This window comes from Caretta caretta, chromosome 8 (genome assembly GCF_965140235.1).
Source record: "Caretta caretta isolate rCarCar2 chromosome 8, rCarCar1.hap1, whole genome shotgun sequence".
Classification (NCBI taxonomy): Eukaryota; Metazoa; Chordata; order Testudines; family Cheloniidae; genus Caretta; species Caretta caretta.
The window spans coordinates 71,808,663-71,880,751 of NC_134213.1; the positions used below are offsets into that span (position 1 = coordinate 71,808,663).

Here is a 72,089-nt window from a genome sequence, read left to right on the forward strand (position 1 = left end):
ATGAAATTTTTAAATGTAATTTTTTCTTGTCAGCTACAAAGTAATTGCATTTATGTGCACAGTCCTGATTCCAAAGTTTATTTATTGTTGGGTAATTTCCAGGGATCAGGTATGAGTCCCGGATATTTTGTCCCTCTGCTGTGTCAATCAATGTGTCATCCCATATAAAACATCCAGTGTAAATACTTATGCATGAGTTTAAGGTTCATTCTCTGCAGTACTCAAGTGCCACAAGCTTAATTCCTTTAGGGTCTCATATGCCCTCAGAAAATGAACCCATGGCCGAAGTGAGTTAATTATTCAATTCAAGGAAATAATTGCAGAAAAAACTGTTCTGTTTTATTTGTCAAGCTCTAGTAAGTGGGTACAAGCAAACCAACTGGGGCAAAGTAAGAATGACTGAATAATTTTCAAGGTTTGGATTCATGTGTAGAAGTATTCCCTCCCCCATTATTTCCATTTGTTCTTTCTGTCCCATTTCCTCTTTATCTCCCACTGTAGAATCTCACCTACCCTCTGCTCAAATACCTGGGTATCATTCCTATTGCAGATTCCACCACATTCAGGCTCAGAGAAGTCAGTGGGCGCGTCTCCATTGACTTTGATGGGCTATGAATCAGGTCCTCAATCTTCCACCTCCCACTAAGTCCATACATTCAGTGCTACAACCTCCTGACATCCCCACCCCAGATCCAATCTGAGTTTTTCCAGAGTGGCTACTTTTATCTTACTGTTGTAGATTCATAAGCCCAGCTGATCTGGTTGAGTTCTAAACTACTTCTTTCTCCCCAATTCCTGGTATCGGAGGGCTTTCTTTTTCCTATAACAAACCAGAGATCAAAGCACTATTAAAGCCACAAAGTATGCAAGATTCCTATTCTCCCATGCTTTCACAAAATGGCTCACAAATGTAGGAATGGATTTCTTTTATGAGAGGCATAACTGAATGTGTTACTGAGCATCTAAAGCGCTTGAAGAATTTACCATAGGACAGGTGAAGGTCTACTGGACTAAGGAAGTTTATATAGAAGAGCTGAAGTTTAGACACAATGCTTCCCTAAATGTAAACTAGTTATTTTGATTCCACTCTTTAAAGCATGAGCTGAAGGCAATAGTGGGTAATGTACCCGTGTGTATGCACATATGGGTTGGGGTGGAAAGCTGTCAGACTTTCCTTTTCTATGTATAGTTTTAAGCCATTTGTTAATGCTTGCGTTTTGCTGCCTGATTCATACTGAGCAATAGGATTTGTTAGATATCTTATCTACATTTTTGTCAACCTTGAATTTACTCAGAACCTCAAGCTATTTATGAATCCTTGGTTGTAAAGGCCTTTAAAATATTCCTGACAAATCAGATGTGCAGTTATGTCACATAAAAGGTCTTTAGATTTATAGTTAAGTGATTACAGTACAATCTGGCCTCATTTGACTTCTCATTTCCAGCACCTCTGCGGCTTGCTTTAAATCCAGAACAAAATATGTTTAATAGATTCACTTTATTCACTTATGCCTGCAAATGCTTTGAACAGTCCTCTTGGCATATTTAATTTGAGGCAATCAATGGTTTCTGTATTAAAAAACAGACACAGGAACAATTTATGAAAGACTGACTTCTGAGCCAAGCATGTAGACTCAGTAAAACTGGAAATGTAGAAAAGGACATAGTGGACCCAATTCTCCATGGCCCTGTACCTCATGTAGTTATTTACATGAGTCCAAAGTGGGCATAAAACACTGGTGAATCAGAATAGTTATGAATTACACCCCCTTTGCGCTGGTGTTAAGGACTACAAAAGATGGAGGGCAATGGAGAATCTGGTTCACTGTAATTGGCTACATATTAACAGGCCCTTAGTACTCAGAGGTCTAGTCACCTTAAGATGCAGCACCTGCAAATACTACCTGCACAGTCTTTTGCTTTTGTTCAATTCCCCAGCTTTTGCCATCCACACACGCTCACACGCATAGAGCTGTAATGTCCCAGCTTGGCCTGGTGGTAACATACATGAGATAGGCATGGTGAATGATAATGTAAACTCAACTGAATTCACTTAGGGACAGGGCTTAAAACCTTTATCTGATGCCCAATAACCACAGCGTAAGAGTCCTGGGTCACCATTCCTTCCAAGACCACAAAACCTAAAGGCATGTTCATGCAGTTTAAAACACTAACACACTTGTATGGTCTATGCTATGCACTTTATTTAATGAGGTAACATTGTCCCTCATCTTTCTGTTTAGTGTAAATATATAGGGAGAAATATAAAAATTACTCCATCTCATGCATTAATTTTCCTTTCTTTCCCTTCCTGGTTTCACTGCACTTTTTCTTACCTAGAATAGGACATGGGCTATCTTCTCCTTCCATGACTGTTTTTCTTTCTCTCTCATTGTATTTCCTGTCTTTGCCTTCTTCTTTCCCATCCCAATAATCTCTTTCTACACCACACTTCTCTTTTCTAATTTACCTGACGAATCTGTCTCTGTCTTTCTCAATCATCCACACACTTTCTAACTGCTGATTTTGTCTTTCCCCTGCCTTTGTTACCTGTTTGTCTAGGAAGATGCTTAACTTTGCTGGTGTGGGTAGAAGAGGAATTCTCATCCGTTGCTTTTCTTCTACCCTCCTCCTTTTTCTTTTCCTTCCATTGTACGTACATGTTAAGTCCTGTCTTTCTGATTCTCCCTCCACAAGAAGTTAGTTTTCTTATGACCCACAACAATTACTTTATGGCTTTTTCTCAGTTTCCTTCTATGACTCTTGACCCCCTCTCCTCGCCCTTTTTTGCATTCTGAGCATTCTGATTATGTGAGTAAAATTCAGCCTCTAAAATTGCATGACAAGAAGCGGAGTAAACCCCTCTGCCTTTTACTGGTGAGAACAAATGAAAAACTGCACTGTCCCCTTTTGTGGAAATGGCAATGCCCAATTGAAAGCACACTGATATCAAAGGCTATCTTTCCATGGACTTTACCAGGCTTAGGATCAGGCCCTTCATGTCCAGATTCACTGGCTTCACATTTTCATGTGCATTTTTTCCCATAGATCTAAGACTTTCTGTCCTTAAGCAGTCACTTATGACTTCCTGTATATTTTAGATGGCACGGCTAATGGCTCAGATTAGCTGCCAGTGCTGCCAGATTTTACATTTCTTAAGCTACACATTAATGATACAAAAAAGAAGGGGGCCAGGAGTGGGGAAGGAGAGGGGAAATGGGAACTTGACTTCTACTGCGCTACAGATGAAGTGACTGAACTTCAATGAGGAATTTAATCTTTATTTTTATGATAGCACAATAAACTCACACAATAGCATTGATCTGTACTTATTTAACAAAATACATTCTAGCAATTTACAAATTTTTCCATTTGAAAACATTGCATAACAGTTTATTAAACACAATATTTTATATATAGAATTTTCATTGAAAAACATATTTAATTTTATATTTCCAGTATTTTTTTCTCAGTAGAGCACAGCCTAACAAAGAAATTGGTTCCCCCTTTCACAAGTAAGAAAAATTAGAACACTAAGAAGATGCCACCTGTCAATTTATTTCATCCATTTTAAATTAAGGTATTAGTGGAATGTAAACACAGGTTAATTTTACAAAAGGCTCCTTATCAGAGATACATGCAGAAATCTGAGTTCCAATGTATTTCTTATTACATTTGTTTTCTAATGTAATATAATTTGATAAGCCATTATTAAAAAGAGTAGCCTTTGGCACTTTGAGTAAAAAAAGAATATATCAATATTATGTAAAGAACACAATTTCAATGATTACACAAGTGCTTTAAAATCTTTTGTTAAGAAATAGGAAAGCTTGATAGGAAAAATATCACACTGCACTTGAAATAATGCAGCAAATTTCATAGTAGTAAAAGCAACATATGCTAGATACCCATAAATGGCTCAACTAAAACCAAGGAATAAAGAGCAACCACTCCCACCAGAAACCCGGTCATCTCCAAAACAGTTATACTGCTGGAGAGAGTAGTGTATAATCCTTGGTTTATTGCCAGTATTTCCAGTTGCAGTTTTCCATTTCTTTTTTCAGGTTTATCTACTTATGTCCCCTCCTCTTGAATTTATAGGCCAGCAATGACTGTGTCATATCCATTCCATTAAAGCTAATCCTACCTGCTCAATTGTACACCCAAACTAAGCTAAAGCCTACATATTTTATCCAAGACAACCCACGTGTTTGCAATCCCTAGGAAATGTGTAAAAAAGGTTTGATATTAAATACCAAGGACTGAAGACTCAGTTTTATTTATATAAACAAAAACAAAACAAACCTTGTAACTATTGTAATCTGAAACTGCATATTCTAAAAAATTACTTTTCTTTTCTCACCGTTCCCTGGTTTCTATGGTTACGTTCACCACTATAGTGCCCAGTAGTAACACTCACCATTAGTAGCAGACTACACCACCCCCACAGGATAGTTCCTTAAACATAATCTGCAGAATTCAAACTTGGAATCTCAGAGGTGAGGAGGTGGGGGCGTCTGTTCGGATTGGTGGGGAAAACAGATACTGGCTCCATTAAGGGTCTCCCTGCCCCCTTCCTTCAGGGGTTTGGGGAAGGGGAAAGCATCACCTGAAGTGGTGGGCTGGCCAGCAGGGCTCAGGTCAATCATTTGTCCCTGTACACTGGATTGGGGAGAGGGTATATAAACCCTGTTCCTCTGGCTGGAATCCCCCTCCATGCCTCCAGTCCCTGGGATTAAAGTAGGTCCTGGGATTGTTTGGTCAGCTGTGGGCATTGCACTAGGCACCTTATTTCGGACTAGGAAGGATTTTTTCCCCTTACTGCCAGATTGGGGGTTTTTTGCCTTCTCCACAGCAGCTCAGTGACCTGGTGGAGTAGGTTAGGAGATTAAGTTCAAGCTGCTGCAATTTAGTAAGTGGAAGATGTTCAGTACAGGTACTCATTCTATAGGGGCCCAGCTCCCTCATGAACCAGAACTGGAAGTTGATTTAGGGGTGCCTTCCCCTAAAGAAGTTGACTTAGGAGGTGCCTGGAGAGGAAAGGGGTTAGGGCTCCTAATGTCTGATTCAGCAAGAAGACAGCCCCCCATCATCAGCCCCTTATCCCTCCTATGAGGGCTCCCAGTGGGGTCCCAGCAACAGGCTAGAGACCATCTGTGGAGAGCTGGGGGACTGATCCACTAGGTGGAAACAATTAAGGAAGGAATCAGGACCTGAACTGTACAAGACATTGCCTGGTAGTTTCCAGATGAGCTAAAGTTGCAGCCTAATTACACCAAATCCCTTGCATCTTGTCTGTCCTCCTGCATGTCCAGGACAAAGCCATTTTAGTTCCTTTTAGAGTCCAGTTTAGTAATTCCTGGCAACACAGATTCTAAGAAGGCAAGTTACTTCCTCATATTATAAAAGTATTACAGGCAGAATCACACCATTAGGAGTTCATCCATATTCTCTCCAGTGCCAGGACACAGCCCTCTTGATTCCTAACTGAAAAAAAGTCATGTTTAAGGAGGGTCTTATGAGTCTGTCCCAGGGCCCCCAGTAGCACCCGAGGCACAATGCAATACTCGTGTATTGATTCTGCATACTAAGACATTCCAAATTTAAAGCAAAGCATTAAAATAAGGATCCACTATGACAAGAGTGAAGCTTATGGTCATTTTGTGCTAAGCTAAGCAAGTGAAGTGTGTACATCCAAGTGTGAGCTAGAATGCCAGTTAATCAATAGTTAGTGACTGATCAGGCAGTAGCAATTTCAGTTTTCATGGCTCACCTTCTTTCACAGCAAATTTCTTTGCAGTTATCAGTGTCAAGCATTATCTAGTTAAAAATTAACAGAAAAATATAAGGTCTGCAGAGAGACAAAATGAGAGCTTGTAAAAATGCAAAATCTGTATTATTTTATGTGCTTTAAAAGATCCCTTTAAAAACAATATTTAAAACTGTTCTACAAGTTAGCCCACTAAGAAGAAGCCTCTTCATTAGTAGCACCTGTACTTAAACAAAAGTTGAGCAGCAGCAGCTAAACTATTCAAACTAGATAGTTATTCCACTCCAATGGAATGTCACCCACATATTTTTTTTGTTGCAGTAAACATTATTTCAAAGAACTACACAAAATCTTTGCAATCTTTTAATGTGACAAATCCACTATAACAAAGCTGTAAATATTTCCTACTCTACATGAATGCAGCCAGCATCGTCCTAGTATTAGCAGTATTACTTTTAAAGTAACTGCACATCAATATGTCATGTGTCGAGTTTAACGCATATGTAAATTTTCAAAATATGTAAAGTTATAGTCAGCACCACCCTGTATTAAAGTTTTGGTGCAAAATCTGCAAAGGTGAATATACAACACTGATACAGGCTTTGCTGTGAAAAAATTATTTGTCCTCAGACATAAATATAAATAAAATCAAAAAGTTGGCACATTCAGGAAATAAAGTGTCTGTGTTCAAGACCATCACTTTGATTGATATCGTCACCCTCCGAGAAATGTTTTTAGTCTGACGAAACAAGTTGTAAGAAAACTCTTTGTATTAGGTTCTTGCATTGTGCTTTCCCCCTCCCCCCCAATCACATGAAATCCACAAGCTCATGCACACCATACATCAGCAACATCCAACAATAGTCAGGCCGATGCTCAGTAAATTTGGCACATCAAGAATATTTCTGAATCTGCTCAAAAGAAAGAGAGCACAAGCTTTATCAAAATGTGTTAATTCTTGGTAATATGGATCAGCTGACATGTCTCTTTTCATTCTTTGTAAGCTCTTGTGGGGGATGTTCCTTTATAGAAGATGTTTCTGGTGTTCTCTGGGCTGCTTCCTCTTTCAGGGATTAAAATAATGTTACCTTTTCTTCGAAGTGTGGAGTCACGGCTTGAAGAGATGGACAGAGTTTCTGAGCCAATCTCACTTCCCTCCACTGGTGTGACTCTTATAGTGGTAACCCCATGATGGTGATGCTCACTGTTATCTATGTTACTTCTTTTCCTGTCACCAGACCCATAACTGTCTTTCAAGGAGTCACAGCTCTCAGAGTCTCTATTGAGATCATTTAGCTCATAAATTTGACGAAGGCTACCTTTCTCGGGAGCTTTCCATTTCCAAGATCCACTCCCTTCACCTTCTGATGGCACCTGAATTATGGGTCTGTTATTTTCTGGATGGGCCTCAACTCTTACAATACCACTGGGTTCATGATCTGTCAAGGTTTTATATCGGATGGCTCCAGTGCAGGTGACTGTGCTGCTTTCTGAATTCTTAGGACTGCTCTGAAGCACTCCTTGCTGCTTTGACATGGCTATTACTTGCATGATTCTTGGCTGACTGTTACTTCTACATGCAACACTTTTCTCTGCAGCTTTCAGCCATTTGGCCCTAGCTGAACTACTTTTGGGAGATGTGTTTATATTTTCCTGGGTCTCTTCAGGAATATGGACTAGCTGTGAAGAACCAGGACGTGACTGAATAGAGACTCTTGGCCCTCCAGAAAGACCCGCGTTATTACAACCCGGAACACTGCCAGGCTGAATTTTGAGGTACTGATTGCTGGGGCCATGATGTTCACCATTAACGCCCACTCTGGATGGCTCAGAGCTTGATCGCATTTCAATAGCCCTTGGTGGTGAATGGCCGGATTCAGTCTCTATTACTTGCAAAGACAATTTTCGACTTTCGTTCTTGTTCTTCCATTGAGAAAGAAGTTGCTTGGAACGGGCAGAGTCCATTGATGCATGAATTGTTGCGTTTCGCCTTGCTGGATCTTCCAGTGATGGCGTGTTGACTCTTGGCAAAGTGTTGCTGAAAGTAACCATATTTTCCTTTCCCATTGGGCTTCGTGGAGTTATAATCTCTACATCAGCATTTGCTCTCTTGATGTTAGTCAGGGATCCAGAATCTCTATGGTTTCGATTCAGAATACTCTCAGAATGGTGAGAGGAACGGCCGTCACTATTGCCACCATTTTTACCCGGTAAAATTCTGTTGGCATCTTGACTCAGGTCTGTCAAAGATCTTAATGGTTCTCTTTGCAGATTCTGGTGAATTACATTCTCTTCACTTGGCAAGAAGTTCCCCACAGCATAAAGACCCTGATATTTGGATAGAAGCATTAGATAATTATGGAAAAACAAATATTTTCAGACACTTTAATTATACTTTCATGGGTTTAAATAAATAGAAAACGCATAATATTAATACAGCTAAATGGTTCAGTTTGTTTTCTTTCCATTACTACTTATCCTCACCAATACAAATCTTATTTATTGTTCCAAATTTTTCCCTCAGTTCTGTACATGCAGGTATGTATAAAGTGGTACCATTGTGATCCTTTATTACACCCATGTAGTCTAAGAGAATAACTGGGAAAAGCAGAGGATTATTTCCCCCTCCTACAAAGCAGCAGATACAGTACAAGGGAGAATGTTTTGTTTTTAAAATAATGTTTTCACAATTCCTGGCCTTCACTTAAGTAATGTTTACAGCTACACAACTGTCTGCTCTGATTTACTGAAACTTGTTCCAGCTAGATTAGTTCTCTGCTCAGTGGTTCTGCCCTTTCTACTGTGTAATGACCATGTAATACAATATCTACATGATAGAACAATTTGAATCAATTGGCTTCCAACGTATGCAGAACTTCAACAAGGTTTAGCTTCGTGACATTTACTCCATTCAGTGGGCCAGTTGTAAAACAATATCATTTTAAAGAAATTCTAGTGAGAGAGAATATTTAATAAACAGTCCAAATGCTTGAGCTAATCACTCAGGTTAATTCTTTGCACTACTTCCAGATCTGTTTGTAATTACACAGTATTAATTTCTCCTTCTCAACCTCCCCATTGATTTTTTTTTTTTACTTTTCAGAGCTGATTTGCTGGCTGCAGAGTATTTAGAATGAAGAGTCTCTGAAGTAAGCCATCATGCAACAGCCTATGAGCAAGCTTAGTCAAGAACATGCTTGAGTGTGTGTTTCAAACATAGGCACAACTCAATTTTGCTGTGAATTTTGTATGTCTTTACATGCACTTGTCATTTTACGTGGCATCCAGAGTAAAAAAATCAATTCCAGATCAGGTTACAATACACAGGAACTGACCATTTTCATATAGAGTGTGATTTCAATAGTCTACTCATATTGGTGTTACTTCTACCACTCTAAAAGCTATTGCCTCTAATATCATCCTCTGGTGAGGGCATTGCATAGCAAAGGTTCTCAAACTTTTGTACTTGTGACCAGTGGTGAGCTGGAGCCGGTTCGCACTGCTTCGCGCGAACTGGTTGTTAAATTTTGAAGCCGTTTTAGAACCGGTTGTTAACCCGCTTCCCTGCAGGGGGTGCTGAGGCTTTGATGGGCTCTGGCCGAGAAGTGATGTAATTCCTCCTCTGGCCGGCGGGGGCGCTGCGCTGGGGGAGCCATGTGGGCTGCCGCCTCGCCCTGACCATAAGCCCTGTTGCTGCTGCTGCTCCCCTGGCCCTGGGGCTCCCGATGCTGCCTGGTGGGTCCCCGGCTGCTCTGCTGGGCCTGGGCTGCGTCCTGCTGCTCTCCCTGTGAGTACCCACCACCCTGCCCGCAGCCAGCCCCTGCCTGCAGCCACCCCCGCACCCCCTGCCTGCACCAGCCCCTGCCTCCGGCGACCCCCGCACCCCCTGCCCGCAGCCAGCCCCTGCCTCCGGCCACCCCCGCACCCCCTGCCCGCAGCCAGCCCCTGTCTCCGGCCACCCCTTGCGCTGCCTGCACCAGCCCCTGCCGCACCCCCTGCCCTGCCCGCAACCAGCCCCTGTCTCCAGCCACCCCCTGCCCTGCCCGCACCAGCCCCTGTCTCCAGCCACCCCCTGCCCTGCCCGCACCAGCCCCTGCCACACCCCCTGCCTTGCCCGCAGCCAGCCCCTGTCTGCAGCCAGCCCTGCACCCCCCTGTCCTGCCTGCAGCCAGCCTCTACCTCCAGTCAGCCCCTGCCCTGCCTCCAGCCAGCCCCGGACCCTCCTGTCTCCAGCCAGCTCCACACCCCCTGCCCTGCCCACAGCCAGCCCTGCACTCCCTTGCCTCCAGCCAACCCCGCACCCTCCTTTCTCCAGCCAGCCCCCGCAGCCGCTGCCTCCAGCTAGCCCTGCCCCACGCCCTTGTCTGCAGCTGGCCTCCATCCACTGATGCCCTGCAGTTCCCAGGGCAGTAACCCTGCACACCTGCTTCAGTGAGGGGGGCAGGGAGCAGCTGGGACCCACACATGTGCACGCCCTAGGGTGACCAGACAGCAAGTGTGAAAAATCAGGACAGGGGGTGGGGGATAATAGGAGCCTATATAAGAAAAAGATCCCAAAATTGGGACTGTCCCTATATAATAAGGACATCTGGTCACCCTAGCACACCCCCAGGGAGTGGCAGGGACCCACACATGTGAAACTTCGCTGATTTCTAGTTCAGGCCCATCTTTTTAAAAAAGAACTTTAGGCAGGGTTAACATACACCGTATTTTCCCGGACAGGTCAGGCTTTTTGGTTCTTAAATCGCCGTTAGGGAGGTTCCTCCCGGGAAAATACAGACATATGGTAACCCTGCTGGTACAAAAATACATACTGGGGCACATACCTTAAATCACAACTTTTAATAGGGAACCGGTTGTTAAGATTTTGGCAGGTCATCACTGCTGGTGACCCCTTTCACACAGCAAGCCTCTGAATGTGACCCTCCTTATAAATTAAAAACACTTTAAAAATATTTAATGGTATTATAAATGCTGGAGGTGAAGCAGGGTTTGGGGTGGAGGCTGACAGCTTGCGACCCCCCATGTAATGACCTTGCGACCCCTGAGGGGTCACAACCCCCAGTTTGAGAACCCCTGGCATATAGCCTGTACTGTCAAGTGATTACCATGATGTGACTGAACATCATCTGTTTTAATATTATATTGAAGAGCATTTCTGACTCATTTTGGTTCATAGCTGGATGCAGGGAAACATCTTTTCCTCACCCACACAGGACCCAGGAAAAATGCTGTCACTAGAATTCCTTGAGCACTGGGGAGGCTAGGAGGTAGCTAGCCTGACAGTGTTCTGAAGACTTAAGATGATGAAGATCAGTCAGACTGGGGATGTGTCCAGAGCCCCACTTCCTAGCACACACAACACCAAGCACTGGAGGAATACTTGCTATGCTTTTCACCAACAGATGTAAGGAGAGCTAAGCCCTTCTTGAATCCTTCTACCCTATACACCTGGAGTGCCTCAGAGGATCCCTGCTCAGGCTGCAGAGTTCTGCACAACCTCCCAACATGTTCCAATGATGTACAAGGGCATTACGTTGCCCTTAGTTTATTACCAACTTGGCAATTTATTGTACCTGTTTATGTTAATTTTGGCCGTTTTAAAGTTCATATTTAACTGTGAAAACAAAACTGATATTTGTAATATAAACTACACATGGCAGCAAATTCTGATCTAATCCATTATTTTAGCTAGTGTTTGGATAGAAAAGTCACAAGATACTTTCAGATAGCACACAGTCTTAGAGCTGTTTCCATGTTCAATCTTAAATTACATTTCCTTTTAATAGCAACGTTGTACATTATGTTATTTTCACTGGGTGACTGGCTCCTTTAAGATGAAGCAGGGTCCAATGCACTGCGACTGACTGGCTTTCCTCCAACAGGGGTTATGAGATGGCTCTGGGCCCAAGAGGGGAGGTTCAGGAAAGGGCAGGGTGAGCTGTGCCTGAGAGCACAGGCTGGAGGAGCAAAGAAAGGGTCAGGTGAGAGCTTCTTGGGGGAGACAGGGAAGCTGCAGAGAATGGAAAGCCCTGCAGGCCTCCGTGAAACAGGGAGGGAGGCCAGGCTAGGAGACCAACGGCGGGGCTAGCCTGCTGAGCTGGGGAGCCAGTGCTGGGAGGTTGAAAAGGACTAATCCTGTATCTGGGGTAGAAGAGTCATGAGACTGCTTATTCCCAGATGGATGGCCTGGAAAGGGAGGCCCTGGAACAAGGCAAAAAAGAACAGGGAACACGGTGCTGATATTGACTTTTGGGTGGGTGACACAGCGGTTTTGTCCCTGAGGAGGAGAATGGAGAAAGTGTTGTACCTTTATATGTTTACTGTGGGTCTGTGGAGAATGGTTTTACTACAAAGGTTTTGGGGAAACTGCTGCTTGTGAATAAATTATACCTAGAGATGGGGCTTTGTGTTGGACACTGAGGAAATTATGTTCCTTTCATGGATGGAGAAAAAGGAAACTGATGCTAACACACCTATTGTGCTGCAGCCTGCTGCATGAGGGCATCCCAGGTGGGGTGTCATCCCTATGACAGGCAATCCATTTTAAAGCCATCCTGTTCCCCCTTTATCAGTTTATCTCCAGAAACGATACTTGTGTAGAATTCACTAGCCCATTGCAATATGAATGACTTGTGTTTTCTAAAACTTAGAACACATTCATACTGTATTTACCAAATAGAGAGCAATTCCTCCTCCTATTAGAAAACCACAATAGACATCAACTGGATGGCTCTTGTACTGGGTGATACGAGTCAGGCCACATATAATTCCACAGATGATAAATGCGAAGACGAGAAGAGGTTTCAGAAGTTTGGAGGAGTCGGTTAAAGTGGAATTGAAGTACATCTTGAAAAGAAAAGAAAAAGTGATTTATGAAATTTCAGATTGACCTAAGAGGACATGACTTTATTTCATGTATGGTTTCTTCAACTGAATACAAAGGAATGCCTGGTATATTCTTATTGCATCAATTTTGTTGATTTTATTTTTCATTCTTGGTAAAATCCTTTCAACTGCTATAGAAAAATCTTTAATCAAATGGGACCACTTCCAAAGGCCTTATCCAAGCCAAACTCTCACCAAAGACAATGCAACTCAGACCTGAGTAAGGATTTGGTGTGTTGCAAATATTACTAGCTAAGGAGATAGTGCTTTTGGAACATAGGAATTGTCCAACCAGATGAGACCCATCGTCCATCTAATACAGTGTTTCTGAGAGCAGTTAGTAGGAGATACTTTAGAGCAGTGTTTCTCAGCCAGTGGGTCATGACCCCTGGGTGTATGTCACAAAAAGCAATCACAATGTGCTGAAAATTTTATTATAATCTAAAGCAAAGAAAATCTTGCTCCTCCACTTCCCTTAACCTTCATGGTCAAGTATTGTCTGTTGAGTATATAACCACACACACAATTAAATTATATAGACCTATCATGGTTATCCTTAATATATTTTTTACTCTTATTTTGATAGTAAGTGTAAGGGGATGGTGTAATGTTTTGACTTTGAATAAGGAATCACTAACCTAAAAAGGTTGAGAAACACTGCTTTGAGGAAGGTACAAGAGATCCCACAGTGGGCAGATGTGGGGTAATCAATCCCTCCCCCTCCCAGAAGGTTTCAATTTAATCAGTGGTTGTTATTTATTATTTATTTGCATTGCAGAAGTGCTTAGAAGTCCCTCACGAATCAGCACTCCATTATGCAAGTCACTGTGCAAACACAGAACAAAAAGACTGTCTGCAGTAACTGATTTAAGCCCGGAAACATAAGGTTTCACACTGCTTCCAATCCTCCGTTAGCATTAACTCTAGATATTTTTGTTGTTTACATAAACAGCCACTTGCTCTTTGAATCTTGCTGAGTTCCTAGCCTCTGACCTGTGCTCCTCCTAGATTTTAAAAATTAAACATTCAACAAAGGCACAACTAACCATAAATTAGCCAGCCAATCCTATTGGTAAATATCAGTGGAGCTATTCACATCAAACAAACAAATTCCTGATGTAATTCCACTGAAGTCAATGCAGTGATATCAAGTAAGAATTTGTCCCTTAAAGTCTAGAGTTTGGATGCAATGTTTGAAGTTAGATGGGAGGAAGAAAAGAGGCAGGATATGTTAAGCATTATTTGAACGCAAACTAAAATATCACTTTATAAGACAAGTATCATATTTTGTATGTGAATAATATGAAGCATTAAATATGCTTTAATGTTACACTCCACTACAAAGGATAATGTTGCTAGATAACAAACTGTGTGGAACTACTGTGTCCCTACTGTTTCTTTTATAGTAATACAATATTGAGTTTATTTTAGCTATTTGTAATTTCATTTTGCTGTCAGGCTCAGAGGATAAGAGCTTATTTATTTCCTTACTACGTTAGGCAACAATCTAAGTCAAGTCACTTTACACCAGAGAGTAAATGACATTCTGACTTTTCTCTAGTACAAATGAATAATGAACAGAGTTGATTACTTACCGAAATATATACAGCTGCAAAGGCTGCCAGAGTCGCATGTTGAGAAGGGAATGACTTTCTGCCAAGGAAGGATACTCAAATTATGCTTCTCAGTTCAAATACACTCTGCGACTGCTCATTTAAAAACACATGGGATGGTACAGTCTTTTTTAACTTACGAATCACAAGCAAATAAATTATCTTTTATATTTTTTCCTAAGTCCCCATTCCGTATTCTGGGGAAAGGATCAGCTAAGAACTGAATTAATAAAATAATCACATTTTGTTTTAAATATTCAACACCAAATCATTTTCTGATATTAAAAAACAAACTAGATGCACCAAACTCTGAGATAGTTGATTTCTTTAAAGGGGCAAATATATATATAATTACATTTCTGGATATTTTTTCATGATGGGCCATAGCCTACAAAAGTCTGTTCATATGAGTTATATAATTATTCCGTTGACTTCAGAGGGACTTCCTTTTTGACTAACAACTAATAGTAGATGTTTGGATGATTGGGTCCAAAGAGATAAGCTCAAAAATCTCATTAAAAAAAATTCTTACATAGTAAATAGATTGAGATTTCATTAATTCTTTCTTTAGGCGGTTAGTGACTGGAATGAGTATTACAGGAAGACTGCTACACATTATCTACATTATTCTTTTCTATCAATATAGGTAGTTCTGATTGAGGGGAAAAACGTGAATAATTTATTTGAGGCACATTGTTTAACCATCTATAGAGCTAGTCAAATAATGGAGTTTTATTATTTGTGAATAATTTATTCATCAACAATATTATTCTACTGCTAATCAAATAATATGTGCAAATAATTGATTACATTATATATATCTCCATCAATGAAGTTCATGGCTCAGATGATTAGCTGTGGCCTAAGAGTGTGCAGCACAGGTCAGGAAGCAGTCTGCTTTTCCAAATGTTGGGCCATCTGAATGCCACTCCTGGGGGCTGCTCTAATTTGTGACTGCTACCAATGTACTGTTATAGTAACTGGGTGTTGCTGGAGCATGAGGGAGTTGTGGTCACACCCGGTTTTCCCTAGCTATGCCCCCTGAAGAGTCAGTCAGGATGGTGATTAGAATAGTTGTTGCTACAGTGTCTCTACACCAACCAAGGATCACCCTAAGCAGAAGAGCTCCTCTGGTGCCAAGATCCACTGGCTGAAGGGCAGCTTTGCACCACCAGAATAGCAAAAAGTTGCTTCGCCGTATATGAGAAATGGGGGCCCACAAGTAAGACTGATAATATGGAAAACAGAAAGCGTCCTGAAATGTTGTAGGTGGTCTGGAGGAGCAGTGTGAAGGCTTAATTTCTTCAGCACTCTGACATCCCCCTAAATGTCTTCCTCTGACTGCGCAGAGACCCTGCATCCTCTCTGTGCTTTCTCTCTCCTCCTTCCTCCCCATATTACTGTTGTGAAAAGGGGGGAATAACAATGGAGCTTTCTTGTCTTAAGGAGGCGGGCATAGTGAACCTTCATTTTCTCTGTCTCCTGGTTCCTCAGATTCAGCTCCCAGTAGTTCCTGACGTGACAGGCTCACGTATGGCAAAGGAACTGGAGAAAGCATTTCAGGATAAAGTAATCCAGCCCCTTCACCCAACAGCTAAAGGAGCAGACCAGCAAGACAAAAAAATTAGAAGATTCCTTGAAGATGTCAAGATTGTGGGGGACTCCTGATTTTTGGCCGGATTCTGCAACGTGCTGGGGGTGGGGGGAGGCCTCGGCTCCAAGTGATGACAGAGTTGAGTACTCTCAGCACATTCCAGGATTGAGTCCCAGATAAGGAGCTATAACGAGGGTGAAAGTTACAATGTGTAGCTTAGCGTCTATTATTTTAGAACATTTGCAGCCAGAACCATAACAGCAGTAGCTAAATAAAACTGTCACATCAGATATTCTGGATCTTGACATTTGCCCCTTTATGGTTGCATTTCAACACCTTCTTTTCTCTGAAAAGAAGAACAAAAAAGTCACAAGGGCATGAGAGGAAAAAAAAATAAAGGGCTAGATTCAGTTTATAAAAAAAAAACAACCTCTGTTGTACAGCCAGGGTTCTTGACCAGAATCCTAGTTAAAGGTCTGTGGAAGATGAACAGAACGACTCTGACCTTTAAAAAAGGGCACTATAAATAGAAAATATATGTCAATTTGTTGTCATAAATATGCCCCTCTTAGAACGTTACAGCAATGCTAAGAAGATGTTGTCGTCTACAGTATGTCCTGGTGAATTAAAGAATTGGTTTTTCTTTGAGAGGCTGCATCATATTTTTTTATATTCTGCGTTTTGCTTTGCCTTCTCTAAATAATTCTGTGTAAATGAACTCTGTGGCCCAAATTCAGAACTAGCGTGAATGCAACTCCACTGATCTGAACTTTGTGTCCAGGCCCTGGTCTATAGTGGGGGGGGGGTGGATTGGATCTAAGTTATGCAACTTCAGCTACGTGAATAATGTAGCTGAAGTCGACGTACTTAGATTGACTTACCGTGGTGTCTTCACTGCGGTGAGTCGACGGCTGCCGCTCCCCCGTCGACTCTGCCTGCTCCTCTCACGGCACTGGAGTCGACAGGAGTCGACAGGAGAGCACTCGGGGATTGATTTATCGTGTCTAAACTAGACACGATAAATCGATCCCCGCTGGATCGATTGCTGCCCGCCGATTCGGCGGGTAGTGAAGACATGCCCTAGCAATTCCTCAGTTTTGACTCTGGCTAAATAGAAATGTGTTAATTTCTCATTAGTAAGGTCAGAGATTTAGATCTTTGACTCCTTTGTAAATTCTGAGAGCCTTTCACAAGGAATATCCATAAGTATTAAGAGTGGCATAGGGAAGAAAAACAAAAATCTTCCCTCCCTAGGACATGGAGCCTCTATAGCAGACGTGGGCAAACTATGGCCCACGGGCCACATCCCGCCTGCGGGACCATCCTGCCCGGCTCTTGAGTTCCCCGCCCCTCCCCTGCTGTCCCCCCTCCCCTGCAGTCATGTTGCCACGCCGCCAGCGCTCTGAGCAGCAGGGCTGTGCGCTCCTGCAGGGCAGCGTGGCAGCATGTCTGCCTCCGGCCGGGGGTCACAGCTGCCGGACATGCTGCTCTGAGTGGCATAATAAGGGGGCAGAGAGTGTGTGTGTGTGTGTGTGTGGGGGGGGTTAGATAAGGGGCAGGGGGTCCCGGGGGGCAGTCAAGGGACAGGGAGCAGGGGGTGGTTGGATGGGGTGGAGGTTGGATGGGGGGGGATTGGGTAAGCGTGAGAGTCCCAGGGAGCCTGTCAGGGGGCAGGGGTGTGGCTAGGGGTCAGGGCAGGCAGGGAGCAGCGGGGGTTGGATAGGGGGTGGGGTTCTGAGGGCAGTTAGGGGCTGGGGGTCCCAGGGAGGGCGGTCAGGGGACAAGGAGCAAGGGGGTTGGATAGAGGGTGGGGTCCCGGGGGGCGGTTAGGGCCTGGGGGTCCCATGAGGGGGCATCAGGGGATAAGGAGCAAAGGGGGGTTGGACAGGTCGGAGGTTCTGAGGGGGCCAGTCAGGGGGTGGAAAGTGGGAGGGGTCAGATAGAGGGCAGGGGCCAGGCTGTTTGGGGAGGCACAGCCTTCTCTACCTGGCCCTCCATACAGTTTTGGAATCCTGATGTGGCCCTTGGGCCAAAAAGTTTGCCCACTCCTGCTCTGTAGGCTGTGGTAGAAGCCACTCAGTTTCTCCCCCAATTTGGGTGAATGAAACCATGTATTTCTGGTCTGCACATCTTTGTCAAAGAGTCAGTTGTGCCAATGAACAGAGAGAGAGGCCTGAGCACAGCACTGGATCCAGCTGTCTGAACTTTGACAAAGTTCAGGTCTGGGTCTTAATTTCATGACTTTGATGTGTAGCTGTGTCACTGTGTTTTGGTTTATTTTCTGTTTACTGAACCTTTTTGTTTCTTTGCATTCAGTGCAAATGCAGGCTGTTACAGAGGAGAGGTACATACAGGGCTCTCTCAGGGAGATATTACTTTTATTCTTTCTTGTTTTGTTATCTTTTAATTTTAAAATGAAAATAATTTTGGCTGAAAATGTATGACTCTTCTTTGTGAATGGAAAGCATAACATCTAGTATTAATGTGGTAGATAAATTCAGAGTTCTGAAAGAAAACCTACTCTGAGCACAAGAAATAAGCTACCACTCAGAGTCATGAAATATAAACATGGGGGATAAAACTAAGGAAGCTATGAGAGGAAAAATAGTTCATATAACATGCAGAGTGTAAGAACACACAATGCAAAGGGGATAAAGAGGATTATGAAAGAAAACAGAGAGTATAAAACTGATTAAGAAAACTAGAACTAACAAAAGGACACAGAACTCACCTATGATATGAATAAAATTATGGAAAGGCACTTTGACTATAAACCGGGGAAGAGACTGATGAGGAATGCCATTGGACCACTAAGGGATAACACAGAAAATTAATTTTCTCTATCAGCTGAATAATTACACAAATTCTTCTCTTTACTGTTCACAGGGGAGTCTGGAGGCTAGTTACGACATATGGAAACAAAGTTTCTGGTGTATTATATATTAAAAATGAAGGCCATTAGCAATCTCACAAAAACAAGACTTGTACAAGTTAAAATCACGACAGTCAGATTACACTCCAAGGTTGGAGAGATTATACCATAAAACCCCAACAGGGGTGACTGAAGAGTCTGTTGGACCAATAAGAGATATCTGACCACTCCAGCATGAGTGGAGAAGGACTTGAAGGAAACAAAAATAATAATTAAGGAGGAGCCAGAAAATTATAGATCTTCAAATGCAATCTCAGTGTCAGGAATAACATAGAGATATTAATATGAGATGAGATCATAACATTTCTGAAGAAATATGAGCTGATTAAAATTGGCCACTGGCTTGATAAAATATTCATCTGATGTGACAAATCTGATTGATGTTTTAGAGGTGATGATATGCGAAGTGAGGGGTGAAGTACTATTCTGAAATTTCTAAAAGGCATTTGACAGAGTGGACTAATAAGTGCAGCAAACACAGAACAGTAGATGCCCTACGTGAAAGGATAAAGAAATTACTTGGAGCAAGGGTGGACCTATGGAACCCCACTGAACTCAGTGGGATTCCATGCAGATGCAAGGTACTGCCTGCACCAGTCACCTTGCAGAATCAGAGCCTAGGTGAGAGTAAAGGCTTATGGGGTAGGAAAGAACAGAGTGAAGAATTAGCCACTATAGAATGATAGAAATGTAGGGCTGGTAGGGACTTTGAGACGTCATCTAGTCCAGCCACCTGTGCTGAGGCAGGGCCAAGCATAACTAGACCCACTCTGACAAGTGTTTGTCTAACATGCTCTTAAAATCCTTCAGTGATGGAGATTCTGTAACCTCCCTTGGATATCTGTTCCAATACTTAATTATCATTATAGTTAGAGCCCTGCGTGGACACACAATTTATATTGGTGGGCATAAAGTAGATATCTGCAGAGCTGAAGGGCTCTAGTGACAGCAAGCGAGACCAGCAGGGCCATGGTCAGCACCAGGGCCAGGAACCACACAGTGAAAGCAGCAGCATGTCAGGCCGTCGCTTGCAGGAGCCAGTGCACAGCCCAGGCAGCTCCTCTGGCATGGCTGTACTGCCCCCAGCCCTGTCCACTACGGTGGGCACCAGGCTCACTGGCAGTTGTCCCTGGTCACGCTAGTGTGTCCAAGCAGCTCACATGCTCCGGCCATTCTATAATTTTGCTGAATCTCTTTTAGATACCTATGTGCAAATTAGAAAACCACAGTATCGAATATTCAAGGGATTTCAACATGAATGATAAATTAGAAAGGAGAGTTAACCTATTGTGGGAGAGCTAGGAAAAACTGGTGGTGTGTTCAATGGAATAAAGAGTTTTAAGAGGAGATGTGACTGCATTTTTCAAGAGCCTAAAAGTATAATTAGGGTAGTATAGATAAGTTTCTTGAACTAACTGTCAAATATTAAGACTCATGGTGAGGACCAGGTGCATCAGAGCAATAGGATATAGAGTCCTTCATCTCTAGTAGTGACTGTTTTACCATCTGATGACTGCTGGCCTGTCTAAAACGCATTTGTGGTCTCTGAGTTCCCAGAGAACTGATGTCTAGCATACATAAACTACTGCCACAAATAGCGTTAACTTCCATGCTTGTTGGCCATCTCCATGGGAGTGATCTCCCTGAGTGACCAGAGAGAATGAACTATCCTCTTGTCCCTAGACAGGTAAGGACTGAAGCTCATATTGGTTGGGGAGTGTAGAGTAGTTTGCAATGCTGCGATCTTTTCTTAAATAAGGGACTTCAGTCTCAATGTCTGTCAATGTCCCGACTTCAGCCAAGCAGAAAATGCACAAAAAAGTAGTAAAGAACAAAGTGTAGTGGACTTCATGAACTAAGGTATAAGGAGACCTCAGGTAACATGGGTATTTAGCCATGATCTTTCCCTACACATCATGTAGAACTTATGAAGACCCTATCAAAAGTAAAAGTAGAAGCAACCCATGTTGAAAAATGAATTAGATACTGTGCCTACTCGAAAGGGAAGAAAATTGTTAGTTAATAGTGGGTACCACCACACCGTTAGGCACTCAAGACTGTCTGAATACTCTCCAAAGTCTCCCTTAGGCCTTAGTTAAGTTTACGGTAAACATATCTAAAGATCAACTTATTCACTGAATTTTGTTATAAAAACTGTCAAAACTCACTCAGAATTGATGATAGTTACTGATTAAGCCTGGTAAGTGGGACAGATAATTAAAAATAAGAGTGAATACCTACATCCTTTAAAAGCAACCATGTAAGGAAAGATTATTACACAATGAAATATGGAACTAACCTTCCACCATTGATGATTATGGGATCAGATCCTGAACAAATGTCTTCCACAATGTAAGAATTTTCTGAGCAGGATACATTTAGGGATGTGTAGTTAGGTTTGCATACAGTCAGGAAATATGGTGTCTGATACCCTGTTGACAGCTGTATGATGTCAGTAATGAGAGCAGTAGAACAAAGGCCAAAGACATGAACACCTAGAAAGTAAAACAAACCAGCTGGTTAAACTTAGTTAAGATCATTGGATCAAATTCACTGCAACATGAGTAACCACAGCTCCACTGCATTCAGTAGTATTAAACTTGCTTACGCCAGAGTTTAGGTACGATTTAAGTGGAATATTATTTAGTCTGTAAGCTTTTTGGGGGAGGGCCTGTCTTTTTGTTCTGTGTTTGTACTGCACCTAATAATATCCCCGCCATTACTGGGGTTGTTAGGCATCTGATAATAATAATAATTAATAATAAGCCTTTTGTGGGCCCTCTGCGCAGGGGTAAATTTGGCTTATAAACTGTAGTAAACTGTATAGTGTTCCAGTATCATATTGGAAAATATATATGATGTTATGAATATAAGAAATGGAGATTCTGTACTTTGGAAAATTGACTCTACACTGATTTCCTTTTTTCTCTCCCAATTTTTTGTCTTTAACTTTAATAACCAAACATCTTGTTAGCAAGGATTTTTAATAAATCTATCAAACTGAGGTATTGTATAACTGGAAACTATCAAACCTAGTACCTATATAATAAGAAAGGGGAAAAAGTGATCTAGGTAACTACAGCCCCATTAGTCTGACCTCAATAGTATGCAAGATTTTAGAACAAATATTAAAGTAAAGAATAATTAAAGACATTGACGTAAACTGAAAATGGGATAAAATGCAACATAGGTTTACCAAAAGTAGGTTGTGTCATACAGACCTGATCTTTCCTTAAGCTAACTGATCTTTTAGATAAGGGAAATGTGGTAGATCTAATCTACCTGGATTTCAGTAAAGCATTTGATACAGTTCTATTTGGGAAATTATTAGTTTACCTGGATAAAATGGGGATTATTACAAGAATTATGAGGTGTGTAAGGAACTGGCTAAAGGAGACACAACAATTGGTTGTTCTAAAATAAGAACTGTTGGGCTAGAGGAAGGATATTAGTGGAATTCCTCAAGGATCTGTCTCTGGACCAATCTTATTTAATATTTTCAATAATTCATTAATCTGTTCATACACCGAACTGGCTGTAGAGGAAATGGAAGTGATGACAGTGCAAGCTTTCCCACACTGCCCCAAGGATGGGCAACTCTCTAGGCATGAGAATATGCATGTTCATTCAACACTTGTTCGTTCTCGTGAGATGGCCACCTGTAGTGCCAAATAATGCCAACTGGGATGTGTGGTGTTCTTTTGTTTTCAGTATGGACATCTGTCTATTAATAAGGGATCTGAGAGCACCAGCTCATCTCCCACAGACCACCAAACACCAGTCAGATTGTAATGACTTTTGGGCATTGCAGACCTTGTTTGTGTCCATGCAGTGGTTTAACCCTTGAATCACAGTGTCACTCTTTTTCATTATATTACAAAAAACAAACTAAATTGTTTAGTTAAACTGCACTTCCTGTTAAGAGTTTATCTATTGAAAAATGCAGTCTTCCTCCAAATGTTCTCTTTTTGTTACTGACTAATAACACTAGTATCTTGAATGCCAAATTCCTGAGACAGAATATATATAGTTCAAGTAAATGTGGTTGCTTTACTGTGCATTTTTTTCCTGCTTTGGATGGTTTTCAGATTTGTTTCCCTGATCAACTTGTACTGTTTAAAGTAGTTTTTTCCATTGGAGAACTTGAAGAAGGCTGAAGTTATTGCTTTATCATGAGATGATTAAATAAGACATATAAATGAAAGATCAGATTCAGGGAATAAATTAAGGGTGAAATCCACACACCTCCAAAGCTTGGTTTATATGGAGTTGGAGAGGGACCCCCTTAGGTGGGATAGAGCAGGATATGGAGCAATTTTGCAGCCCTCCTTCATAGCTATTCTAGCCTTGTCAGAGTCCCCACCACTGCTGCTCTTATGTGAGGGTTTCTGGCCACTGAATCTGTGCTGTGTATGGGTCCAGTAACCTCTTCCTTTTCCCACTCTAGCACTTTCCTCCATTCCAGCATAACTGGAGCTGTGGTGAAGCCCTCCGCTGCTCAAAAACATTGCCCTCCTGTGCACCTGCTCTGCCCATGCAGATTTCTGCAGCGTAGAGGACTGTGCTTTGAATCTCTCACCAACAGGTACACTTCATTCTTCATGAAGAGCAAAGAATAACTGGTCAATTCAAATCCAGTGATGGTCACCAATAATTAAAAACAAAACAAAACACCTAATTGCCTTCTTATCAATGGCTTATATGAAATGAATATGTCAGCCTTCATCCATTTTCCAGGAGATAAGGGGTAGATTCACAGAGGTATTTAGGCACTTAACCCGCAGATATAGGCAACAAATTTCCATTTTTAAGCACCATTGCAATTCACAAAACTCCTGCTCAGCTGCCACCTACCCCTGTAGGTGCCCAAACTCAATACCTAAGTTTTTGCAGTAAAAATTCCCTAGGCACCTATGTTTCTGTACACCTCTGTCTCACTCTGTGTCCAGACGCCTATCTCCTATCTCCACCACAGAGTGATTCACAAACCAGTGGAAGATAGGTGCTCTTCCACCTAACTTGTGTAGAGACCCAATCTGGCAAGCATACACAAGGCCACCTACCTCCAGGCAGAGCAGCCAAGGAGGAGGCTCTCTGTTATAACCTTTAGTCCAGTGGTTGGAGCACTCACCTGGGCTGTGGAAGACCACTGGTTCAAGTCTTCCCTCTTCCTGATGAGGAGATGGGATTTGAACAGGCACCCTGCCACCTCTCAGGAGAGTGCTTTAACCACTGGGCTACTGGATATTGTGTTGGGACAGTGGGGGAGGTCTCTCTTCTCTCCTATTGAAGTTGTCCCACTTTAATTAAATAACTGAATATTATTTGGGCCAGAGAGAGTTAGAATGATACTATGGCCTACTGGTTAGGCCCCTCACCTGAGAGGCAGCAGATTCCTGTTGAGTTCCCTTCTTCTCATCAGGCAGAGGAAAGACTTGAACAGCTGATCCCCCCACATCCTACGTGAGTACTCTAACCATTGGGGTAAAGGGAGGTCTTCTATAACACCTATGTCCTTTTGTGAAGCCAGCCTCAGAGACCCACCATCCACACATGGAATATAAAATCCACTGATATTTTTTGATAGGGCTATCAGCTCAAGCGGTTTCTATTGTGTTGCTCATAAATAGTGATTCTTTTTACAGGGCAAAAAACATTCAAAACAAAACAAAACCCATACATCTTAACACTTAAATGGACTTTGAAAGGAGATGGGGGGGTTGGTGGGATAATGATAAGCCAAATTATTGATTTAGCAATACTGATGATAATGCAATAGATGAAAGTGAAAAATGGACAACAGAAGTGTTACGTCATTGAATGTGTGTTTTTACTTTGCAATACCATTCAACAGCTTCTCTTGCACTTTTTTTTGGCAGGATGAGAGCTATGCCAATAACTGCCGTTTACTGTCCTAAAAGGCTATTTTAAAGAACAAAAAAACCTGTGTAATTAAAATAAAAAATACGTCACAAAAGGCATTTTTGGTAACTAATACCCAAAACCCACCAACGAATCTGACAGCTCTTCTAAGGAAAGAGTTGAAGTTGCAGCCTCCCGCATTAATATTGGCCTCGGCTCCAATCCCATTTCTTCTTTTAGACAGGCAACAGTAGAGAATTCCTTCTCCTACCATTATCTGCAATGACAAAGGAGGTATTCATGGCATAGGTAGCAGTTATGCAGCAGTTAGTGACTGGATTGTAAGGGCTGAAATATATTATAATAGAACAAATCTCATCATTCACAGATGTGTACTTGCCTTTAAAGGATTTACATCAATATGTAAACATTCACAAATGCAATTTCCCCTGAGTGAGGGCAGGTGAGAAGATGGCACTGACATTAAATATAAATGACATAAGCTCTTTGGGTCAGGGACCATCTTTGCATTTTGTGTGTATGTGTGTGTGTATAGTGCCTAGTGCATGGAACGCTGGCCCTGCCTGGGGCCTCTAGGTGATACAATAATATAAAAATGTAATAATTAGAAAATGCTGCATCATAAATGTGAAAAGCCATAGCACTCCCATCGCATTTCTGGGGTGGATTTAACACTCAACCTTTGGCTGCCTGCCTGCCTAGCAATCCCTGGCAGCCTAAAATTCCATGACAGCTTGTTCTTCCCTAATTGTATAATGGGTTTGGTTTTTAACCAGATCCACTGCAGAGACTGGGGTTCTGTCCTTATAGCCATATAAATTAACAGAGTGAGAGAGATAGCAAGCTACTGAGGGGTTACAGTGGAGCTAGGAAGGAGAAAGTAGAAGTGCAGATGAGTGGCTGCCTCATGCCATCCTGGTGGCCTCAGGGCAACCCTGCCTGTATGCAATCCCTTATCTCAGTTTCCCTTCTTGGATCCCCAAATAAAGTCCACACAGGGTTTCCAGTCCAATCACAACAGCCTTCCTTACTGGCTGATTTATTAATTAAAGTTCAAAACTAAATACAAAAGTCTTCCCTCCAGCCAGGTACAGCCAAACTCCCCTGGTCTGGGCAGAGTCCTTCCTGTATTGGTAGGCTACTCCCAGCCCTTCCTAGCTGTACCAGTTCCCCTAGTCTCAGGGTCTTCCCTGCAGGAGCCTCTCTCACTGATTGCAATCTCACTAGGGCTTTCTGAGCTTTTCTTACTATGGCTCCTTAAAGGAAAGTCCCTGATTCCCCTCAAGTGGGGCTCATTCTGTAATCAGGGTTGGCTTGCCCAGGGCAAGTCACCCGGATATAAGGAGGAAAGTGTGATATTGCTCTATGGAAGCCATGACATGGTCCTAAATTCCACACACTCAGATTTATTTGATGTTTCTGCTAAAATTCTCAGCAGTGATATAGTTATGTCAGCAATGCTGACCAGAGCTGTGTGAATAATTGTTTTCTTATATTTGTTGGCAATTTTGAAAAATCATAAAAAAAAAAAATGGGGGCAGGGCAGTGTCAAACGAAACGTTTTGTTCAACCTGAAACTAAATGTTCTGTTTCACTTTCAAGGTATTTTTAACATTTTTATATATTTTAAATGAAATTGAAAACATTTCAAAACAAAAATAATTTCAAATTGAAAACTGAAATATTTCCTTTAGAAAATGTTTAAACAAAATATTTAGACTCTTTCTCTATGTTTTTTTACATAAACAATTTGGCGGAACAGACACATATCTGCAAAATGTTTTAGTGTCAACGAATCTGCATTTTTCACCAAAAATTTTTGGCTGAAAAATTTTGTCCAGCTCGAATGTTGGCAAGTATATTGTTTTTAGGCTTCAGAGTTAACACTGCACTGATGTGAATGGGCAGTTCAGACCTCAGAACAGATTCAGATTGTTTGTCTGCAGATTCAGTAAAATGGCACTGTGTAAGGTGTGATTCAAAAGATTTGTAATGTAGCTGAATGCTAAAAACTTAAAAAAAAAATGAAGACAAACTATGTAGGACCTGATGGAACCATCAGACAAGTGCTGATGCATTGTACTATCTCAGTGAAACCTCCTGTACAGGGGGGAGGAAATTAAATGGGACAGCAGTTTCTGGACAATCAACCCCCTGCTGACCACTCATTTGGTCTTAATTGAGTTTCCTTTCTTCCCCTAGAGCAAAATAAATGCAGTGAAGGTTGCCTCAGTATATGGGAAAGTCAATGGTAGAGGAGATGTAGAGAGTTTTATTAGCTAAGAGTTAATTTCACAAAGAGTCTATAACATTATTATCCATCTCAGTATCACCATTATAATGCTAAGACTTTGTCCAGGAGCAAGCAGTGGGATTTTAAATTAAAATTTTACAGAATCTTAAATAGCTTTTGGCAAGCATCAGGGGATATTTGGCAAGGAGAAAAAACCTGGAAAGATAGACCATCATGTGTTATAGAAGGGAAATCAGGGAAACAAAGCGGACAACATGGGGTAGTATATTCAGCTGATCATGTTGGTGTCTTTCCGGAGAACTGGATTAATCATGTTAGAGATTAAGGCTGGCAGATTCAGCAGATTGCGAATTTGCTCTCCTTCTTAGGTAATTTACAGGACAAAAGCTTGGACCATGGTAAAGCCAAAAGTTGTGCTACTTTACTAAATATTTCTGGGACTTTTTATTTTATTTTACTCAACTGGGTAGTTGTGTTGACTGAGAAGGGGATAACATAAAGCTGCTGCAGTGGTGCAAAGCCTCTATTCTTTCTGCTTTGGTACTGTCAATCAAACTTGCAAACTATCTGATAAACTATATGATCTAACATTCAGTTACTCTGTGACAAAGCAGATAGGTTGCACAAAGGGAGCAAACAGTCTTTAGCCATCTAACATACACTGACATGGCTAAAACAACCACACTATATGAATTTTGTATGCTTTATAGTGCTTTTATTTTCCTTGTAAGAGGAAAAAATATTAGAGGCCTGATTCAAAGCCCACTGAAGTGAATGGGGGTCAGGCAAATGCTGGAGATGCAATACCCATTTTGAGAGTTTAATACATATGTTTCAGAGTCATCTTGTCATTGGGAGTTACTGGAAAAAAATCCTCTGTGTGTAAATGTGTGTGTGTGTGTGTGTATATTTAGGCATACACACACACACACACAACATATGCCTACACCAAGTACAGGCATTTTAGGAGGAACCTCAGGGCTGCAAATAAGTCTAATTAAAAACTGCTACTGTTTAATGGAACTGATAGTGAGCAAAAACTAATTCGGTTTGATGGAAAGACACAGATACTCCTAACGTAATAGCTTGGGAAAATAAGTTACTGGATGATATTGTAGTAAAGACTATTTACTCTAAAGGAAATAGACCTAAAACATACTCTAAACATGGGATAACGTAAGTGAATATCTCACCAGATAACATAGGCAAACTGATTCCTGCTCTAACTGTTTTTACCTTTCTAGGCCTCTGGGTAGAGATTGAGGTTGGGGGTTCAGAAGGGATTTGTTTTTCTTCTCCCCTTTCCTTTTTGTTAGCCATGATCATTAAATATTACATCAATTTGTATATGAGGTTTTTTTTTAACATGATTGTCATAAATATAAAGGAAAGGGTAAACACCTTTAAATTCCTCCTGGCCAGAGGAAAAGCCCTTTCACCTGTAAAGGTTAAGAAGCTAAGACAACCTCGCTGGCACCTGACCAAAATGACCAATGAGGAGACAAGATACTTTCAAAGCTGGAGGAGGGGAAACAAAGGGTCTCTCTGTCTGTGTGTTGTTTCTGCCGGGACCAGAGTAGGAATGCTGGTCAGAACTCCTGTAAAAAGTCAGTAAGCAATTTAGTTAGATATGCGTTAGATTCTGTTTTGCTTAAATGGCTGATAAAATAAGTTGTGCTGAATGGAATGTATATTCCTGTTTTTGTGTCTTTTTGTAACTTAAGGTTTGGCCTAGAGGGATTCTCTGTGTTTTGAATCTGATTACCCTGTAAGGTATTTACCATCCTGATTTTACAGAGGTGATTCTTTTACTTTTTCTTTAATTAAAATTCTTCTTTTAAGAACCTGATTGCTTTTTCATTGTTCTTAAGATCCAAGGGTTTGGGTCTGTGTTCACCTTTGCAAATTGGTGAGGATTTTTATCAAGCCTTCCCCAGGAAAGGGGGTGTAGGACTTGGGGGATTTTGGGGGGAAAGATGTTTCCAAGTGGGCTCTTTCTCTGTTATATTTGTTAGACGCTTGGTGGTGGCAGCAAAAAGTCCAGGGACAAAAGGTAAAATAGTTTGTACCTTGGGGAAGTTTTAACCTAAGCTGGTAAAAATAAGCTTAGAAGGTTTTTCATGCAGGTCCCCACATCTGTACCCTAGAGTTCAGAGTGGGGAAGGAATCTGGACAATGATATTCAGTTCCTGTTGCTCCCATAATGTAGTAAGTTATGTACGGATCTCTTAGGCTTCTGGAAATTTTATGTTAGAGTATTGGAGTTCCTGGTATGGTTCTCAGTGCTTCATTTTATATATTGCATCTTTTGCATGAATTATGATTCCTTGGAAAATTAATGAAAATTTAAATACAAAATACTTAACTGTGCAACTCAAATTTTGCATAAGTATATTCTTTGTGCATTAACTTCCTAGGATTTTTATTTAAAGGAAAGAAGGAAAAAAATGAAGAAAGGTAAGTCTCTAGTTCCATAATTCACAGGTACCAGTGAGTAACAGACAACTGGTGTGTACCACTGTCATTAGTTTCTATTATTAATACAAGCTAAGTATGCATTTTGGTACAAGGAAATGTACTGGTGTATGTCCTTATTAGTATGCGTGAATTAAGGCATTCCTAGAGCTGGCTAATAATTAATGGTTATAACTTTGACGCTTCTGGACTTATTTTCTTCAAATTTGGCTCAGTATTTAAGTCTCAAAAATATTTTAAAAAATACTCAGACAATTATAGACAAGCCAAGTTCGGAGAAAATGGCTTCAGGAGTTTCGACATTATGAACGTTTAAAATCAGCAAGATAGTTTTGAAAAAAGGCACAATGAACTAACTGTGATGCATCTTTTATTCCGTAATCCTGCTTGATTTACACACCTATTTAACTTGACGCATATGAGTAGTATCACTGACTCACTCTGACTACTCATGTGCATAAAATAATCTCACATGTAAATCTTTGCAAGATAAGGGCTTAAGTACGCACTTGTTGAACACAACGTTTTCTACTGCACAGTCTCATGCAATTTTAAAATAATCATAACTGGCAAATCAAAACCATCTTTTTTAAAAGCAAGAAAATGCACTAGTCATTGGTGAGGATTATTTTCAAAGTAGGTTTTAATTTTCAGCCTTTTTTGCATTTAGCCCTGTCTAAAGCAATATTGTGATTAGAATTGTTCACAATGGGAAAGTACTTTTTTTTTTTTTTTTTTGGCATTCTCACTGAACTGAAGCCTAGTTCAAGGGATTTTGCTCAGACTTAGGTTTTGTCCACACAAACACATAGTTCGCAGCAAGCTCGGGTATAAATCTACCCTGAACTGGCCTGCCATGCACTAAGTGTCCATGTGGCCCCCCCACCCCCTTTTTCTTTTTTTGCTAGGCAGCAAAAATTTCCTAGTTCCCTTTGATCTGCTCCTGCTTCCAAGTAGGATAGACTAAAGTGCATTAGAGAACTTTTTAGCATTTGACAGCTGGGTCCACACGAACACTTAGTGAATGGCAGGCAAGTGCAGGGTAGATTACACCCCAGGTTGTTGTGATCTAAGTGTTTGTATAAATGAGCCCTTAGAAAACATAATCTTCAGGCATATACAAAGCATTGAAAATTTCCATCCAATGGGTGGCTGAGTAAATTATGAGCGTATAAAAACAAGGGGTTAAAATAGGAACTATTTTGCAATCTTAGAGCATTCCAGTTGACTCGTACATAGAATCAGAGAAATGTGGGCAGTTCCTGGCCCAGAGGCATGACCAAATAAGTCCTATGAATCCAGTGTCAAAAAAGACATGAAAAACTCATAACATACCATGGTTCTTCCATTCAGGCTAGAAGTGCTCCCAGAACAGAGATTACCTCCATTGAAAGTGTCTGTTAATAGTCAGCTTTGGTGTAAATACACTGACATCAATAAAGTTCAGTGCACTTATGCCAAGACTGCATCTGGCTCATAGTCCTTGAGCCTGTATGACTTCAGTATGACTCCTGCAGCTGTTCCCTGTAGATGCCAGTGTGAAAATCCATTCTGACAGAATTAAAAAAACCCATAGTTACCCAGCCAATCTGCTCTCCAAGGGCAAGCCTTTTGGATCCAGTTTAGTCAGCAGTGAATAAGCCCAAGGTGGCCACATACACAGCAACATTGCCAATCTCTTGTTTTTATCACAAGTGTCATGATAGTTCATATTTTTTTAAAGCCCCTGCTGCTGAAACCATATTATTTACATGAGACCTATAAAAAGAAACCAATAAAAAAAAACCCCTCATGATTCTTTAAGTCAATCACATGACTTTTTGAATTCCACTCATGATTTTGAAATGCTTGGGCTGGGAATACTGAAATTAGATGCACACCAACATGAATGACCCTGAGGCGGAATTCCTCGGTGAGATGGAAGGGACTGTGGGCAAGAGAGGAGCAGCTGTTCAAGAATGATAAAGAATGTAGGTGAGCTTCCTACCAGTTTCTGAACATGGTTGTTCTTAGCAAAGTTCTCCCAGTGTATATACAGGGCCCATAGGTCACTTTCAACAAATTTTGTCATTCATTGCGTTGCACATTCAAAAAGGTGGGATACCCGAACAGAAGTAGTGACACAGATGTTTACCAGCGTGCCATACCTCTATTTAAAAACTCATAGGGTGAAATCCTGGCTCCACTGAACTCCATGGGAGTTTGGGCATTGGCTTCAATGGGGGCAGGATTTCACCCCTTCTCTTCATTTCTGTATATGCAGAGTCGCATTTTAGAGTTTTCACAATTTCATATTATCCGATCTAGCACAAAGGAATGAATTAATCCCTGGTTAAACTCAAAGGAGTTAGGAACAGGGATGAATTTGTTGCCCTGCCTGTTCTTGTGTACTAGAGGTAGCTATAGCATTGTAGTATCTAAGTGCACAGTTAAATGAGCAAATGAGTGCCCCAGTAAAGCAGTGTAGACAGCACTCTAAGTGTACATAAAAATAACGTTTTTACATTTCATTTTACCTTCACATTGTCATTCCAGCAGGGTTATTATACTAGTAAAGATCATTTTATTTCATTTACTATATAAAAGTAGTTGAATTGCTCATACACTGATATTTAAGTGCTGTACTGGGAAGGTTCTGTTAAAAATTTGTTCTCCCTTTGGATGAGCCATTGAATTAATTTCCTTCTTGCCTATCCTATAGCTTACAAGTTAGATACTCCAGGGCACTTTTGGAAAGAATAATAAATAACCACAGTGTCAATATTCACTCACTGAAGAAACCTGGCTCTTATATCTAAAACTGCATGTAAGCCACTGCTGAGTGTAACCTGGCATCTCCATTTGCCAAAAAAATCCTGCACTAGTGATCACGGTCATTAACAAAACTATGAAAGGTCCTGTACAAACACTATTTCATTCAGCATAATATACAGAACAGTGATTTATATAGGGTGATCTTCACAAAGGGACAGAAGATCCATGCATGCCCTCTAATGTTCATGCCCATAGCAAAGAGGGCATGGGTGGAACTCCACAGTCTCTCCTGTGGACTACAGATGGAAATATCTTTATGCTAGTTTTAATTAGGCCAGTGTTAAGGACTTGTTTGATTGGCCAATGGGTAGTCAGTGGGATCTCAATTTATGGAAATGAATAGTCAAAAAACACTGTGGAGGAGGCTGGGAAATGCACTGAATGAACAGCCATACACAGCCTGCTTTTCATCCCAGGCTGTAAAAGGTGAATTCTATCCCTCCCACCCGCCTTTGTTCTCTGCACAAAGCCCAGTTGCTCAGGGAGGGGTGAATCGCAACCATAATTTACTAGTGTGCTACTAGGAGTCATTTTAAGACAGAGTTAAGGGACTTTTTCACATTGTGTAGAAACTTTCTGCTGTTCCCAGCCTACACACACATGTACTGGCTCCATTTTGTTGTCTTTACACTCAGGCAACTACAGTGAGTGTTCATTGGAATTGCAGATTGCTTGATAGATTGTCTACACTGACACTTTACAGTGCTGCAACTTTCTCGCTCAGGGGTGTGAAAAAACACACCCCTGAGCACAGCAAGTTTCAGCGCTATAAAGCACCAGTGTAGACAGTGCACCAGCCGCACTCCCAGCGCTGGTAGCTATTCCCCTCTTGGGGGCAGCAGCGCTTTAACGTTGCTGGTGAAGACGTGCCCTCAGAGCAGAATTTGGCTCTGGCTCTGTAACCACAGGAAGATTTACTTGACAAAAACGTCAGCACACGTGAAAAGGCATTTAAAGTCTGAGTGAAAAGGAGAGAACAAAATTAATTTGCATTTAAGAGTGTCTTCCATGATAGCCTTTGTCTGATTATGCATTTCCGATTGGCATCTCAATACAAACAGTTAAGAAGGAAACTTTCTTATTTACTCTCATCCTTTTAACATACTTTAACATTTTGTGGGTGTGTGTGTGTGTGTGTGAGAGAGAGAGAGAAATTCCATTGTTAATTTCAATATGATGAATATTTTATTCTTAATTCATAACTGTACCACTTAGGATTAATGGGTAAAATTCTCAAAATTGCCCAAGTGACTTGGGAACCCTAAAGCCGATTAAAAGTCAATAAGAGATTTTTAAAAATCCACACTTTTCTGTTGTAAAGTTTGGGGCCCTATTAACATTTTGTGTTAGAAGGATAAAAATTGCATGTTAAAACCTAACAATCGGATCATCAGCTCATGTAATTCATTGAATTCAATGGAGTCATATTGATTTAAACCAACTGAAGATCTGCTCCTAAATCTTTTTTTAGGGGAGGCAGGTGAACATTCCCATAACTTACTGTGATTGCAGGTCCAGCAAAAGTCAAACTAAGCAACATCAGGAAGGGAACAGCCTCTTGTGTAGGTTCAATGTATGGCATACTCAGACTCCTGTCATAGCAGCTGAATCCAGAGTGAACTGGCTTGAAGACATCAGTAAGTTCAAGAAAATAGAGACTAATAACAGAAGATGCCAGTATGGGCAACTGGGAAGGAAGGAAGGAAAAACAATTCATTGTTATTTCTTTGTAATAATAAACCTAAAAACCCAAACAACCCTATAATATTTATGCAAAAGCAGCAAACTGTGGCCCGCGCCGCTTCCCCGCAGCTCCCATTGGCCAGGAACAGTGAACTGCGGGAGCTGCAGGTGGCCGTGCCTGTGGACGGTCAATGTAAAAAAACGGTCTTGCGGCCCACCAGTGGATTATCTTGACGGGCCGCATGTGGCCCGTGGGCCGCAGGTTGCCCACCACTGCCTTAGTCAATTGAGCTGGTCAAACTATTTGTTGCAATCTTATTTCCCAAACAATTTAGCCTTTTCATCGGTGAGACAATCATGAACAGACTTTGATTTTTTCAAAAGTATGCTCCAATCCTGCAACATAGTGAATTCAGGATGACATGTCTGGTGCCCCAAGGATTACTATATACCGGTGCAGTGGTCAACTTGTTACAGGATTGGGGCCTCATTTCCTATTTATAATTATTTGACAAAAAGGTTACAACAAATATATGCCAACATATGGGTTGTTAATGAAGTCTGACTATTTGCTATATATAGTGAATGATTGTTCAGGTAAATCACATGGTATTGTTTCTGTTTTCTGCCTGAATGACTTACTCATCAAAAGTGTCAAACACCCTTGTTCTTTCAGATACGTTTTATGAGCTGTTCAATCTTAACACTTGCCCCAGAAGTACACCAACAGCCACCTTTTATCCTACTCAGTGTTTTGCTGTTTATCGTGGCCTTTTGTTTAGGGTCCTTCAATCAGTTTTCAATCCACATGACAGTGTATATACCCCTGCCAATTTGAGTTCAATTTCTAAGGAAGATTTTATGAGAAATTGTATCCAATGCTTTTCTTTTATATATATAGAGTGAATTGCCTTCACCTATTCATTATGGGTGAAGGCTTTTTTTCTATTAAAAAAACCCAAACAACTTTGCCGGGCAGGATTTACTCCTGTAGAAAATGCTGATGTTTATGGGTCATGGTTCCTTTATCTAGATGTTTAGTGATTTTATCCTTTAGAGATTAGTTCCATTAATTCATTAGGGAGAAAAGTTAGACTTAAGGAGGAAACTTCACCCAGGCTCTCCCTGAACTTCTGAAAGCACCGATTCTATCAGAGGGCCCTCTTTGGCAGACAGTGTACCAGAGAAGCTGTGGCAATGGCAAGCAAGCAAAAGCACCCTTCTACGAGGGTGCATGTAAGGGCCAGTACAGTCCACAAAGTGACCAGGGTTGGGTGGGGGAGGCAGCTTGGTGGGGGGCAGCAGCATATGATGATTCACTGCATCCCCCTGCTTCTCAGTTTCCATTGAGGAGGTCCTCACTGAGTGCTCAGTAGAACTGAAATCTGCATTTACCCAGCATCACCCATGGAGGAGGGCCACAGTAGAAGCACCCTGCCTGCCCTCCCTTAGGCTGAAACCCCTTGGGATGCAATGAACCTGGCTGGCACAGGGAGGTAAGATTTGCAGTTCCCTGCAGCAGTGAAGGTAAACATGACTAATGGAACGGTAATTGCTAGCATTACTTTTCCTTCTTATTTTGAAGGTGGCTGTTATGTTTGCTTTTCCTCCGCTCCTTAATATAGCTAAAAGTACAAACTTGCAAGGTCCACATAGATTTGCATATACCTACAGCTCCAGTCAGTGGAGATATTTCATAGCACCAAACATGAATTATTCTATTTCCCTTGCAGAAAATATTCTTCTATGCCAACACATCACACTGAGAAAATGTAGTTTTCCTTCAGAATTTAATGTATCACTGGATTATGCTGCATTTTACATCTTTATTGCACATTTCATAAAAAGGGATAAAAGCAGGTGATACATTCTGCTTATATCCATTCTGGAGTAAAACAGAGTGAAGACTGGGTGTGTAAGGTATGTCGGGTGACAAGATAATGAATGATAATGTTTGTAAAGGGCAATGGGAAACTGTCTGGATCCATTAATTAGCCATTTCCAAACTTTAAAATGTTTGCTTTTTTTAGTACAGGTTTTTTTTAAAAAGAAAATGTAATGGGGGGGGGTGAAAGAGGTTGTTAACTGGACTCCACTGAAACAGGCTTTATAATGGGTCTTGGTTTTTGAAAATAACAGCTTTGCTTTGAAGCGCTACACAGCACAAAGAGCTGCAGAGTTTAGCTTGTCTTCAAAAGTATTGCTATGAAAAGTGCACTGAAGGTAGTCTAAGGAATAACTTTGCATTCCTTGTTCTCAGTGGTCAGGTTGATTGTGTTGTAATTACATTTTTGAGGCTGATTGTGACTGCACAGGAAAGGAATGTGAATTGACATCCTGAATAAAGCAAAGAGTGGCATTCCCAAGTGTGTCTTGAAAATAACACAAGAAATCCATTAGATTTACTTAAATAAATAGTAAATTCATCCCATTTGAATTTTGTGATTTCTGCTGTCATTGGAAATAACGTTTTTTAGTTAGATGAATTGTTTAATTCTCATCTCACATTGGGCACTCCAGAGAACTCCCTTTGATTTCAGTGACAGTCCTGCATGCGTAGTAACTCAGTATGATTGCATGGATAAGTAAGGAACAAGGAGCTTTCCCCTGGTTTTCTCCCCCAGCAGTTGGAAGGGACAGTCCCTGTGCTCAGGGGATTATTGAGACTGCTTCTGGGTGCACAAATATCTCCAAATGGGGTGGGAGGATGGAGGCTTATAGTGGTGTATCCCCTTATCTTCCCCTGATGCACTCACCCAGAGCTGTTCAGGTGGGTTCCACTCCTGTGTGACCTGGAGCAAATCACATAATCTCTTTGTGTCTCAGCTCGCGGGAGGTTGGGAGATGTCCATTCAATGGAATGGTACAGTGTACGTGTTATCCCCACCACTGGAAAACTCAAAGAGGGATAGTGGCACAGTCCTACCTTAGCTCCACCTGGGCCAGTGCAGCTCTGCACCATTCTATCGTGGCTAGGCAACACGTAGGCCCACACACAGTGTGATTTCACTGACACCACACATCATGGTTTAGGCAATTGTAAAATCTGACATCAAAATCATTATTATTATTATTTGCAATACAGTAGTACCTAGGGGCGTCAACTGAGATCAGGGCAGCATTGTGCTAGGTGTACAAATCACATAATTAGAAACAGTCCTGGCCTCCAAGAGCTAAATCGACAAAACAGGCAAAGGAATAATTATCCTACTTCTTACAGAGGGGGAGCTGAGGCACAAAGAGATTATGTGATTTGCTCCAGGTCACACTGGTGTGGACCCAGACTTCTTGAGTTTTAGGACAGTATGTTACCAACAAGTCCATATTTCCAATCTGATTGTTTCCCAGCTATATAATTGCATTTATCTAGTGAGATTCAGATATTATTAAATATGTAATATTTTATATAGTGATGTAGTATAATGAGTTAATGGGCCTACAGATCATTTTCGAAGGGATCTGCATTCTGCATATGCTAACTGCAGTTTTATTATTGTTAATTACAAAATCCAGGAAACATCCACATTTGCTTAGAAACCCCCACAAAGGACAGGACTCCATTGTGCTTTTCACTTCTAGGTTTACCATATTCTTTCGGAACATAACCACCCTCTCCCCAAAAGAAAAGAATAACTCTAAAGGCCTAATAACCCCTACAATAATTCCTCAGCAATACAAACAAATACTTTTATAGACAATTTGCAATATATTGTATGTCAGGTCCCATAAGACGTCTTGTTCTTGTATCTTTTTTATCAACCTAAATATAAAATGCATCTTCAAAAAGGCAAAGAAAATAGAAGTGTTTGTTCAATATCCTAAATAAAGTTGCTGTTTAAAAATACGAATACTGATTGAGTATTCTGCTTAGGGCAGCATAAGCATTTTAATTACAGGCATTAGCTTCTGACACCCTGAACATGTGAGACATAATTAGAAGGTAATAATATGCATTGTTTTAATTACAAAATAGAAAATCTTTTTCTTATTTCTAATTGGAATACAAAAAATAAACCCAATGACCTGGGCTAATGAGTCTTCGTGTTCTGACATGATCGGTCGATTGAGAAATTTCTGACTTTTAATCTCTGCTCTGGATTATAATTTATCCCTGGAAATAGAAGATCTGATACAAACCCAGTGAAATCAATGGAAAGATTCCCATTGGTTTCAAAGGACTTTGTATTAGGATCATAATCAGCACAGTTAGGAGAAGAGCTGGTTACAAAACTTCAAATGTTGCCCATTTTTGCTCAAATTTTCATGACACCACCCCCACCCCCATTCTAGTTAAGAGGCTTTCTTAAGACATAGAGTTGTATTATTCATTACTGTGATGATTATTATTTATATTGCAGGGGACCTAGCCCTATCATGCCATTCCCCAAAAAACTTAACAAGAGATAAACATATTCACAAATACTTTCAGGAGAAGAATAAAGGCCAGTGCAAAGCAAAGGAGCTCTAATTAGTCAGCAAGACCCAAACCTTATAGAGGGGGTCCCAGATCTGGTGGAAGCCCCTCCAAGAGATTTTTGTAAACTCATATACTCATAGTTTCTAGTGCATGGGAGGGGGGGGAAAGCCAGGCACCAGCCACTCTGCACTGCGTATGCCTTTGTGGCCATACTCAAAGAGTAGTTATCAATGGTTTGCTGTGAAACTGAGGGAGCGGGGGATGTCTTGTCAAGTGGGAGTTCCACAGGGATCAGTCCTGGGTCTGGTACTAATCAATATTTTCATTAATTATTTAGAGAGTATACTTCTAACATTTGGAGGGAGGGGTTGCAAACACTGGAGGACAGGATTAGAATTCAAAATGACTTTGACAAATTGGAGAATTGGTCTGAAATCAATGAAATTAAATTAAATAAAGACATGCAAAGTACTTCACTTAGGAAGGAAAAATCAGATGCAAAACTACAAAATGGGGAATAACTGGCTAGTTTGTAATATTGCTGAAAAGCATCTTGGGGGTTATAGTGGATCACAAACTGAATATGAGTTAACACTGTGATGCAGTTGCCAAAAAGTCTAATATCATTCTGGGGTGTATTAACAGCAGTGTTATATGTAAGACATGGAAGTTAATTGTCCTGCTCTACTTGGCACCAGTAATGCTTCAACTGGAGTAATCTGTCCATTTCTGGGTGCCACACTTTAGGAGAGAGATGGACAAATTGTAAATATTCCAGAGGAGAACAACAAAAATGATAAAAGGTTTAGAAAACCTGATCCATGAAACAGGTTAAAAAAATTAGTTATGTTTAGTCAATTGTTCTCTATGTTCACTGAAGGTAGGAAAAATAGTAAGAGACTTAATCTGCAGTGAGGGAGATTTAGATTAGATATTAAGAATAAACTTTCTAACTATTAAGTATGGTTAAATTCTGGAATAGGCTTCCAAGGGACGTTGTGGAATCCCCATTACTGGAGGCCTTAAGGTGGATAAACACCTGTTAGGGATGGTCTAGGTTTACTTGGTCCTTCCTCAGTGCAGGGGGCTGGATTTTGAGGTCCCTTCCAGCCCTACATTTCTATGATTCTTAAACCAAAATATTTCCAAGTGAAAAGGCACACAGGACTGAATGCTCCCAGAAGCAATAATCAGTTACATTCTGCCACCTCAGATGTTATCATTACCACTACCATTCGTATTGCTGTAGTGTGACTGGTGCTGAGTGATGGTGACAAACCCCTTTTACTAAAGAGCAGAAGCCTGCAGAAGGGTAAGATCAATGCTGGGTTAGCACAGAATCTATGACTCGATGCTTCTAGCCACAAACCCCTCCTGCTAGCTTGGAGCACTGAACACAGTTAAAATCTTGGGCCGAGGGCTTTACCCTTTCACAGGTTCTTTTCAGAATCCCGACATTTGCATTCATAACCATGCTGTCCAGCTATCAGAAAAAAAAAAAAAAGGTTTTCCTCCCCCTTGGAGAATTTTCCAAACCAAAGCTTCATTTTCTCTGCAAGTGATGTTTGCTCTGAGTCACTAGCAAGCAAATATTGACCATTTCATGAAATGACATTGTCAAGAACTTTAGGTCCAAAATATATGTTTTCTTAAACAAAAGAAAAGAGACAAATAAAAAACACATTCCCAATTGGAAAAGCCTATTATTCTGCCAAAGAAAATGGCAATCTGGTCCCCCCAGTATGACAGTATTTTGCTGATGCTCAGGGAACACAAAAATAATAAATTCCCTGACTAAAAAACTAAACACCTTGATGGTCAACTCTGGTTAGCATCTTTACAACAACTCACCTAGTGAAGACTTCACACTGATCTTCACCTGCATGAAATTGTCCTCATAGATCCTCTATGTATCAATAATACATTGTATGACACATCTATGCAATCTTTGTGCTTCTTCATAACATGCTGTACTCTACACCTGTTGTTTGTTACCTATGACTCTCTTCATGATCGTAAAGTATATGTATTATCTTATTTACATTATTGTTGTTGTGCCGGAGCGTGTATGTGGCTGCCAGCAGGCGTGTCTTAGATCTATAGGCTATGAAGCTGATGGATGTGTTAGCTGCCTTCTATCAAGGGTAAATGAGGGAGCAGTTAGCCTCTTCATTTCATGATAACTGAAACAACAGAAGAAACCATCAAAGGCCATGCCTCAGTAAAAGCTGAGCCATGTGGCCAGAGGGGTTTGCCTGGAGACTGACTGCAATGCAGGGGCTGGGGCATTGATTTGATTGCAGCTGTCTGAGGCCAGGCCTACACTATAAACTTACATTGGTATAAATAATGGAAGTGGATTAACTGTCATGGAAGTGGATTAACTACGCTGACGGGAGAAGCTCTGCTGTAGCATATTAACAGCTTCACTGAAGTGCTACAGCTGCACTGCTGCAGAGTTTTAAGTGTAAACCTGCCCTGAGTGTGTGAAAAGAACGGGAAAGTGAGCAGAAAACCAGAGAAACCATGTGAACATTGCCCTAGGAGGAAGCCAACAGAGAGCTTTCTTTTGTGCAGAGTACAGGCTGGAAAGACAGGCTTTGAAACTGTGAGCAGAGAAACTGCCTCCTCTGCCTTCTGCTTTTCTTTCCTACTGTGATCACGGAAACAGGACTGTGGGTGCATTCTACATAAAGAAACAAGATTGCACCAAAGAAATATCTGACTAGTAAAATCAATTTCTTGTTCTAACAGAAACAATCCAACAAGGCCCTGAATACTGACTTACTGGTTAGGCCAAAGGACAATGTTGTTGATAAATTTATCAATACCATATATTGCAGTATCACCGAGAGGCCACAACAATGGGCTAGTAGGTCATGGGATCTACCACACTGCTGCTTAGCCTCGGGGTTTCAATGTGGAAATCTGGGCTAGAGTTAAAAGACCATGGTCCCCTTTTTTTGGAAGTGAGTAATATTTTAAAGCATGAGTTTCTGAGGGGGAACTCTCTTTAAAGAGACTTGCACACAATTATATATTTTTTGTTGTCTGCTCCACAGCTTAGGAGGGTCATTGGGGTGGGCCCCAAGAGCAACACTGCCAAATGTGTTCAGGGCACAATATTCCCACCTCCTCTCCTTCTCATGAGCTGCTGGAGAGGCTGGCAGGATGGTGGTGTGGAATGCAGGTCTACAAGTGCATTCACCATGCACTTCTAGTGGTGCAGGGGGCAATGCATAAGGAGTGATAAATGGTAGCAGTTGCCAGAGCAGGCTCAACCTTTGGTGGAAGCTGCCTGACTGAGCAGCAGACACCTCTGTCCTGGCCTCAGAATGTGTTAGAAGTAAGAACAAGCAGAGCTCTCCTTAGCATGCTTTGGCCAGGTCTTGAACATAATTCCCCCAAACAAAACTGACTCCTGTGCACCTTGACCACACTTCAGGGCCAGCCAAAAGATTTCAGTGGAGCTTAGAGCTTCTTTCAGGTACATACCAGACTGAACTGACACCTTTCACATAAAAAGGTATGTATGTGAGGAGAGTGGGTCATTAGGATGCCCCTCCCCAGCCTCCTGCTACTGCATGACCCAGGTGCTTGTCCATTTCACCCCTCATAGTTGCTCACATGATTAGCTTAGGAATAGTAAACTGATGCTGCTATCTTCACAAGGTAAAGGGCTAGACATATGATCTTTATTGTGATGAAAGTGGAAACACCCCTTCATGGGACCAAATCATCAAAATGATTGTGTGCAGCTCATCAGTGTTACCGGTTACATTTTTATTTTTATTTTATTTTTTAAGATTAAACATGCTTTTTCATTGGATTTAAATTTAGGGAGGAAAGTCCTCCATTGTGCCTCCAAGAGACATTGGTGTAGTTCCTGACTCTTTCTGAACCCTTTAATTAGCATACAGCAATTGCCCTTTCCCCGAAATTGGGGAGCTGATCCTATAATTCCTTATAGAGGTAAAACTCCCATTCTAATCACTAAATTCCCATAGGCAATGCATATCCTGGAAGTCAAGCCTACAAAAACCTTGCAGAGTCCTAAGCAAATAATTTTAATGCAGATGTGTGTCATGCGTATCTACACATCTAAAAAATCCAGAAATGACTGAGAAGTGGAATTTTTGAGATACTTAGTGATGTGCATCGACATCTGACATTTTGAATCTCACCTTGTCAGTATAAGTTAAAAATGAATGGGAACTAAGTTTCTGGTCCTGAGATACACTGAACATCCTCAACACCCATTTATTTCAACTGGAGCCGAGGAAACCAACCAGTTTACAGAACTGACTGCTACAATAATATAATAGATCTCTTTTGTGTTTTCTAAGGTACTGCCTACTACTGGCTTTCTAGCCTGTCTGGTAGCCAACAAAAGTGGATGGATTATCAATTCTCAGAGAAGGGATCCACATTATAACAGTGATTGGTTGGGTCACATACTGTCTGCTTGAGGAAATACTGCCAAAAGAAACCCCATTACCACCTTACATATCACATGAAAAGGTAAGGAACAAAACTTAACTCTGTGGATAGTCTCTCTGAGCTGCATTCACGTCTCAGCAAACCCAGAGACAAGTAACTGGTGTAGGGATATTCTGCCAATAAATCCACAGTAACACAAAGTTTATAGGCCAATTATTCAGCTAGCATTTAAATCTACAGAGCTTTGCTGACTTACAGGAGTTCAGGATCTGGCATTCTGTATTTCAGCGTACTGAAAATGGGTGAAATCTTGACCCCATTGAATTCAGCGGGGCCAGGATTTCATCTACTGAGCCTGATTCTCCGATTCCTTATACCCATTATACATTGGTTAACTTCATTGACTTCAGTGGGGTTACTCTATATTTATACATGTGTAAGTGAGAGAAAATTAGGCCTTCTGTGTTTGTACATGCAAACCTGAAGACAAAAGGCAAGGGGTAAAATCCTGTCTCCATATAAATCCGTGGTAAAACTCCCAGGCTCCAGGATTTCACCCCAGATATTTTTTGATGTTTGGTTAATGAGTGAAGAAAAATCACACACAGATTTTTCCTTGAAACAGAGCATATTCCTGTCACTATGAATAAATGTATTTGTCCATGCTACATCTGCAGACATCTTCATCCTCTGGGGAACAGGAGGTATATATCCCTGGAAGTTTTCCAGATTCATACTTAAAATGTGAGGCACTAAGCTTCTGGCTATTGTCCTTGAATGTACTGAGGATGTACTCTGAATATGCTAACGAGGGAAGATCAACAAAGCAAAGGGCAGATCTCTTTCCAGGAATGGTCACAGACAATGGGCTTGTCTACACTGGCACTTTACAGCGCTGAAACTTTCTTGCTCGTGTGAGGAAAAAACACCCTCCTGAGCGCATCAAGTTTCAGCGCTGTAAAGCGCCAGTGTAGACCGTGTACCAGCGCCCCTCGTGGAGGTGTTTTTTTCAGAGCGCTGGGAGAGGTCTCTTCCAGCCCTCTGCCGTGACTACACAAGCCACATTAAACCACTGCTGCGGCAGCGCTTAGTGTTGCCAGTGTAGACTAGCCCAATGTTTCAATTCCTAATATTTTTCTGATGGTGATAGATCTTTCATTATGAAAATATCCTTCTATTAAACAGATGCAAACTGAGCTTCCATGAGTAGTCCTCTCCCTTAGTTTTTAAAGAAGAGGCCCAGATTATCCACATATTCTATACAACTGTGAAACATACAAACATAATTAAAAAATAACACAGATCAGTTTGTGTGGAAGTGCTGATTAATTTACACTTCAGGTAGGTAGCGATGCACAGGTAAAACTAAATCCAGCCAGATCACGTGATATGTGCTTCTGCAAAGTGTAAGACTCTTACTGTCATTATAATAGGGTCATTTAAAACTAATGTTTAAATACACTTTAAACATTTTTATGAGATACATACTAATTCACGAATAGTGAAAACTGCAAAAAGTCATGAAATGTTTTATGCTGTGTTTAATAAAGTTTCATTAATTTTTTTGTAGGTTTTCTGCTTCCCTATTTTTTCAGCCTAGACCACATCCACTGTATCTGCTGCTCTAATTCTTTTCTGTATGTCTGTAGATTTCCTTCTCACTTCTACAGCTTCTAACCCATGGGCCTGCTTCTCCGTTTATCTAATCTCTGTACATCAGGAATAACTCCACTGAAGCCACTAATGTAAAATTGGTGTAAGTGAGAGGAGAATGTGGCCCTGTAGCTCTAATAAAGTAAGTTAGATAGGGCCTGATCTGATCTTACATCATTTTTATGTAGAATGTAACTTGGTTGAGTTTTGTTCAGTTACTATTGATTGACACTGCTATATATCAGATCAGAATCAGGCCCACAATTTTTTTTTAGATTGAAACTATCAATAGAAATGCAGCCTCGCTTGCTAAGTTACTATATAATCATATTTGGTCCAGTGTTATAAATCCTTATAATCATAAGTATTGGTTACTAACATGAGTAGTCTTGTTGGCATCATGGTAATAAACACTGTGCCTAGTAGTAAGCATCTGCAGGATTGGAATTATTGTCGTCCTCTTCTCTCTATCACTTCCTCATCCTCTCCCTTAATTGTAGTCTCTGACTGTTTTTTGTCTCATTTTAGGGCTCAATTCTGCAAACAGATATTACTGGACATAATTGTGCTTATTCCTCTGAGTAGTACTTGACTTCAGGATAGTAAGTACTGCTCCCCATAGTGCGAGTTTGCAGGCTCAAGCCCTTTGAAGGCAGAAAATCTGTTTGTTTTAATTTTGCTCTATAAAGTTCCATGCATGTTTAGGTTACATCAGTGCATCTTTTCCTTCCCTGTTTATGTATTATGTATTACATTATGCTTATGTATTAATCTACCCTTCTATATTGTGTGATTTTGGTTTTCCATTTTCTCCTTTTCCCTGGATAATTTTCTGGGCCCTTCCCTTTCCTCTGGTGTTCGGGGAAATAATGCCTGTCTACAGTTTCCCATTATTTTGCTGACATTATTAGTGATAGATCTGCCTTCTTCCTGTGGCCCTGATCCTCCAGCATTTTCTGATTGGCATTTCATTATTTAATTGCACCGGTGAGAAAGAAGCTCCTCATGTCTTTCTCAAAATACAAAATGAAACTAATTGTTGCTTAGCCACAAGGAGCAATGGATTGGGACTTGCAACTAAGAACGGGCCAGGGGAGGGCAAGCCTGACCTGAGAGTAGGGCAGAATGGAATGGGAAGGAAATATACAGAAAGGTGAGATGTACAGAGGGGAGAAATTGCATTTTTCATCATTTTTCATTATTCACCTACTGAATTAAACCCTTTAAAACATTTTTGTTATTAAATACATTTTGAAAATCCCAAATTGTGTACATTTAAGAGGTGGCTGGTTTACTTAAATCTTGTCTCCTATATTCATGTTTACACTTATTTGGATGATGATGTTGCCTATGGTATGCAAAAAGCATCCACATTGTGTACTAATGCCAGTTAACCTCACAGGGCCTGCCTGTCTTGTCCCTTACATTAGTAGCTCTATTGACTTCAATAGAGCTATTCCTGATTTAAACACATATATATGAGAGGTGAGCCAGTTTCACATTCTTCTTTAACTAATCACAATTCAAAAATGTTTAAGCCATTTTCCTCCTTCTGCTAATGCCACCGCAGGGGCTATCAGGTGGCTGTTTCATTAATCACAGTATTATCGTGTACTATAAAGTTCCAAAAAGAAAAGGAGTACTTGTGGCACCTTAGAGACTAACAAATTTATCTGAGCATAAGCTTTTGTGAGCTACAGCTCACTTCATCTGATGCTGTAGCTCACGAAAGCTTACGATCGAATAAATTTGTTACTCTCTAAGGTGCCACAAGTACTCCTTTTCTTCTTGCGAATACAGACTAACACGGCTGCTACTCTGAAACCTATAAAGTTCCAGGAGCACATTCTCAGGGATCAGATTAGAGTTGGATATATGTGGGTAAATCATAAATATATGTCTTACCACTAGAAACTGAACAGAAGAAGAGTTGGGGGGGAGGCAACCATAACAATTTTCTAATTTGAATACTGGATACTCTGGACTCAGTCCACTTTTTCGCAGGTATCAATTAAGTCTACTGAATTTACTCTCGATTTACACAAGTGTAACTGAAAGCAGAATTTGGCCTTCTGTCTCAACAAATATACCTGCAGGTGAAAAGTAGAGAAATAGAAGAGTAGGACAATAGCCTCAACCCTAAACCTTTAGGGGAACTGGAGTTGGGCCCCAGTTGCAAAGTTTGAGTCTCTGCATTTGGATCCAAATTTCCGTAAATGTTGTATCTGTTCAGATCTGGAGCTTTGGTTTTGAACAATACACAGACCGGGGCCAACCATAACATTCAAATCTAGATGTGAACATCCTCAGTGCTGCCAGGTGCTAGACATGGGCAAGGTGGAAGGGTCCTCACAGCTTGTCCTGGAATCCTAAGGTTTTCAGTTTTAGTTCCCCTCTCTACTTGTAAGGGTCTGTATCCTGACAACTTTCCTTACAACAGATGAGGACTGAAGCCACTTCATCTGGTATACAGAAAGCCAATTTCTGCATAACAACATGGATATGCTAAAAACCTCTCCACTCTGCCTCTGCAACAGCAATAATATAGCATGGGAGATTCCCTTGCTTTTCTAGTTTCTATTAAACTCATTCCCCAAGCTGGGCATATTCCTGCAGCCCACCACTGATGAGGCTGGTGCACAGAAATACATACAAAATCTATTTGCTTTATCCTTTACAAACAAGCAGTGTGGGGTCTCCTCTCTTCTCTATAAACGTATGTAACTCCCACTGACACTAATGGAATGTGCATAAGAAGGGGGCAGAGTCCTGCTTTGGCCCAATGGAGGTGAATCAATAGAAAATGGAATTTAATAATGAAGAGTTTAAAAACAACTACAACAAAGAAATCCTAATTATTAAGGACATGTGACATTTTGCAGTAATGCAGTTTGTCACCTGACAGCATTTCCCAAAGTGTCTGTGCACAGTGGGTGAAATTTTCTAATCCTACATAAAGCCCAAGCACAATGGTCATACTTAAAAACTTGTCTGTTGTCTTAGATAACCATCAGCAGTAGCAGTTTTCTCTAGGTCAGTGGACAGACTATTATTTGTATTATAGTAGTGCCTATACTAGAGGCTCCAACTGAGATCAGAGCCCCATTGTGCTAGGTGCTGTACATACACAAAATGAAAAACATGCCTTGCCCAGAGAATTGCAGCCTAAATAGAAAAGAGAGACAAAGGCTCCTCTTCACAGCTGAGGAGCTGAGATTCAAGGAGATTAAGTGACTTACCCAAGGTCTTACAAAGAGTGTGCAGTAGAGCTGAGAACTGGCCCCTTATCTCCTGAGTTCCAGTCCAGTGACTTAGTCATAAGAGCTGCAGTCGCTTTAGTGTGGTTTGCACTATACAAAGTACAGGGAGTTTCTAAGGAATACTGCAAATAGATTCCAAGGCCAGAAGACAGGTTTCAGAGTAACAGCCCTGTTAGTTTGTATTCGCAAAAAGAACAGGGGTACTTGTGGCGCCTTAGAGACTAACCAATTTATTTGAGCATAAGCTTTCGTGAGCTACAGCTCGCTTCATCGGATGCATCCGATGAAGCGAGCTGTAGCTCACGAAAGCTTATGCTCAAATAAATTGGTTAGTCTCTAAGGTGCCACAAGGCCAAAAGAGACCATTGTGAATATCTCCTCTGACCTCTTGTATAATAACACAGGCCAAGGAACTTCCACAAAATAATTCCTAGAGCAGATCTTTTAGAAAAACATCCAATCCTGATTTAAAAATTGCCAGGGATGAATAATTGGTAAATTGTTCTAATCGTTAATTACTTTCACCATTAAAAATGTACACCTTATTTTCACTATAAATTTGTGTCTAGCTTCAACTTCCAGCCATTGAATTGTGTTATACCTTCATCTGCTAGTTTGAAGAGCCCGTTGTCAAATGTGTATTCCCCATGTTGGTATTTATAGACTGTGATCAAGTCACCTCTTTAGCCTTCTCTTTGTTAAGCTAAATTGACTGAGCTCCTTGAGTCTATACTAAATTCTGAGGTAATGTTATCCCAGGCAAAACTGATTTTAAGTGTGACCACTGTTCTTGGGCTATGCGCTCCTGTTCGAAAAAATCATCCCACCACAGTGTGGGATCAGACCATAGAGTTACAGTGCAACCCCTCAAATCCCCAAGTGGCTGCTACTCCCCTTGTGTGCATGTGTGAGGGGGCCCTTGGTTACTAGATCAGTATAGAAGTGGTCCCTTCCCTTGTCTGCCCCCTAAGCCCTTCTCAGTGATGGGATGGCCTCCGATAGTATAGAGCCCTCTGCTCCAGTATGAGGAGGATAGAGAGGCCCCCACCTAGCTGGCTTCTCTACCCATGACCTCTTTCCTCTGACAAGAATACTACAGGAATTATGTGGCCCAGAAGGAGCCTTCCATCAGTGGGTATATTTCACCAAGTGGGCCTAATCCACAATAATAAGACACGTCTGTTACTTTAAAATCTAACATTCTCTGAAAAGTATCCCATCCAATATTATTTTTAATATGATTCATCTCCCTTGTTCCAGGCAACTAGTAGGGAATTTATGGGGAAGAGAGACAGCCTGCCACCACTTACAAGCCCCTCTCATACTGTGGCCTCCTATCTCCCAGTATATTTAAGCAAGATTTTTAATATTGCCGTTCAGGCTAAAAATTATACTTAGTTCTTACATAGCCCTCCTGTTTTTAACCTTCAAAGCTCTTTTTGTGCATTATCTTCAGCACACCTCTGTGAAGCAATTACTACCATCCTTGTGTTACAGATGGGGAAACTAAGGCACAGAGGCCGAGTGACTCAGTAACTGCCCTACTGTAAGTGGGGTCATCAGAAGCAAGCTGTGTTCACTTACTGCTCGGTTAACAAACACAGAAATCACATACTCATTTCCTGAAGCTGAAACCATGTTTGCTCTTTTACTTACTGTCAAAAGAGGCTAAAATCCTCTCAGCAATACACCAGTTCTGAAGCAGTGAGAGCCTGTGGAAGTGTAAAAAGAAAAGGAGTACTTGTGGCACCTTAGAGACTAACAAATTTATTTGAGCCTCTAAGGTGCCACAAATACTCCTTTTCTTTTTGCGAATACAGACAAACACGGCTTCTACTCTGAAACCTGTGGAAGTGTAACTTCACCTGGCACCAACAGAGCAGCCATGACATGTTTCAATCTTTCAGTACAAAATCTACTGAGAAACTCTTTCACTTTTTCAAGATACAAAACGTGCATTGTTACCTAGCTATCTCTGACAATCCAAGCAGGTTACTGCGGACTGATTAAAAACACAATGCTGATTATCTAACAACTTTAAACCATATTCATTTTTTTAACATTCCTTCTACAACATGACTTTCCTTTCATGGAGATAATACATGCAATATCTGTTTGCATATAAACCCCTCTCTGAAACATGTCTTCCTGTTGAGATGATCCTATGTCTGTGACATGGTTTCATTTCGCTGCCAGTCCATTTGCAAAATGACTCTCTCGGAAATAATTCCCATAAAAGCAGCCTGTATCCTGCAAGGAAGATTTTAATCTCAAACCAGCTCTTCAGAATACTGATGGCTGTCTGGTACTGATTTTATTATGCAAAGCATCACCTACATATTTTACATGAAATGGTTCTGAAACATTATCAACATGAACTCTCTCTTTTTCGAGATGTAAAGAACATCCCTCCCCCCACCCCACCGTGGATTACAGCTCAGATGATGTAGACCCAGTTTCAGAACCAGACGTGAACTCCATGCAAATATATTACAAGCAAAGCTTAATGTTACCCTAACTGAAATCCACAGCCAGGTACGAGTCAGACCCAGAACCCAGGCACATGCTGACATAACAAACACTGACAGAGGAATGAGACACGCTGCCATACTCTCACACATGCATAATACGCCGATAGAACATTCTCTCGCTCAGCACGTACAGCTCTCCCCAGTGCTATTCTCTACATCTTCACCTAGGCAGTGAGGAAGGCACTAACCAGAGCAGACCCCAGTGAAAGACGCATGCTGTCAGGGACCAAAGTTGTTCCTAAAATGCCTCTAACGAGCTGCATTGTGCTAAAGCTGAAGGGACACGCGCTCAGGTGCTTCACTCACCTCCACAAAATAAAAGCAGGGCAATAGAGTGACGCTGTCCTTGGTCACTTTGCCTTTTTGCCTCTCCTTCGCAGACATGCTGGCTAAGGGGCTGAGCTGGGCTCCTCTTTTAGGGATGGGGATGAGTGCTTCGAAGCAGGCTTCCTCTCCTCCCGCTCCGGTGCCTTGTGTGGATGTCACATGCCCCAGAGGCCCCTCTGGAGAGCTCAGCGTGAAGCTTCCCCCTTCGCAGCAATCCCTTGTGCCACACGCCGGCAGCCCAAAGCCTGTTCTCTGCGAGAGATCTCCTTCCTTCCCCAAAGCCGCCGCAATGGCTTCCACCCCCAGCACAGAGCCCTGGCTTTCTCTGCCCGAGGAGGATTCGCTGCGCTTACAATCCTGAAGCTTCGTACAATATTCATGGGCTTGACGTCAAGAAACCTACTCCAGGGAAAACGAAGGGGCCCCATTAGCCTACAGGAGGAGGGGAGCGTGCTCCAGCCACCTTAACCCTTTCCCTCCTGGATGTACTGGTTTTGAGTATTCAGGAAGGGCGGGGAAATCCGGTGGGCAGCAGAGCTTGGAGACGGGATCATGGGGAAGATGGGCAGGAAGGCTGTAAAGTGGTAGGAGTTAGTTGCAGCAGTTGAGGGGCAAGTAGGTCCTGAGATTCCTGCGGAGCACAAGGGGAAGCTATGTAGGAAGCTCTGAAGAGGGAATGGCCAAGTGCAGTAGGTGACCTTGGCTCCACCGTCCCACAAGTGGGACATCAGGGGTAGCAATGATTCCCCACTTCCTCCATTGCAGGGACAAAAGTAGCTGCAGCAGGCCCCTCCTCACATACAGGGTGTGGTGGCCTGGTGGGGAAGGCAGGAGTGATGTGAAGGTGAGTCCAGTGGTTCTTCCTCCCGCTGCCCCCTCAGCATAGGGGAAACAGGAGGCTGGAGTGGTGGGTAACCAGCAGGTGGCAGATATGTACATCATTGGCTGGGGGGTCTGTGTGCTGGTTGGGCAGGCGGGATCTGCCCAGGGGTGAAGGAGAGAGCTGAGAAGGACCTGCAGAGCTAGTTGGCTTTTCAAGAGTAAGATCCAAAGTTGCAGCGCTCCAGAAGCATTACAGTGGGGGAATTTTCAAGTGGCTGGGGTCACTTTGACAAGGTAACTAGTTTGGTGGATAGGAGGAATGCGATGGACATAATATACCTGGACTTTAGCAAATTTTTTGACACAGTCGCACATTCTGTAACTAAACTGAAGAAATGCAGGCTCAGTAGACTACCATTAAATGGATGTATACTTGATTAAATAACGCTGGACCCAGAACCCCTGTGGAACCCCACTCGAGACCTTCTTCCAGGCTGACTTCATTCATTAATAGTTACTCTTTGTTTGCGGTTGTTTAATATCTTTATTAATTACCTGGATGTAGGAATAGAGGGCATACTGATCAAATTTGCAGATGACACAAAGCGGGGGCGGGGGGGTTGCAAACACTTTGGAGAATAGAACTAAAATTCAAATGGATCTTGATAAATTGGAGAACTGGGCGATAGACAACAAAATGAAATTAAACAAAGACAAATATAAGGTGCTACACTTAGGAAAGAAAAACCAAATACACAAATACAGAACGGGGGAAACTGGCTTGGCAGCAGCACTGCTGAGAAGGATCTGGGAGTTGTGGTGGATCACAACCTCAACATGAGTCAACAGTGTGATGCTGTTACAAAAAAAGCAAATGCAATTTAAGGTTGCAGTAACAGAAGCATAGAATGCAAGTCACGGGAGGTGATAGTACCACTCTACTCGGCACTGATTAGGCATCAGCTGTAGTTCGGTGTCCAATTTTGGTCACCAATGTATAAAAAGGATGTATAGAACCTGAAAAGGATCTAGAGGTGGGCGATGAAGATGATCAAAGGGATGGGATGCAAGCCATATGGGCAAAGACTGAAGGAACTGGGTATGTTTAGTTTGGAAAAGATGAGGTTAAGGGCGGGACATGATAGCAGTCTTCAAATACTTGAAAGCCTGCCAAAAAAAAGGTGCAGAAAAATTGTTCTCTCTTGCCACAGAGGGCAGGCCAAGAGGCAATAGGTTCAAACTACAGCACAGCAGCCTTAGATTAAATCTCAGGAAAAACTTCCTAAGTGAAAGAACAGTGGGACAATGGAACAAACTGCCTCGGGAGGTTGTGGAATCTCCTTCACAGGAGGTTTTCAAAAAGAGGCTGGATGGCCATCTGTCTTGGATGGCTTCGACCAGGGGTGGGCAAACTTTTTGGCCCAAGGGCCACATCGGGGAATAGAAAGTGTATGGCGGGCCATGAATACTCACAAAATTGGGGTTGGGGGGCAGAAGGGGGTGCAGGCTCTGGGGTGGGGCTGGGAATGAGAGCTTTGGGGTGCAGGAGGGTGCTCCGGGCTGGGATTGAGGGGTTTGGAGAGCAGGAGTGGGATCAGGGCTGGGGTGTTATGCTTAAACAAAACACACGAGATCTTTTTATAGGGGAAAAGGCAACACGCCGCATTTATTGAGAATACAGCAATTAGCATATGCTTTTCAGTCACACACACACACACACCATGCACACAGTCCTGCCAGTCAATGTTTATCGTTACCAGTCCAGAGTCTGGATCAATCTAGTGGCCAGCCAGATTGGATGCAGAGAGGAGCCGGGCTCTGTCGGTTGCGATCCGATGCTCCTGGAGTTGCTGGCAAAATGAACCCAAAGCCCCATGGCAAAGCACCCTGTTCTTATAGTCCTTTTTCTCCGTTGAAGTCTATGGATTTTGCTGTGTCAGTTTATGACTGGTTACTCCTCAGTGGCTGTTATCTTTTGATGGCCCAAAACACCTCCGGGAGCATCATCCTGTCTGGTTTCAATTTAATCAATTATCTTGTGTTTTAAGGGTGCCAGCCTTCACCTCAGGTCGTCAGTCTGCCCCTCCTCAACCATGGATGCAGCTTGATGGTTGTCTGGCATCTTTAAGTCTCTTCAGTCTCTTCACGCCTCCTCCCTTGGTCATCTGGCTTTAACAATGGCCTTCACACCTTATCTTTTCCTGAAGCATGCATTCCTCATTTACACAAACAGTTCTTTACAGAGACCTCCAAAAGGTAAGAAATAGCCGTGTTTTATATTGAACAAGAAAGGCATCGTAAATTAGGCCTTACTAAGGGCATGGCTACCCTCGAAACTTCCTGCGGCAGCGCTTCGAAGCGGGAGTGTGGTCACGCACCGGCGCTGGGAGAGAGGTCTCCCAGCGCTCCTGGTACTCCACCTCCACGAGGGGATTACCATAGAGTGCTGGGAGCACAGCTCCCGGCGCTGGGGCACTGTTTGCACTGACGCTTTACAGCGCTGTAACTTGCGGCGCTCAGGGGGGTGTTTTTTCAATCCCCTGAGCGAGAAAGTTGCAGCGCTGTAAAATGCCAGTGTCGCCAGAGCCTAAATCTTGCAACTGTCTTTTCCTATGCTGGGGCCTAGGCCTTCGAAAGTCCTCTACTCTAATTAACACAGACACAGACGAAATCCTGCCTGTCACTTGCAAGGCATGAATAAAAAGAAAATGGCTAATACTAGTATCCACTATCCTATTCATTTATTCTAGTACCTTAATTCCTCCTATAAAACATACACTGTATATAGCCAAAACATAACCAATTATATAGCACAGTACCCATGGTACAGCAGGGGCTGGGGGTTGGGGCATGAGGAGCGGCTCAGGGGGGCGCTTACCTCAAGCAGCTCCCGAAGGCAGTGGCATGTCCCTTCTCCAGCTCCTATGGGAAAGCCAGGCCAGGCGGCTCTGTGCGCTGCCCCGTCCGCAGGCACTGCCCTTGCAGCTCCCACTGGGGCACGTAGGAGCTGGAACGGGGCCATGCCGTGGCTTCTGGGAGCCGCGTGGTGAGGCCCCAACCCTGCACCCTGGCTGGAGGGGTCCGAGCCGCTGGTGCAGCCCCCGACCCAGCGTCCTGGCTGGAGCGCCGGAGCAGGGCCTAGCTGCGAGGTGTGGCCCCGACCCAGTGCCCTGGCCAGAGTGGGGCCATCCGCTGATGCAGCCCCCGACCCAGTGCCCCGGCCAGAGCACTGGAGCGGGGCTGAATCACTGGTGCGGTCCCTGACCCACCGCCCCAGCCAGAGCACCGGAGCGGAGCCGAACCATGTGGATGACTGGGTCATCTGGTCTAACCTTGACCTAACCCCTGCCAAGATGCAGGATTTGTTGTGTCTAAACCAGGGGTGGGCAAACTACGGCCCGCAGGCTGGATACGGCCTGCGAGCCATTTGTGGTCCATTCTAACCCTATGGTTCTATGGTTCTAAGTTCACTTCGTGCCAGCTATATCAGCACAAAGCAGACTCCATACACAAGGAAATTGGGGCCATTGACCTCATTGGAGTTACTCCTGATTTACCCCAGTAAGAAGGAGAAGAATCAGGAATAGAAAGTAAAAGCCACAAGGACCACTGATTAAAGTCATCAAGGGAGTTCTGAAAGGCAGGGCCTCGTACCAGTTTGATGGTTTCATGGTACCAGTGTGACGGTTTGCAGTAGTTTGCCAATTCAATCACCAAATCTCACTTTTTAAAACGCCTTTTAAAGAGTTTTTCAACTGCAGCAGCTTTAATATGTACTGTTGGAACATGTGAATCCTTGTGGCTGCTGGCACCAGACTTGCTCTCCAATAAATCTTTATTTAAGGATTGAAGATGACCTTGTCCCTAGTTCAGTGAGTAGGTAATGTAAAGAGCTGTCAAACGACTAACAAATTAATCACAATTAATTGCACAATTAAAAAAATTAATCATGATTAATTGAGTGATTAATCGCACTGTTAAACAATAATAGAATACCATTTATTTAAATATTTTTCGGATTTTTCTACATTTTCAAATACATTGATTGCAATTACAACATGGAATGCAAAATGTACAGTGCTCACTTTATAGTTATTTTTATTACAAATATTTGCAATATAAAAAACAACAGAAAGAGTATTTTTCAATTCACATAATACAAGTACTGTAGTGCAATCTCTTTATCATGAAAGTTGAACTTACAAATGTAGAATTATGTATAAAAAATAACTGCATTCAAAAATAAAACAATATCAAACTTTAGCGCCTACAAGTCCATTGAGTCCTATTTCTTGTTCAACCAATTGCTCAGTCAAACAAGTTTGTTTACATTTGAAGGAAATAATGCTGCTTACTTCTTGTTCATAATGTCACCTGAAAGTAAGAACCGGCATTCACATGGCACTGTTGTAGCCAGCGTCACAAGATATTTACATGCCAGATGCGCTACGGATGCATATGTCTCTTCATGCTTCAACCACCATTCCAGAGGACATGCGTCCAGACTGATAATAGGTTCTTTTGATAACAATCCAGAGCAATGTGGACTGACACATGTTCGTTTTCATAATCTGAGTCAGATGCCATCAACAGAAGGTTGATTTTCTTTTTTGGTGGTTTGGGTTCTGTAGTTTCTGCATCGGAGTGTTGCTCTTTTAAGATTTCTGAAAACATGCTCCACATCTCGTCCCTCTCAGATTTTGGAAGGCACTTCAGATTCTTAAACCTTGGGTCAAGTGCTGTACCTATCTTTAGAAATCTCACATTGGTACCTTCTTTGTGTTTTGTCAAATCTGCAGTGAAAGTGTTCTTAAATGAACAAGATGTGCTGAGTCATCATCTGAGACTACTATAACATGAAATATATGGCAGAATGTGGGTAAAACAGAACAGGAGACATACTATTCTCTCCAAAGGAGTTCAGTCCCAAATTTAATTGACACATTATTTTTTTAACGAGAGTCATCAGCATGGAAGCATGTCCTCTGGAATGATGGCTGAAGCATGAAGGGACAAACGAATGTTTAGCATATCTGGCATGTAAACACCTTGCAATGCTGGCTACAAAAGTGCCATGCGAATGCCTGTTCTCACTTTCTGTTGATATTGTAAATAAGAAGTGGGCAGCATTATCTCCCATAAATGTAAACAAACTTGTTTGTCTTAGCAATTGGCTGAACACGAAGTAGGACTTGTAGACTCTAAAGTTTTACATTGTTTTGTTTTTGAGTGCAGTAATAGAAAAATCTACATTTCTAAGTTGCATTTTCATGATACATTGCACTACAGTACTTGTCTGAGGTGAACTGAAAAATACTATTTCTTTGGTTTATCATTTTTACAGTGCAAATATTTGTAATCAAAAATAATAATATAAAGTGAGCAGTGTACACTTTGTAATCTGTGTTGTAATTGAAATCAATATATTTGAAAATGTAGAAAAAATCCAAAAATATTTAATAAATTTCAATTAGTATTCTATTGTTTAACAGTGCGATTAAAACTGCGATTAATCGGGATTAATTTTTTTAATTGGGATTAATTTTTTTGAGTTAATCATGTAAGTTAAATGCAATTAATTGACAGCCCTAGTAATTTGCATGCCTGTTCGCTTTCTTGCCTATTTCTTAGGCTACCTCTTTAGGGCTTCCTTTCTAGAGCAGAACAGCAATTCCATGTTACCTCTTGTAGGCACAGAAAATGTCATTAAAATTTCAGAGGGCAGATATTTGAATTACTCATCACCATTGGTTCTGTGATAGGTGCATGCCTTCCCAAAGCCAATGCTTATTGGAATATATTACCTATAAAATGGCCATATTTATCCAAGCCATGTCTGGAGGGAGGCCCTGCAACTCTGTGCAGTCTCCCGGTGGCCTACTGAGTCCTGCCTGATTGGCTGAGGAAGCTAGCTGGCTGGTTCTTAAGCCCAGGAGCAGCAGCAGTAGCTCACTGGCTGCTCAATGGATTTGGCTGTGGATTCTCTATCTTCCTGTGCTTGCCTCACTCCAAGCCCTGCTTCTGCTCTGCGCCTGCCTTGACCCTGCTCTGTAACTGGCCTCATTCCAATCTTGTTCCAGACTTGCTCCTGCCTCTGAAACCAGCCCTGCTCCTGCCTTCTCTGACTCCAGGTAATCCAGTTCTGACCCTCAGCTCTGATTCCCGGCTCTGACTTTGTCTCAACCCTTGGCTCTGGAATTTGGACTCTGATTGCAGTTCTGATGCTGAGCCCTGGTTTCTGGTGATGACTCTGTCCTAACCCTTGGCTTTGGCATTCAGACTCTGACTCTGGTTCTGATGTCCTGGTCTGGCCACTGGTCCTGACTGCCTACAACCTACTCTCTTAGCAGATTGGAGTGACCAAATGAACCATAATTGATGTATTTAATAAACTACTCTCTGTACCCTATATGTGTTTAATGAGGTTTAATCTCTGATAGGTTAGAATCTTCCAATTCTATGCTGATTGAGGGGAAGGGGATATAAGTGCTGAGATGGATACTAATATGGAAGCATATGATATGATATTTGGTTGGCTGCCTGAGTGATCCCGCCTTTTTGGATGGAAAATGGGCACTGTTGAGTCTGACTGTCCCTGCTGGATGGAGGAAAGGGCATTGCACACCATAGCGTGTGTCTGTTTCCCACCTTGAAAATGTGAAGAGATCCTCAAGTGATGTAGTGCACCAGGACAAGAGACTAGGAATTTAGGCTATTTTTGGAGGTGGAGATGCTAGCAGTAGTGGGCCAAATGTCTTAAAGCATCCCACGTGTCAGCGGGGTCTTTTAGAGATGACAACTGGCTAGCTTGGTGGATACACTCTGTAGGACTTGGGGAGAACCAGAAGCACTCAGGCAGTGGTTATGAGATGGATGTGCTAGGAGGAATCACTTTTAAACATCAAAAGAAGCTAGCTCACAAAGCATCCTTAGTGAGATACCCATCACTTAGAAGAGAAGATGACCTCTGGCATGGCCATACTTATTTTGACCAATTTGGGATGGTTACACACAGCAAAATATTTCAAGAGTGGCAACGTGCTGTACATGAGGTCACCCTAGCTAGTGAGAGCAGCAGTTTTTACTATACAGAGCTAGAATGAAAGTTTGTGAAATAAAAAGACAGAAATCAATCTCAATATTTAGCAGCAAAACTTTGGACTCTAGACAGCAAATGTGTACTACATGCACTGAGAAATCTGAAAGCTATGCCTGAAGGCCTGGTGAGAGACCATGGAGAGAACAGACACACATTCCTTGTGTTCGGGGGAATCTTTCTATAAAGCATAACAGTATCCTGGAACTGGGTATGTTATTCACGTAATATATTCCTGAGAACCCACTCTTTTTCAGTTTGACTTGCCATTAAGGGCTCAATCCTGCCTTCAGTTATAACCAAGTGGAGTTACACCACTGTAACTGAGTGCATAATTGAGCCCTTAAACTCTATATGCAACAATGACGCACACTCGCTGAAGGATCTTGTGCAATTTCTGCCAATATCTCGAAAAGAGCTGAGTTACCATGAGCAATTGTTTCCATGGCGAAGCGTGTTATTCTGGGACAATGTTTATTGGTCAAACCTGGCAGCCTTTCTCAAGCTAACTCCCATTGATATTAATGAGAGCCTTACCTGAGTAAGGACTGCAGAAAATACGTAGAATAGCACAAGTTCTTATTTTGTAATGCCATTAAAATGCCTGTGCCTGCTATATTGTGCCTGTGAACCTAGCTCTGTGAAAGGAGTAGGTGATGGAAGGGACACCCCACACAAGATCTGAAAAGGTTAAGGTGGCTAGATAGGCCAATTAACTCCTCAGGCTGCACCTGGAGAAGGAGCCAGGGAGCAAGGATTGAGGAGATGAGGCTCAGCTGTACAGGAACAGGAGGGGCCTGTATAGAGCCCAAGAACAGAGCAGGAGGGGTGCAGGGAAGTAGTTTTCTGTCATTCCCTGGGTGTGGGTGTTTAGGACTATAAAGGGTAGGCCCAGTCATTCCCTGGGATGTGAGGAGTTTGGTCTGGCAAAATGAGATTCTGTGTGGGGGAAGGAACCAGAAAGGTAGGCATCGCTCAGGGGAAAAGCGGTAAGGAATAAGGTAGTGCAAAACTTGGCTGCTGGTTATAGGGCCCCTGAGCTGGAACAGGGGTAGGCCTGGGTTCCCCTATTGGCTGGGCAGTGAATGGGAAGACTGCCTGAGCAGTCAAGATACATTTTGGTAGCCTGCAAAGGGGAAACACAGATAGTGACCTGGCCAGGGGGCTAAGTCATGAAGAGGAAGCAAGCAGCATTAGAGAGCCTTAGACCTGGAAGGAGCTAATCCTCAGAGTGGCCAGGAGGAGGAGCCCATAGTGGTGATTGGGCCCCGTGATAGGGTGGCATATAGCTGCACCATCCCATAGCAGAGTGGAAAGGAAGTGTGACTCAGGTAGTCATAGTTTATTTCCCCCAGAAATAAGGGAGGAGCAGGGAAGAATCTGCTCCTGGCCCTGGCTCCTAACTAGTAGCAGTTTACTGCCTCTTCATATGAGTTTGGCTACACTAGCAGTGCATTATGGGATGTGGAGGTAAGGCTCAATCCAGCCCTTTCTCTTTCTGACCACTCTCTTCTCACCTGCATGGATGGGGAACAGAGGATGTGCATATGTGGCATTCCCCAGCACACATGAAGTGGATGTGCAGAGAGGCTACATGGTAAAGTGTGTTGCTTTCCCTTTATGCTGCTGTGCAACCATGGAGGACCAGTCTACAATCTGACTCTAAATGAAACTTTTCAGAGTTGTTACAGGCTGGCAATGTTTCCATGAAACATCCCACCTAGTTAGCAGATGCTGATCCTGCTGGGACACTGAAGCAGGTGACTCTTGATCTCAACTGGGAGGCAGGAGTGGCCCTCTGGGATGAGGGCTGGGCAGTTCTTGAGGGGGAACTCTGGAAGCAGTAAAGCTGCTTGGAGAAGCTGTGAGCTGATCTTTGTTCTTTATTAAGCTAAACCCTGGGAAAGGGAGTGGAGTGTGGCCTGTATAAGCATGAGTACTGTTTGTGGAGAGACACTGACTCACAAGCAGTCAGGCATTTTACTTAAATCCACATATGTTTGAGAAACTCTAGCTAAAGGTTGAGATCATGAACCAGTTAGTAGTTAATGGAGAAAATCCCTGATAGAGCAGCATTTACTGAGAGTGGACTTCCCTATCAGTACTGCCAACCCCAGGTGTGGAAAAATCATAAGTAAGGCTCCAAAAACATGAAATGGGATTAAAAATCACAAGACCTCTTAAAAAGTAACAAATGTGGGCTTCATTCTTGGTTTCTGGCCCATTAGGGCTCATGCAGGCCAGGTTTCCAAGCTTTTCTCCCCAACGGTGAGGGTTGGAAATGTTTTGTTTTTTTGTTTTTTGGTTTTTTTTATAAACTGAATGTCTCACATAGCTGAGTGATTCCAGGAGTTGCAGCTTTAACAAGTATGTCAAATATGGAGTCAAATGATAAAATCCTATGAGCTGACAAAAGCATAGTGACCAATCTCCAAAAATAATTCTCCTGGCTCTTGACAGCCATGACACCATTGTCAAGACCTCATGATGTCACATACAGAATGCTGCAGGGAGCACTGTCTGACCTTGTCAAATTATAATTGCCTCCTACGCGGATGCACTCAGAGCTCCATGTCCCTATTCTAGAACACCAGTGGAAGGCAGCAGTAAAATTCAGTCCTGTGAGGGGATGTATAGACCCTACCTGGCAGCAGACACTAAATGGGTAATGAAGAGAGCAGTTACCCCACCCCACCCACAGATGGGGCTGAATGGCTGGTTAACAACAGCTGTGATTAAAAAGCTGCAACCCAGACAGAGCAGGAGCCACCCTAGAGAAAAGCTTTACAGGATTTGATGGGGGGAGGGGGAAGCCACTGTAATCTTCAGGGTGCAATCAAGACAAGTGAGGGGCTGTGTCACTCCTGCCCTGCAAACTTACAATACCTTGCTGCAGTAGCTCAACCTGGGCCGCTCACAAATAGTCTGCCAGCCTTCAAGTCACATCTCTGAGTGTGAGTGTGTGTGTAATTGCAGCCTGCCCCCAACACATGGATTGCACTCTGGCTTTTACCACCCTTGGTTACTTCTGCAGGGTGATCCCAACACAATCCCAGTCTCAGATTTCCTCCCACAAACAAGTTCTGTATTGTCCAGCCCTCTTCTGGACAGTCCAAAGATATTAGAGCCATTGTCCCTTTGAGGGAATAATAAACAAGAAGTTGCCACCTTAAATGGAGTTACCCAGACAATAATTTATAACACTGGATTGGATCAAACAATTTCATTAATAAAAGAAGATGGGATTTTAAGTACATACAAATAATGAAGCATAAAAGTCAGAAATGGTTACAAGAAAAATAACACTTCCTAACTTAAACTATACTTGAATCAAGGTAAAGTCCTTACCACATTCTTCAACATAATTACTGACCAAAATGTTCAGGCCTCCCGTAAAGGCCAATGGCTGTTTTTTTGGTCATCTTTGGTGTAAAGAGAGAAATGGACAGGGAGTGAGAGACCTTGGGGCGTTTGCCCCTCGCTTTTATAGTTAAGCTCCCACTCATAAAGTTCTATTCAGCTGAGCAGAAAGAATCTGGTAGGAAAGATGAATCATGCTGTTTTCTTTCACCTGTGTGTGTGGATATGAAGATTTTCTTTGTCTCTTTTTCCATCTTGCTGTTTGGTGACCACTGCTGTAAACAGTCAACCAGTAGATCCCGATCCCGCAAATGTAAACAAACTGTCTGGCGGCCTGCCAGCAGATTATCCTGACAGGCCACAGGTAGCCCACCACTGGCACAGACTATCATCAGCAAACATCATGCATGTGTTTCCTTCTGTATGTTCCTTATAAATGCTTATATACATACATCAGAGGGGTAGCTGTGTTAGTCTGTATCCACAAAAACAATGGGGAGTCTGGTGGCACCTTAAAGCCTAAGATTTATTTGGGCATAAGCTTTCGTGGGTAAAAAACCCACTTCTTCAGATGCATGGAGTCCATGCAGGGTTTTTTACCCACGAAAGCTTATGCCCAAATAAATCTTAGGCTTTAAGGTGCCACCGGACTCCCCGTTGTTTTTGTATATGCATACACACAGTATAGCTGCTTGTAGAAGATCTGCATTAATGAGAACTGCTTTTCTGCCATGTTTCAAACAGCTTGTGATTACAAAGTATCAGGGAAATATGCTCAACTCTAACAAAAGAACTTAATTATGTTGATGAAAAAACTAAAAATGCCATGAAATAAATTAGGGAAACAGAAAACAAAAGTCCTTGATCTGGAGGATGTGGCATCTCTCTGACTAGTCTGTAGCAAGTAATAAAGAAGGGTGACTCCCATTGACTTCAATAGAAAAAGTAAGGCTAGGGCTGTTGTGTTTTTAAAACTCTCATGCTGAGTCTTTAAATGTCATCCAGGGCCAAATCCTGGCCCCAGGCTATTTAGTCAAAGTAAACTAGCTTTGTGAAAGGGGCCTATGCAGATGCTGGAGGGAAACTACTTTCCCTCTCAGTCTTAAGGCAAATTGAGAGCACTGACGCAGCCCCTGCATGGCTATGGCAAACATGGTTTGAAATGAGTTTCCATTTTAGTTCATCGGTACCTGTGAGGCTGTACCATATGATCCACTAGCAAAGGTGGGTCCTTTTATTCCCTCTTTATCTAGGTGCACAATTCCTCCTGAGACAAATCATTGCCCTCTCTCCCTGAATGTAGCCAGTTGTATTACTTTAGAGGGAGCAAAATGTGTGACACTTAAGGGGGTGAGGGGAAGGTTGGCAACCCCTGTGCACTATGAAGCTGTGCTCTGCATGGCATGCTCAGAGATTTTGGGTAGTGTCATGACGGCCCAGTTCCAGAGGATCCATCATGACTGTGCATATCCACTAGTCAAATCCTTCAAGAGGGGTGGATTGTAGCAGCCAGTGGCTCAACCCTGAGGGTTTAGTACCAGCTATAGAGTGGTGGCTGATGCTTCATAGCCTGGGGAAGGATTCTTCCCACTGGCAGCCCTCTGGCCACCCCAGAACTCCCCTGCTCAAAAGCCACTTGCTTGGGCTGCATACAGGGTCCATGATTAGCCCTTTAACGTCAATATGTGGTTTTGTTTGGTGTGGGTTTTTTCTTTTTGTACTAAGCATAGAATAGATGACCTGATTAAAACAATAATCCTCACATGAAGCTTGAAGGGCACATGAAGGGAGACCAACATATGGGAGACGGGGTTCCCTGTGTAGAATTGACAGCTGTTCTGTTTTTGTGGGTTTTTTTTTTTTGCTCTGTTTTGCTTATGTCAGAATTATGGTACAACTTTTTTTCTCAGTCCTTCATAAAGTAATTTGGTGTGTGGAATTTGCTCTGTGTGTAGAATTCACATATTACTCCCACAGAAGTGACTCTGTCCGCTATGGGTGGTATGGCGATTTTCTTATTTCCCAGTCTCTCTCACGTATGAGAGATTTGAGTTCATAAGACATGGACCTAGAAATATTTAAGATACTCCTTCAAAAGGTTGTCCCCTCTGTGGTGCAACTGTTTTGATACATTACTTTCTATGGGGGTGAAATGGTGGCTCCCAGAGCAATCTTCTCTGCAGACATCTTGCCAAAATTTTGCTGCATGTTACCAGGCAAAAAAAATCTGGTTAATATCAGCAGGGAAAAAATACTTGCAGGATAAGTGAAAACTATTTTTGAATGACATGAAGGCCAAGCAATCACTTAATAATTAACATTTACAATAGCTTTCAGTGATTGTAAGTTCCCCCCTTTAGTTTCTCATATAGGACAAAATTGTCCTCTTTGATTCACACTGTTAGCAGTGTGAAACTCTCTTGAATACTCTGAAACCTCTCTTGAATAGCTGGCATGTGACACCAGTGGTTGTTCCACAATGGAACAAGTTCAGTATAGGCAATAGACGTCTGCAGTGCAGACTGGATAGGTAAATTCTGTCTTAAAGTTGCAATTACATAAAGTAATTGTTTCTTTTCTACAATATCTAACAATCTCCTGTCACAAAGCTATGTAATTTCTTCATAGTTGCTATATATAGATCACTGGTTTTGAAAGTCATAGAAGCACACAGTGTGATCCTAAGAGCACCTCAGTGCCTGCCAGCAGAAGGCCTACTAGGCTGTAACTCATACCAAGCCTGACACTCACTATCCCTAATGCACAGTTGTTGTGATAAGTCTCCAAAAAGTATCTTATAAGCTATCAATGTGTAAATGGTGACGTGATGGTCAGGAATATCACTGAGTGATGTTGTAAGGGATATATGGGACTCGTGTGTCTTGAATGATTAATAGCTAATGATTCCTTCTGGTTCTCAAAAATGATATCCCACCTCTCTTTATCCCAAAATAGGACTCACCTATGAAGACAATAAAAAAATGGTTCATCAAGTGAGACCCTTTTGTCTAAGAATGCACAGATCAGATAAGATTGGGCATTTCTTCTCCCCAGCTGTAGAAACTAAAATAGCTAAAGGCGGGTGGTGATGATCACCTCGGCAAGAATCTGGAAATATGTTCTTAAAATGTGTTTTGGAGGCAGTGACTAGATCAAGCCTGCATTCCACAAAGAAATGTGGATTTACCTGTCTGACTAGCTTGATTACAGGAAGAGGAGAAGGAAAGTATATTTACATATAAAGTAAACAAAGCAATTTAAGCTAACAAGCAGCAGCTTAGTGAGCTCATCCTGGGATAGAGTCTCCATCCTCGGGAAGTCATCCTGGCTCTTGAGGCAAAGACAATGGACTGTAGGCAACATAAGGAGAGCAAAAAGACACTCTAGTTATTCATCACTTAGGGGATGAAAGGGGCAGCACCCTCTGAATCTCTTAACAAGAAAGGCTGGAGATGCTGTAAGTGACAGAGCTGTTTAGGCAATGACATAGCTTGCTTGAATTAAGTTTTAGGCAGCGTTTTTTGTTTATTTGTAACCATATCTGTCTCTCTTTCTCTTGCTTAGTTGCACTTTATTAATAAAGAATAGATTTTAACTTCTTTTTAGTTTTACTATAAACCATCACAGGGCCATTTATATTGAAGTGAAGAGGGAACCTCAGTTAACCTAACAGGCTGGTGTGTATGCTGTCTCTTTGGAGGTAGCAAGATAATGATGATTTTTCTAAGTGCCCAGTGAGAGGGACTAGACGCTGCAAAGAGATGTCTCTGAGAAACTAGGGTTCACTAATTGTTACCTGCAAGGCAAAGTTAAGACTGGCAGAGTCTCAGTGTGCTGGTCTGGTGGACAGACTGGGGTGGCAGGGAGCAGACAGTTTAAGCCCCAACAAAGCTCTGCCATGCTGAGGCAGAGGGGTAACACAGTGGCTTATGGTTCTGAGTGTCCTGAGGAGAGCAGCATACACAGATAATACCTATTTTCATGTTATCTCTTGGATTATAATGTTTGCTCTAGATTCAAGTTCTATACCTTTTTAAATACTTGTTTACATGATCCGTTACTCATTCCAGTAACTTTTTTCTTTATGTGGGGTTTTTGAATACCATCTAAGATGCAGTTCAAAATCAGTTTATGGATAGTAGCATAAAGAGACAAATATAGTTGTGAAATAAGATTTAAAGAGAAACCATCTAATTCTTATACGCTACACATGGGTAAATCCCTAAACTGCCAGCCTAAACTGTACTCCTTTGTCTACTCTGAAGAACTTACTTCTGTGTGTCAAATTTACTGTCTTAATGTCCTATATCCAAACTTCTGGGATATGTCGTTTGTGACTCTTGCTTGTCTGGAGTATATTGCTGAAGTTCAGAATCTAAATTCTGGTCAGACATATTACAGTGATACAATAGTTGTCTCTATTTTCAAGCACTTATAACTTCCCAACAAAAAATCATACTCTGGGATGAAACTTGGAAGTAGTATTTTTAATTTGCAGACCGGACACCTTCAATATCATTAATGTCTGTGAGGGACTGAAAAAAGGAGCTGGAGAATTACCTTAATGAATGTAAACATAACAAATATTTTGGTCTCAGCAACAATAAAATTAGACTCTTTTTATCTATTTGTTATTGAGTTGCAAAAGCTATTGTTTGCTTGAACTATGGGAAGGAATCCGTTTTCATAATGCAAGTGAGGGCTGAAATAAGGAGGGAGCTGTGTGTATTTAAGCAAAGGGGAATCACAGTGTACAATTAGAAATACAAACATGTTTCCTTTAATTTTTTGCAAAACCTGATATTTTGAGTGTATAGCTGCCATATGATGGAGTGCTCAGCTATGCATTCAAAATCACTTTCTGGGTTCTTAAATTTCCTTTATGAAACTGTTGCTGTTTGCATGCACAACTGCACATAGTGGTTGCCTGTAATGAATCCTTTCACAATGAAACTCATAGTGATTAGTTTTTTCCCCAGAACAGCCTCTCTGTGAGAGCATTTTGTTCAATAAGACTGAAAGGTTACAGATGACTTAATTTGGGTCCCATGTATTTGACTTTCTGATCTATTTATTGGGATCCACAATGTCTTTTTGTTTATCTAAAAGTTCCCCATGTTTGACGTTCAAACAAGATTTTTTTTTTTTTTTTTTTTTGGCCATAGCCTAGTGTATCAATTTGCCTCCATGGGAAATTGATCCCCTTCTGATCACTGCTTCTACTGCTTATATATACTGATAAGGCCTAGAGGCTGAGGATTTTGTGCAATTTGGTGGTTACAGTCAGTCCCTATTGAAGTCAATGGGAGTTGAGGCTGCTTAGCACCTGGTACTAAAAGCTTGATTCTGATTAAATAAATGAGAAGTATGTGCTGTATGCTCAATATAGAAACTATACAAAGTGAAAAGAAAAGGAGTACTTGTGGCACCTTAGAGACTAACAAATTTATTTGAGTACTCCTTTTCTTTTTGCGAATACAGACTAACACAGCTGCTACTCTGAATCCTATACAAAGTGAGATTTTTGTGGCTAAGATACTTGTATAACTTGTCAAAGTATAAGGTACTCAAGTAATCTCAAATGTATTTATCAGAACATCCTTAGAATCTCCATTTTACAGATAGGGAACTGAAGTACAGAAAGACTAAGGTCTGACCTACGCTACAAAGTTTTGCTAGCACAACTATGTCAGTTAAAGGTGTGTGTTATTTTCTAATGTAGCTAAGCCAGCAAAAGCCTTAGTGGTAGGAGCTTTTGTCGGCATAGTTATGTCACTAAAGAATTTCACACACCCCAACATAACTATATTGACAAATGTAGAGCATAAATTAGTGAGTTACACAAAATCACAATCTCTGGAGCTGGGAATCAAACCTGGTCCCAGGCTACCAGCCTAACCACTGGACCATCCTTCTCTTTACTGCACCAAACACTTGGATATAGAATAATTAAAATGCAAGTAGAATTAAATAGCTTAATATCAAACAGAAAGATGATGATGATGGCAATAATGAGAAGATATCCATCAAGTAAGAAGGAGTGATTCATCTTGATGCACTTCTTCTTTTCCCCTTAGTAGGGACATCTTCAACACATTCCTGCCTTTGTTACTATTTGAGTTTTATAGAGTCTAAGTACTGAGGATTAGCTAGTTTAGGAAGTGGAAGTGTACATTTGTAACTCAAATAACATGGACCATCTTCTGCTCTGTCAAATCTGTATAACTCTGATATGACCTTCAGCTAAATTCACTCCATCATCTGTAAACACTCATTGTCAATTGCTTTTTAAAACTGAAATTACTGACAAATAAAAGCTCTATTATGTAAATAAGATATCTTATTTCATATATTTCTACAAGACATTGGGAATAATGTTGAACATTAAGAGCATATGCAATTTTCAAGATCCGGACTCTAAACCACCTCAACTTAAGCCTGCTTCTCTTACTTTTAGGCAAAGCTCATACTGGAGCTGATTCTTTAGATTAAGTGTTTGGATTCATGTTGTTTTGGTGCTAGAGGTGCCAGGTTCAGTCCCCTGACTACTCTGCTACAGTTTGTTACACTTACACGGTGCACAGAAAAGTGCAAGGCAGTGGCGTGTGCCTGCAGAAGACAGAGTGAAGGCTGTGTGTGTTAAGAGCAAGCTGTGATACTTCCCCTCAGTGCAGAGGAAGTCCAAGAATGTTGCAGGCATGCTCCAGTGCTCATCAGTATATAGGGGGAAAAAAAGTGGCAGGATGTAGGTGGAAAATAGCCATGTCTGAGGATACAATGAAGGCTCTTAATTACATACCAAGCGGAGTTCCACAGAGATTGGTCCTGGGTCCAGTTCTATTCAATATCTTCATCAATGATTTAGATAATGGCACAGAGAGTACATTTATAAAGTTTGTGGACAATACCAAGCTGGGAGGAGTTGCATATGCTTTGGAGGATCGAATTAAAATTCAAAATGATCTAGACAAACTGGAGAAATGGTCTGAAGTAAATAGGATGAAATTCAATTAGGACAAATGCAAAGTACTCTACTCAGGAAGGAACAACCAATTGCACATATACAAAAGAGTAAATGACTAGGAAAGAGGACTGTGGAAAGAGATCTGGGGGTCACTGATTCATATTTAGCTTGTGCTCCACTGTGTAATACTCTTGCAAAAAAAAATGAACATCATTTTGGGATGTATTAGCAGGAGTGTTGTAACCAAGATACAAGAAGTAATTCTTCCACTCTACTCAGCACTGATATAGCCTCAACTGGAATACTGTGTCCAGTTCTGAGCACCACATTTCAGGAAAGATGTGAACAAACTGGAGAAAGTCTAGAGGAGAGCAACAAAAATGATTAAAGGTCTAGAAAACATGACTTATGAGGACAGAGTGGGGCGGGGGGAATAGGTTTGTGTACTCTGGAGAGGAGAAGACTGAAGGAGGACATAAGTTTTCAATTACATAAGAAGTTGTCACAAGGAGAAGGGAGAAGAATTATAGTTCTTAACCTCTGAGGATAGGACAAGAAGCAATGGACTTAAATTGCAGCAAGGGAGGAGGCTTTAGCACTGGAACAGATTGCCTAGGGAGGTTATGAAATCTGTCATTGTCTAACTCCTAAAAAACCTCCAATCACTGGTCAGTGCTGGTCTAGATACTACTTAGTCCTGCCTTGAGTGCAGGGGACTGAACTAAAGATCTCTCGAGGGTCCCTTCCAGTCCTACAATTTCTATGATTCTGTGTTCTCCTCTTAACCCCCATTTGGGTTGCTGCTGTCCTGAACTTGGTACAGACCAAGTAGGGACAAGGCAAAGGTTGCTCAATGCCACTTCTGTGCCTCCTGGATTCTCGGGGCAGCTGGAGAGATCAGTGTTTCCCAGCATACACTGGAGTAACCCCAGGTGTAACTCAAATTATGTTGTCTGCATCAATACCCCGTGGAGCCATCCAGCAATCCAGAATAGCTGGAGCTCCCCCTATTCATCTACACAGTGGGAATGTGAGGGGCTAGAGAGAGACTGTTCTGCTGGCCATGTAATCTTCCTACACTAGCAGCTTTCCTCAGTGGGATGATCTATCAGCATTATGGCCCCTTTACACCCACAGAGCTAGTATACAGGGGCTGCAAGCAACATCAGAATAGGGGCCTTAAGCTTTACTCCAGAAACTCACTGTCCTGCTCACCACTTCATCTTGCTTTGACATTCAAAATTCCACAATGCAGTGCACATTGAGCTGAGTGGTAAGTTTGTGTGTGTGTTTTTTTTTTTTTTTGGTTGGTTGGTTGGTTGGTTTGTTTTTTGTCTGAGTACAAGGACTGAAGACCCGTACCCTGTCTAATTTTTTCCAGAAAAAATCAGACCATTAACAATTTAATTTCAGAAACTTAATTCTACACTCATTGCCATGAGAATAATTAAATTGTGTATTAGCATAATAGAAATACCCCCCACAGGGCTAAATATCTAGTCCTTCTAATGACAGATGTAAGATGTCTTAAAATTAAGTTTGCAAAATATGGTGGTGTTGAAATGATTGCAGTATCAGAAGTCTACAGTGTATGTGTATTATATATGCAATATAAAATAACTGCAAATCAGTGTATATGTGCACAGACACTGATTTGCTGTTGATGAAAGCTATTTAGGATAACATGCTGTATTTTTATTTCTGCCTGTAATACAAATATGTAGGATTTGCCTATTTTGTGCTGAAGAAAATCTCTCTGAAAGCCCAAATGGGACAGAAGACCAGCTCTACAAAATTAGACAGTTCTTCCAGGCAAATTCAAGCCTCTTAACAGTACTCAAGTAATTCAGATTTAATAATTTTAATAATTCTGTAAATTCAGAAATGTTTTAATAATTTAGTAATATAAACTGACTTGATGTACTCCCTTTTTTTCAAGGTCAAAATAGCTGTCTGAATGGATTATAGTGCTTTTGATTAGTGTTTTATCCACAAATTCTTCAATGATTTACTACTTCAGACTGGCTTGAAATCTATGCATAATTTGTTCCATAGCTAAAGTTTAGCAGCTTAGGTATTTTAATGTCTCAGGAACTCAGAGTAAATCGATTTTCCCAAAGTCACTGTGGTCTTAGGATTTAAAAAAAATGGGGAGCCACATTAATTTAAGCTGACTCACCATTTCTCAACCTATTAGTGAGGGTCAAAATTATTTTGACATCTCAGAGCAAAATTCATCTGACTTGTGTGCAGGAAGGATGGGTCATGGAGCCCTTTCTGCCACCCCCTATATGTGATAGATCCAGACAAGGCAGGATAAGAATCTAGGGCCTGATCCAGTTTCCACTAGAGAGTAAAAACTTCTCTGATTTCAGTGGGAGTTAGATTGAACACTAAAGATGTTCAATTGTATGCTGGGCAGAGGGATCAACTAATGCATCAAGTAGCATTCCATGGCCCCTCAATGAAACTGACCGTATACAAAGTGCTGCCAAATGCACAAAGTTCTAGAGTGGTAGCCATGTAAGTCTGTATCAGCAAAAATGAGGAGTCCTTGTGGCATCTTAGAGACTAACACATTTATTTGGGCATAATCTTTTGTGGGCTAAAACCCACTTCATCAGATGCATGGAGTGAAAAATACAGTAAGCTCTGTGTGTGTGTGTATTTTATATATATTGTATGTGTTTCATATATACACAGCACATAAAAAGATGGGAGTTGCCTTACCAAGTTGGGGGGTGGGTCAGTGCTAATGAGGCCAATTCAAATAAGGTGGAAGTGGCCTATTCTCAACAGTTGACAAGAAGATGTGAGTATCAGAAGAGGGAAAATTACTTTTTGTAGTGACCCATACACTCCCAGTCTTTATTCGGGCCTAATTTGATGGTGTCCAGTTTACAAATTAATTCCAGTTCTGCAGTTTCTTGTTGAAGTCTGTTTTTGAAGTTTTTTTTTTGTTGAATTGCCACAAACTCGAAATAAAAGAGAAATATTGTTTTGCAAAATACTGTGGAAGTTACAGGAATCTTACTAGTCCTCTTTATAGGTACAACAGTCACAAGAAGGACTGTGTTTTTTTTTTTTTTTTTCAAATTGCTGGTGTCCCTTTAAGTTAATAGGAGTTTTCTGTTTTCACTGGGACTGGGGTCAGGCCTGATATGCTCACTTATTTCATTTACTGATGACAGAGGGTACCACTGAATACCTTTTACCTATTCAGAAGTCAGCTCACCTTGGCAACCTGATGAGCACCAAGATCAGCTGCAAAGAAGCTGATTCGATCCTGTGAGGTACTGAGCTCTTTTATCTC

At 41.7% G+C, this 72,089-nt stretch overlaps 1 protein-coding gene across 1 annotated transcript; it reads right to left on the minus strand.

Annotated features, from left to right (window-relative positions):
- Positions 1-3,260: 3,260 nt before the first annotated feature.
- Positions 3,261-50,914, minus strand: PLPPR4 (phospholipid phosphatase related 4). Its single transcript, XM_048861644.2, has 7 exons — positions 50,514-50,914; positions 33,725-33,910; positions 24,807-24,936; positions 21,097-21,292; positions 14,254-14,311; positions 12,446-12,619; positions 3,261-8,098 (listed from the first exon to the last, which is right to left on the minus strand). Exons 1-7 carry the CDS (start codon positions 50,589-50,591, stop codon positions 6,761-6,763), a joined length of 2,160 nt encoding a protein of 719 aa, XP_048717601.1. The 5' UTR covers positions 50,592-50,914; the 3' UTR covers positions 3,261-6,760.
- Between the last annotated feature and the right edge of the window lie 21,175 nt (positions 50,915-72,089).

What these genes read in the sequence shown, in the direction of transcription:
- PLPPR4 (XM_048861644.2), bottom strand. Translation starts at nt 50,591, where the DNA reads ATGTCTGCGAAGGAGAGGCAAAAAGGCAAAGTGACCAAGGACAGCGTC. An exon ending in TTGCTGGACCTGCAATCACA is followed by an intron (nt 24,937 to 33,724) that starts GTAAGTTATGGG and finishes TTGTCATTGCAG; the next exon opens with ATAATGGTAGGAGAAGGAAT. An exon ending in AAGAGCTGTCAGATTCGTTG is followed by an intron (nt 21,293 to 24,806) that starts GTGGGTTTTGGG and finishes TTTACTTTCTAG; the next exon opens with GTGTTCATGTCTTTGGCCTT.